We start from the raw sequence: 72,089 nt of genomic DNA on the forward strand, positions 1-72,089 counted from the left end.
CTAGCTTCACATGTTGAACTACACCCATTACACTTACCATTGGGTGTAGGTCAGTGGTTCCTAAACTCAGCCCTCAAGTCACCCTAACAGTCAAGGTTTTAAAAAGATCCATGCTTGACCACAGGTGACTTAATTAGTACTACCTTCATTTTGATCACTATATGTGCTTAGCCATGGATATCCTTAAAACCTAGACTGTTTGGGTGCTTTGGAGACAGAGTTGGGAACCACTGGTCTTTTAACCTGTTGTCCTCATAGGCCTATCTCCATAACGCTGCATCACTTCGCTGCAAGTACAAAGGCCATTGGCTGTTTCACTGCAAAAGGAATCAATTCATTCAGCAACAGAGGAGACACCATGTACTACAAGAGATCCCATTTTATTAAGACAGTGTTGTTAGTGCAGTACAGTATCGGTGGTAAGACACAGCAAGCTGATGTACCTACAGGACACGGCGTACAATCCCAGTGTCCAGGAATTAGTGGACTTGACAGAGCAGCTTCCAGGATTCTGCAGCGAAAGTGCTGGTCATTAACCCTTCAATAAACCACCACCCATCGGCTGTAAGGATCTTTTTATATTGATGTGGGTAAATAAATTCCCAGAATTTCAAGTGAAATCTGAGGATGCTGGTGGTTGTAGTCCAGCACAAGTCGGATTCCTGACTGTTACATGAACAGAACAGACTGTAGCTGTCTGCGCCGGGGATAGAACATAATTACATTTCCTCTCGGGACTGATTATCTCAGCAAATGGTAAACACCAGCTTCTGGTGCCTTATCCAGTGTAAATGTCAGTTACAGACCTAGAACAATGGGGGAATTGGCAATTGGCTCAGATAGGTATACATGGTCTGGCCTAAATTTTCATCCATCATTTGCTTATTTTAATAACACTATGAAAATATCACAAAGGCCAGTCCTGCCGGGGTCCTCACAGGTCAGGGAGCCCCGGCAAAGGGAAGGCGCCCGAAAACTGTTCCACCTCCTCCTTCAAGGAAGAGATCTTCTCCCGATGCTTGCCGTCGGCCGCCAACTTATCCTTAAACTCCTTCAGTGTCGCCTTGGGGTTCATATCGTTCTGGATCTCCAGTGTGAGCAAAATGCCTGAAAAATAGAGATCAACAGGAACATTACATCTAGGCAACCTATGGCTGACATCCGTTGTGGAACTATAAGTCTCAGCATGCCCTGGCAGCCAGCTAGTAAACTGTAAAGCAGCTGGATTTCCTTATTACACTATTGCTGAGGTCACTGAGGTCAACACGGGACATTCTGGTCACACGGTCCACAAGCAGATTTCAGGAACAGCGATACTCCCAGCTGCAGTAACAAGCCGTTCTCCTCGCATGTGGTTTGCACATCCTACAAATAAGGGGGGTTGGGAACACTAGTTTATGCATAGCGAACTTCAGAATGGACTTTGGAATAAAAACAGGACTGCATTCACCATTAGAGTGGAGGAGGAAAGATGAACCCCTGCGATAGGGAGACTGAGATAAAGCCTGTAAGATTAATGCCTACTAAACCGAACACACTCTATACTCTCCACCCTCTGTAATAACCCCATAGCCTGAGCACATTAACACTTTTTTACATAAGCAAATAACGGAGACAAAACAAAAACACTTACAGGCTCTATGCTCCATTAAACTATCTCCATATACATACACCACGCACATAACTTCCAGTGCACGCGACTTCCAACATCAAACCAAAGATGTTGGAACGCTTTGCAGGAAGACAAATACATTCCCTATTGTTTAAGTCAAGAATCAAGGGTCGCCTACTAGGAGACCAGACCCTATCTAATCTTTGGGGAGAAAAATAGAAATTATTAAAAATAGTCACCATTGTAACTAACGGTAATCGTTTTTTGCTTATTAAACTGGCAGCTGCTGCAAAAAAAAACTAATATGTCACACTGGATCTCAACAGAACCTATCCCCATACATTTATTTCATACCAAATTCTCTTTCCTATTTTTTTATGGATTGGACAAAAACTTATTTATACAAAGAGAAAATGACAGGAACATTTTTTGATGTTTGGCTCCCATATATTTCTACACTTTCCGATGTTATAAAGGCTGCACTGAGAAAATGTTTCGGTTTAACATCCTTGTACAATATGGAAGTTTTAGCTACAGTTTTAGCCATGTTAACAATTATATTTGACTAATGTTATTAATATTAGTATTTTATTTCTTTGTTTCTGTATTTTATAGAATACAAAATGGTTATTTCTTTGTCACTGTATTAGTGTTCTAAACTATATGTTATGTATTATGGTTTATACCTGACATTGTAATACTTATTGTAATGTAATTTTGTCAATAAAATTGGTTGGAAAAAAAAAAAAAAAAAATCACCATTGTGAAAAAGAGACAAGATGGCTGACACGAGATTCATATATTACGAGATGGGTAATATGAATGCAATAAATACCTTCTTGGCCGATTTGGATTTACGGGACCTAAATTACAGGAGGTGGAACCGCAGAGCCTCCCCCCAAAAATATTCTGAACGGTTATCCAATTGGAAGGGACGAGAGAAGCGGCACATACACACAGATACACAAAGCTGCACAGGAAAACGGGTGTGGTGTAGAATGTCTCAGTCGGCATGTCAACATATTTTTAGCGCATATTTGTAGCGTTTTATCCCCTAATCCCAACCTGACATTGTGTCAGTCATCATTTTGACTGTCGACACAACGTTCATGTTGACATTCTGACTACATAACTGGGAAAACGCAGCTTCCAGAGTGAGGCGAGTGGGAAAATGCTGGGAAACAGTTAGCCTGGGCTGGATTCCCCCCGGAAGACTTACGCCCCCCATCTGACACACATCACTACTTTGAATGTGATTTAAATACAGAGAAAGCCGGGGACAGTGTTTGCTCGGAGAATAGAAATGAAACCAGTCTGCACCTGCCATCCGGCACTAAACTTCCCCAAATATAGAATACACATTATCTCACACACAGCGCCTCCAGCACAGCTGTGACAGAAAGACTCAATGAGAACTAGTTTCCTCCCCCATCACATCGGAGACAAAATGAAAGATAAACCAGAAGCAAACACAGGAATAAGCACTAATCCGGCTACATAAATGCCATTTTCAAATGTGTGATCTACACAATCCTACAAACCCGATGTCCTGCCGCAGACTGAGAAAACCGCAACACGCACTCTCCTCCAATACATACATTTCAGGACAGATCTCAGCTCCCGAACTAGAGTCTTAGCCAATGCCTCTGCGTACACCACTTCTTGGCGCACGCCGCAGAAATTGCGTCAGTCCTCAGCCGACCATGCTCTAAGCTCTCTTGCAGTCTTTGCGTTTGTTTTTCTTTTTTTTGATTGGAGCGAATCTTTATTGAATTTTTAGATTGCAAACATTGTTATAGGCAGTTTATTTTCTCTCTTTTCTACATTTATTACAGAACAGACACACAAATAAAACGGTACAGCAAATATCCGTGCATATGACATGTATACAGCAAATATCCGTGCATATGACATGTATACAGCAAATACCTGTGAGATACAAACAGGCATTGTAACAAGCAAACAAAGAACACACAATAAATAGTGTGACATGACACCACAAGAAAGTTAGCATTAGATGTAATAAAAGATATCTAAGAGGCAACTACTTAACCACATTAAGGTAGTGGGACGAACAATACAAAGGCAAGTTTACTGAAGAGACATTGAGGCTGTATATAACCCAGAATGAAACCATCTGTTCCAAATTTTTATCAAACTTGGACTCAGCCCTCTGTGCAAGGTACATATATTTTTCATGAGACACCGTGGAGTTAACAAGGGATTTCCAAACCGGTCTCAGAGGCACCATCCAGGATCTAGCTATGACCACCTTTGCCAATGTACAAAGAGTAAACACACTATAAAATATGTTGTCATCAAGAACGTCAGAGGGCCAAATCCCAATTATACACACCTTGGACGTCAACAGGGAAAGGGGAACCTCTGTACTAGCAACGGCCTGAGTGACAATTCCAAATATCCCTCACCAGGGAACATTCCCATAGTAGATTCCAAAAAGGTACCTTGGGATACACTGCATTTAGGACATACATTATTCAGGAGTCTAGAAGGAGTGAGATATGTTTCATGAAGAATAAATTGGATTTGCTGGATCCTAATAGATGCAGTGGAACACATGAGGAATCTCAATATTTAACCTCGATCCATTTGAGGTAAGCTAATGACCCCCGGTTAAGCACCCTCATAAGCTGGCATTGAGATCATGAAGACCTTCGAGCCCAGGATATTGTCTTGCATAAGCTTTCATGTTACAACGTCCTACTCACCTATTAGTAAACATGAAAATAAAACCTAGTCCCTAATTAGAATAATAAAATATTCCCCTACATGTCCTTTCTGCTGGTGCGGATGTGGACATTAGGGCAAACTACTCCATACGTCCCGGGACTGTCCAGAAATAACTTTCTGGAAAAAAAGGTAACGTATGATAAATTAATCGCCCAGGTTGGCTTGCACCACGGTCCCTCCTTATCCCACCTCCCCCTGAGCTTAGAGATTCATGGATCCAAGAATGATTTTACACCTCTTTGTAGGAAATAGAACAGAACAGAAGAAGAAGAATTGTTATTCTACAAAAGGAAATCTAATGAGGAGATTGAACCGAATATTAAATGAAAGCGACGTGACATTGCGGATGGCTCCCAGAAGAAACGGCTTGCCTTGAGTAGGTAGAGACCTCCAGCCAAGTCGCTATGTCCTGAAAGAATGAGTTGCAAGGGACAAAGCTGATGGGATGGAGGATGCAGTCTCGTGAGGAACAAAGCATAAAATGACGGGATGGTGAATGCAGAATTGGGAAGCACCAGCATAGAAGTCAAATCCCATTTTTGCTTGTGCAAAGATTGGTAAAAAGAGTTCCTTATACAGCCTGCATACAGGACTTTGTACGGGTTTTCTTAGCCATAATTGGTTGACCTTTGTAAAAAAAAAAAAGTTGCAGATGTCATTAATGAGGGTGCACTACCACCTGTCACCTGTAGCAGGAATTGCGGTCTTCACATATTACAGTTGTCATTAGTGCTTGTGTAGCGCCACCTGTCGACTGTAGCTGGTATTGCAGCAGATGCTCCCCTTGTGCAGTTCTCAGTCTTGACAGAGCGGATTGGGGGCCTGATTCATTACGGATCGCTACTGCGATCGCAGCTACAATTGCGCACGCAGGTATGCTGTGAAAATATGCTAATGACTGCAATCACAAAGCTAGTATAGAGACGCCCAAAGCCAGCATGGAGACATCCACTATCGCTTCCGCACATCCGTAATACCTTACAATCCTACGTATACATTGGTAACATCAGCCCCTCACTCACAATTACAAAAGGTCTGACCTTACTCAGAAATTGCTAACCTAGTCGCACGCAGCGAGTACACAACCTGCGTATGCCGTTGCAGTGGCTAATTTATGCGAGCCCAAGTAAAAACGAACTGGCACGTCTGCGTTTCTCGGACTACCCCAAAAACGCTGACTTGACATCACTCACTCTGCGATGGTTTTGTATCTGCTTAGGTGATCGCACAGCGATCGTAACGCTAACTCACGCACGCGCACTGCAGTGTATGCGCAGTACGCACCATCTACCAATCTGCGTGCGCGGTTGCAATTGCGATCCATGCTGAATCAGGCCCTGGGTACGGCGCCCGACAGTCTGAATCATAACGGTCAGAATGGCGGCAGCGGGATCCAGACAGTGAAAATGCCGGCGAATTTCTAATAGTATTTTCACACTATCTCAAACAAACACCCTAATCCTAACTAACTCACCCCTCCCGCAGCCTAACTCGCCCCACAAAGCCTATCCCCACCTCCTACAGCCAGATACAGAATTTTTCTTAAATCTTATTAATATAGCCACCGCATATAGAAGGACTTGACAGATTTTTCTAAAACCTAGGAGCCAGGATGACAGTTTAGGAGCCAGACCCCCCCAGTACCCCATAGCCACATTATTGAGCAGCTAACCCCTCTCTCCAGGCAACCAACCCCCAGAAAGACCACCCCTCCGCAGCCAAAAAACTCTGGGCAAGCAAAGCCACCGCCGGCAGTGGGCGAACAAGAAGCGGCAAACCCCACTATGCAGTGCCCCCACACTGTCCCCAGTAGCGGCCACCCCCAGTACCCCTTAAAAAACAAACACAAAACGCAACTTACCTGATCCACGCTCATACGACGACCGCTGCTGTCCGCTCCTCCAGGCCGCTCTGCACTATGGGAGACGTCATGACGTCTCTCCCATCACCTGCTGCAGGGTGAGCTGGAAGGCGGAGCTCATGAGTGAGCTCCAGCTGGCTCACTCCGTGGACGACGCAGCAGCCAATGAGAGTCTGTCTGACTCTCATCGGCTGCTATAACATACACAGAGCCGCCAGCGGCGGCTGTATGTTTGTTACTCTGTAGTGTGGACCTCGCTCACGATTTGCACTACAGGGCCCGGGGGTTGCTGAAAATCTGGTCGCCAGGCAGCCAAATCTGGTCGCCATGGCGACCAGGCCCCCGGGTTTTGTTGAGCCTTGGCATATAGAATCATAATCCACCGCAAGGTTTATTCACAGGCACATGATCTGTTCTCCATAGACTGCACAAACAACTGCACCTACTCCAGGCAATATTGTGCGTATTGTGACCTCACTCCTAAGTGGATCCCATCCCTCCCCTCTTTATATTACTAGCAATTGTAAATTTCCATCAGCATACCTCCCAACATGACCCTCTCTCCAGGAGGGACACAATGCTCTGGTCCTGGACTTCCCTGGTAATTTATGATTGGTGGAGGCTCCAGAGGTGGGGCTGCAGCACAGTCCAAAATCCAAATAGGGGAGTCACACCAACTGTCAGTGAGACCCAGCCAGTGATGATTGGCAGTGTGTGAAATGACAGTTGGTGTGACTCCCCTATTTGAATTCTGTGCTGCAGCCCCAACTCTTACCAGGGAAGTCCAGGACCAGAGCATTGTGTCCCTCCTGGAGAGGGTCATGTTGGGGAGGTATGCATCAGTGTTACTGAAGCTGGAAACTTGTCATAGCTATTGGGAATACCATACCTCCCAACTGTCCCACTTTCAGCGGGACAGTCCCGTTTTTCTGGGACTGTCCCGCCCGCGGGCCGCAGTGTTCCTCGGTGGGGGGGAAGTTGGGGAGAGCACACCCACTGCTCTGCCTAGCAGAGCAACGGGTGTGCAGAAGGTGAACAGATGCCGTGTCTGTTACTGGGCCTTATGTGTAACCAGCAAGTGGAGCAGTATCTGGGCAGCATTTTCATGCGAGTCCAGCCACCAAGCGGGGAAGCTCTCATCTGCGTCCAGCCAGCAAGTTGGTGGTATCTGGTGAGCTCTTATAAAAACGTATTTGTGACCAAAGAGTAAGTGTGCAGTATCTGGGCCACTCTAAAAGGATCTTCTACAGTAAAATGAATTTAGAACCTGTTTAAGGAATTGCATGATGCAGAGTACTCTACATAATCTGATGCGGATGTCACTAGAGGGACCAGATCCTACAGACTTTGATTATGAAAAAGCTGCAGGCGTCTGGGTCTCTAATAAGAGAGGAATAAATATATAAAATGTTACTCTCGAGTTGAAAACAATATTCAAGGTCAAGATTTCAACATTTCATTATTGCGAAGTCCCCGACCCGGCTACTTCTTGATACCACCCAGCGTGGAAAATTATATGGAAAGAACACTGGTTAGGCTACAGGAGGTGAGGTTAGGCGCTAGGGGGAAGAGTTTCGGGGGAGTAAACTCACCACTGGACGCCACAACCGATCAACTGGCCCCCGTACCCGGAAGATACCACTGAACCAGGCAAGTCATCGCTTGACCACCGGGACTGTTTTTCATAGTAAAATTTAATCACTGTCGACATTATGAATATAGACATGCTGCATGTCGACAAAATATAACCAATCTCTGGTAAATTATGTCAATTACAGCATCACTACACAGATATCAACCATTTCTCGGAGGCCAAGTAATCTCAAATCTATGCAAACAACTTAATTCAAGGCTCAGACACATTACATACAACTGACTAAAGCCTATCCTGAAAATAACCAATATCTACTGAAAACACTACTAAAAAACTTTTAAGTCAAAATACAACACAAAATAACAATCAACAGCAACCACCACCAAACCAAAAATTAAACATTTGTATTTTGAGGGGGCAAAAATGCCATTGTGGAGGAAAATTGCCGGTTGGAACTGTACGGTCAAGTGCATACACAACAGGACGGTCCATCGTCCTATTCTAGATCATTGTTGGAACAAAGATTTATTACAGATACAAAACTGCCGAATACCAGAGTGAGCAAAAATTACTAAAACAGTTACAATGATTTTATGATATTTAATCCTAACGCTTAGCGGTAACAGCCTAACTCACACCAGGCAACAGCGGCTTCATTTCGGCTACTACGGAATAAACCACAACCCACCTTGGTGAATGAAATGTGCAACTTTTTTGAAGTCTTCTTCTAGGAATCCTCGGGAAGTCAGGGCGGGGGTTCCAAATCGGAGCCCGCTGGGGCGTAATGCACTCTTGTCACCTGGAGGACACATGCACAGAACGTTATCAAGGACATCTGAGAGAATCTGTGTGAGCTGTACTCTTCAACAAACTGCGGTCTTCATACAAGGGAAAAAAATAAAATAAATCTTGGAACTTCAAGTCTCCAATTACGTATTAAACAGTTCTAGGATTACCGTTCTAGATCATTTGGTAATAGAAAACATCCCACTACTTCATACTTAATTTTACTCACTTATAACCAGACTCACTGTCGACAGGGTCATTAGGTCAGAAATCAATAGGTAGACATTCATTTCGGTTGACATGGTTTAAAAAGAGTCGACATAAGTGTTGACTTTTTGGGTTAGGGTAAATTAAAAAAACATGTCAACCTAAATAAATGTCTATTGATTGTCGACCTACTGACCAAGCTGACCTGACTGTCGACATTCAGAACCAGTCTAGATTCTGGTGTCGACAAGTCATACCATACCCCTGTTCCTCAATTTACCTGCATTAGTTCTGAACATATGAATGTAAACGGCAAGCCCCTCCCACTCCACGGTAGGCGGTGTTAGTCTATACAGTTCCATATTTGTAGCCGACATATAAATCTAGTGTTTATTTATTCCCACATTGCCCTATAGCATCTAAAACACACACCACACACACACGATCTACTCACTTTCTACCACAATATGTGCACAGATAGTGCTACACAAGCACAACCCTACCTGGGATCAGGGACATACGTAGCCATCATTTGATGTAGAAAGAGTTTCATAGTCACTATTCTACAAGGTCTTCCCAACTAAGGGCCTGATTCAAAGATGAACGCAATGGCGATTACGTACGCAGATCGAGCGATTGTTTGCCATCACGCATGCGTGGCAGCTGCACTGCGCGTTCGCATTGCAATTACCAACGCACATAGGCCTCCATCGCAGAGTGAGTGACAAATTGTCAGCGTTTCGGGGTGTTAACAGGGGGTGGTCAGAAAAAAATGCAGGTATGTCGTAGCGTTTAAACGCAGTGACATGGGCGTGCATAAATTAGCCATCGCAATCTGCCATGCAGCAGGAGAGCTCCCAGCGTGCCAGGAGAGCAGAAGAGAACGCGGCAGGTCAGACCTTCTTCAAGCGCAAGATGGCTGCTCGATGTGCGTCAATGTTACAGATATTTACACAGGTAAGCGACATTGTACGCATATAAGGTGGCAGCAGTGGGCGTCTTTATGCCGGCTGTGCTTTGGCATGCATTAGCCTATTTTCAGAGATGTGCTGCGTATGAAATCGCAGCAGCAATTGCATTAGCATCCATCTCGGAATCGAGCCCTAAACGTGCGATATAGGGGCAGACGGTGGAAGCACCCTCACCAGGGCAGGTGTTCTTGTTACAGGCAATGGCGCAGGCTTCAAGGACTTTCTCTGCTCTTCCCCCATCCGTGTTCTTGTTCCGCAGGTCAACCAGAATGAGATGGTTATCAGAGCCGCCTGGAAGTGGACAATGAACAAGTCACACGACAGCCAGTCGTACATGTACAGCCTCCACCCTCTGTTGTGCCATTTGCGGCTACCAGACACACCCAGTGATGCCCACATACCGCCATGTAAAGCGCACGCGCCCAAATACCTTTTTATTAACATGTTCAACTATATAACCAGTTACCACTCCGCTTTTATTGCAGAATCATTATTTTCAGTTTTGTTTTTTTATAAATGCATTTTTTTATTTTAAAAGTTTTGCAGATATGGAAAAAGGGTGTAGCAGAAGTTTTTAAGCAGAAATTTTTTTTTACGTTTAGAGAAAACGGATATTTACTCATCATGAATGGCTGCTTTTGCTATTTACACACATAACAGTAATTTGCACTTCTCTGTCTATCTGATGTTTGGCCGAGAGTCCTAGAAACTTTTACCCATTTCCTCTAGAATGACGGAAATGTAACCCATTTTCCTCACCAGTGACAATGTGGTAACCAAGTCCCCCTAAGGCGGCAGCCAGCACCCGGCAGTTGGAGACGACTTGTGTTTGGTACAGTGTGAACTCTGGGCTCATGGCTTGTTTCAGGGTCACAGCGATTCCTGCACGAAAAAGGACAAAGCATAGAAAACGTAGTGAGACCTCGTCGCTTATGACCAATGAGGGTGGGCAACCCTATAACCCCATTACCTGCAATTGCATGATTATGAGGTCCCCCCTGCAGGCCAGGAAACACCGCCTGGTTAATCAGGCTCTCATAGTTGTACAGAATTTCCTTGCCGGTCTTTGGATCCACACTGCGGACTCCTGTAGTAGAAGAGAGGTGGACTCTATAAATAAATGTGGCGCAGTTTCATCTCCCCGACTTTGCAATATAAAAATATATGCCGACATAAGGACTTTGCCGCTTGTAAGGTTAATACAAGAATCTCATGCAGTGAACCCACCTTTCCGGTAGAAGATCACGCCGGCCCGGCAGCCGCGTAACGTCTTATGCGTTGTGGTCGACACCACGTCACAGTGCTCAAAAGGAGAGGGGACTACGCCAGCTGCCACCAGCCCACTGATGTGTGCCATGTCGGCCATTAGGACTGCGTTATTTTCATCCGCAATAGCCCGCATCCGGGCATAGTCCAAATTGCGAGAGTAGCAGCTGACGCCTGCAGATAGAAAAGCAGCGAAAATATAAATTTACAGGCTTCAGATTGGTGAACAAAGCCCAATAAAATATAACTAAATGCACAAAATGTATTTAAAGACCAAAAATCATACAGATGTGTCCTTATACGTCTTTGCTGCAGTCGCGCTAATAAACCCATTTCGGTGCGCCAGATCCTGTGAGAGTGCTAGCGCAGGGCATCTTTTTTTTTTTTTGACGAAAATACGTCTAATTTGCAACGCAATGTGACTAGGGCGCACCAGCAGACTGTGCCGATTAATTTGATATGCAACACTTGTACTGTATACCTGTGTGCTACTGAAAACTTGTATTATAGCTTTAGTGGTACTTCAAGTAACACATGAACAAACTGTATTGTGTATTCAGGTGCAAGTTTCCAGATTATCCCACGCCGGGCTGGGTTTTAGGAATTTTCTTCAATACGTGTGCAGGAGAACATTGCCTTTTCAGAAACCTTTAAGGGTCCTACTCATAAAGGTCAATGGTGTCCTTTATACACAGAGAAAGATTAGTTACTGCAGGTTATAAGTAACAGACCGTTCATCATTGCCCCAATGCAGAAGATATCACCCCTGTCTCCTGCGTACAGCACAGTCTCATTGTGTTACACCAGGGCTGAAACTAGGATATCTGTCACCCGGTGCAAGGCAGCAATTTTGCGCCCCCTCCCTTTCCGCACCTGGATTTTGTCCTTGCTCCTCCATAAGACAGTGCACTAGTCAGACATCCCTGGTATAGTGACTTACATTATTCTACACACCAGAATGCCCATTACACATTATGCCACACACGGTAATGCCTATTACCAAAGTGCCACTTACATATTTGCCCGACACCATTTTATGCCCCACAGTAAGGCTTCTAATTACTTTAAAATTACCTGCTCGTTGTCAGGGGTTCTATGCTCGTTGCCAGGGGGTTTCACGCTCGTTGCCATGGGGTTTATGCTCATTGCCAGGGGGTTTCACGGGAGAAGATGCAGCTTTCAGCATCTTCTCCCGACACTTGCGCTGGCCTAACAGGCACTAGAGGTCCAGTAGGACCTCTAGTGTCTGTCTCCTCCTTGGCGGCGGCCATTTTTGGATGACCGTCATCTGAATCTGCAGCCAAGCAACCGTGAGTCAGCCTTTTTTTCACCCACTGCATTCCAGCACCCGGTGCACGTGCACCTCTAGCCCCCCCCTAGTTGCGGCCCTGCTGTCTCCTGCGTACAGCACAGTCTCATTGCGTTACTCGCCCCCATAACCAGTATAGGGATGACTAGTAATCAGGCTGGACTGCGGATACTAAAGCCATTTTCAGCCCGCCAAGCCCTTTTTCAAAACACCATTTAAACCCGTTCACATCTACCGACTGACCCCTCACCGTTCCTGACGCAGAGTTTAAATAGCCTGTCTTGCGTGTTCTCACACGGTGCATGCTCCGTAGCCAAAGTGCACTCAAGCAGAGTAACACGCATTTGAAAAGCATCTTCAAATAACCACGGAGACGAAGTTGCCCATAGCAACCAGCCAGTGTCGGAGGTAGCATTTATCATGTATATTCTACAAACTGATATTTACCAACCGATTGGTTGCTATGGGCAACATTTCCACTATTTACACTGATCGATACATCTCCCCCATAGTTTGCAAGTTCTCTCATAAACAAACTAGATCTATGTAGAAGGAATTATTCCTGTATCAGGTCCCCCGATAACCGTAGAGTTTCCTGGAACTTCTCAGCAGGACTTTGTCGCACATCCCACTGACGTCTCCTTGCAGCATAAGCGAGCACTGCGCCATCTACCTACCTGCTATGATTAGCTTGGGATGGAACAAGCGAGCGTTTTCCTCCAGTCTGTCATAGTCAATATAACCAGTGTCTGGATTCACCTGGCCAGGAAGAGAGGAAGTAAAAAAAAAAAACGTAAATACATCTTACACCACGTTTTCTTCCAGGTCATAAGCAACTACTTATAGAACATTACATCGTTATATTCTGACAGAGAAGAGATTTATTTTATTCCTAGATTAATACATTGTTTTTTTTTATTCTTTTGCAAACCACTTATTACCAAATGTCATTTAAGTACAGTTTACAAATGTTTTTTTCATTTGTGTGCAAAACCAGTGTGTATTTATTTTTATTATTTTTTCTTACATACTGTACGTTGCCAGTTGGTGCAATTACATGGGACAGAGAAACTGTTAATTAAAAGTATAGAACACATTGAGGGAAACGGATAGGTCAAATCTGTTTAAAAAAAAAAATTTATATATATATATATATATTCTGTCAAATGAAGTGTGTCTCCCCCTCTGTTAGCAGGTTTACTGCTAACAGAGGGAGACACACACTTCATTGGACTGAATAGTGTTTTATGTATTTTTACCTCTGTTGATATAAGAAGAATAAAATATTCAGGTATAATGATCATGGGCTGCCATAGGGCTTTTATTTGATGAATAAGATCCCAAACATAAACAAAGGGTGATTTGAAGAGTAACTAGAAGGTTGTGTTTGACAAACAACTAATATTGCAAATAAATCCCACTAAGTGGTGTAAATTTCTCCTATTCAATTAATATTCAAAGTTCTAGCGCACCAAAAGCTAACCCCTCTTTTCCATTTATAGGTCCTCCTAATTGGTACAGCTGAACCAGTGTAAGCACTATTATTTTATATAATATATATATATATATATATATATATATATATATACACACACATACATACAAAAAAATAACAGCTGGATGTATGCATTTAAGTATGTATTGGAGACTATAATCTTTCTGCATCAGTTCCACAGAAACCTCTGATCAATACGACCTCAAAGCTCTCAGGGCCCCATTTACAAACGAAATAGAACCCCTTTAGCGCTCGCTAAAGGGGTTATACCATTTTGCTGTATTTAGTAAGCAGCGATAATCTAAGATTACCGCCGTTTGTACAGCATCGCTCTCGCCATCTAAAAGATGGAGAGAGCGATGCGGGCCCCATTGCCGGCAATGGAGACCCGGCGGTGCCTTTCCGGCTTCAACGAAGCCTTCCAGGCACTGCCGGGTCTCCCTGTCATGCACATGCGCAGAGGGACCGTCGCGCATGCGCATAACAATGGAGCCCCGTCGCTGGCAGCGTTAGGCTGCCAGCAACCCAGCAGAGGACCTTGTCGAGGATGAGGATTCCGCTGGACTTCGCGGGACCTCGCCGGAGGGGTTATTACTAAATACCAGTGGAATTTTCGTTTGTATCACAGTGATACTAAACTAAAATTCCCGCTGGTATTTCCCTTTGTTTGTAAATGGGGCCCTTAGTCTGGTTTCCCGCTTACCTCTATTTTTCTCCTCACATCATGTCACTGCCCCAGTCACATACAGCCCTGTCCTCACTGACACATCACTCATCTCCTGATATACTCTGTGCTGCTGGGGATCCTGCTCCTTCCTCTATAGAACGCTCAGTCTGTGGCTTCCTGCTGCCTCCATTCCCCTCCTCACATCCTGTCACTGTCCCTGTCACATGCAGCCCTGTCCTCACTGACACATCACTCATCTCCTGATATACTCTGTGCTGCTGGGGATCCTGCTCCTTCCTCTATAGAACGCTCAGTCTGTGGCTTCCTGCTGCCTCCATTCCCCTCCTCACATCCTGTCACTGTCCCTGTCACATGCAGCCCTGTCCTCACTGACACATCACTCATCTCCTGATATACTCTGTGCTGCTGGGGATCCTGCTCCTTCCTCTATAGAACGCTCAGTCTGTGGCTTCCTGCTGCCTCCATTCCCCTCCTCACATCCTGTCACTGTCCCTGTCACATGCAGCCCTGTCCTCACTGACACATCACTCATCTCCTGATATACTCTGTGCTGCTGGGGATCCTGCTCCTTCCTCTATAGAACGCTCAGTCTGTGGCTTCCTGCTGCCTCCATTCCCCTCCTCACATCCTGTCACTGTCCCTGTCACATGCAGCCCTGTCCTCAGTGATAGTGACATGTCTTTTTGTTTTGGAATGAACAGAATTAGCCATTTGCACTCAAACTCTTTCTCAGTTATTAATCTTTTGTCTACATACACAATATCGCTCTTTCAGAAATATCTAGGCCAAATAAACAAAGCCTATTGTGTAATTAATATGGCTATTAACTTCAGATGTCCCGTGGTTTAACCTTTCATGTTGATTAATACGCTCATAAAAGTCAGTTTATCAGTTTGGTGTAAAATCAGCTCATTAGCACAAACAGCATGTCCATTAATAGACAATGGGAAATTCTGAACGATGCAGAAAGATCTATGAAATCCTGCCCATATTCTGGTTAATAAATATTCCGCGCTGTACCGGTTTGGCGGGTAGGGGGTGCTCGCCCTGACCGCTCACCTTGTACGGCATAGACTCAAAAAAGATGGAGGTGGCAGATATTTTCTTCTTGTCGGTCATGAAGCCGTGTGTCAGGTGACCCCCGTCAGGCAGGTCCAGCCCCATGATTCTACCGTGAGGCTCCACCAGGGCAGTGTAGACAGCAAAGTTAGCAGGGGAGCCTGGAACCAGAGATCAATACAAGATTAATCACCGTGCAGTTCACACAACTAAAATGACGGAGCAGGGAGACCGCTCAGCAATTCTACCATAAATCTCCATTGAACAAAAATATTCCAATGCGGGGGCCTTTAAATGATTTAAGAGGTGCTAGAGTGCCTTCATTAGCCTTAAAAAATAAAAAATAATTCCGTCTGTGTAAAGAACAAAAATGCATGAGGACCAACATTAAGCCGAATCACTTCCAGCAGCCAACACCAAGGCCAATGGTAGCGCTCTGTGGTCACCTTGTGACTCCATTTATTAATATGGCCGAGAATAACCCATTCTACTTCTATACAGTAGATATTGGGCATCTGGGTTCTGGCCACACACTGCAGTATTGGCCCAGTAGCCCTATAGATCGGTTGCACCGTCTCTGTGTATAGCTTGCCGTGTCGACGAGTTCTGCATTGGTTTAAGGCTTACGATTTGTGAAACAAATCCTTTTCTCAAGTGCTCCAGGGCTTTTAAACTTCTATGGACGGTAAAGAAGCACTCAAGTAGATGAGTCCAGTGACCATCCAATTAGGGGACTCATTGAGGAAGATTCAAGCCGGTGCGATGACCCATTCCAAAATGGCACCTCTTGGCCAGCGACGTTACAAGCTTCTCCTCGCACCCTCTGGAGGTGTGATGTTGAGCTACAGTAATGGCAAAATATATGTGCGTAGCTGAACATCGCAAGATGTCCAGTGGCACATCGCCCCAAATTGAATCTGCCCCAATTACTCATGAAGTCCCGCCTCATAAGGGTCAATTCGATGCAATGTGCCATTGCAGCGTGCATAACAGCCATCTATAGTAGGCCGTACAACTCTATGGGGTGTGAGGTAAACCTTGTCACGTGCTGCGCGGGAAAGACGCATAGCGGCCATCACACTAAATGGAATCGCCCCCATAATGTTCTGTGGAGTCTCTATTATAGAGCCATCTTGCAAATGGTGCGGCAGGTGCAAATTCCCAGCTAACAGCAGGGTGAGAGGCAGTGACTCACCACCAACTTGCTAGTTAGTACAATGTTTAATAAAACAGGATTTTGGTACTTACCGTTAAATCCATTTCTCCGATTCCACAGGGGACACTGGAGCTTCATGACAGTGGGGTATAGACGGTGGGTTGAGTTGAGCCTGGCACTTTAAAAATCTACAAGTGTGACTGGCTCCTCCCCCTCTATGCCCCATCAACCCCAGTTTTAAAGAACTGAGCCCGAGAGGAGACGGAGAACAGACTGAAGAACAGAGAAGGAGAACAGGAAAAGAAACATCCAACATACTGACACACTGCAAGAACACAGCAGGCTGCAGTGATAAACAGTCACACAACGAAAACAGACCAAACTGCAACAGAACTGAAGCAGAACAAGCAACTGAGAACAGGCAAGAAGCACTGGGTGGGCGTCCAGTGTCCCCTGTGGAATCGGAGAAATGGATTTAACGGTAAGTACCAAAATCCTGTTTTCTCCTTCATCCACTAGGGGACACTGGAGCTTCATGACAGTGGGGACGTCCCAAAGCTACCCTCCTGGGGGGGAGAGTGCTGAACGCCCTGCAAGACACTACGACCAAAATTTGAAGCAGAAGCCGCAAAAGTGTCAAATCTGTAGAAACGTACAAAAGTATGAACCGAAGACCACGTCGCTGCCCTACAAAGCTGTGAAGCCGAGACACCTCTACGTGCCGCCCAAGAAGTACCCACAGAGCGCGTAGAATGCGCAGAAATGGATACCGGCGGTGGTCGAGCAGAAGCAACATATGCCTGACGAATAGTCAGACGAATCCACCTGGCCAAAGTTTGTTTAGACGCAGGCCAGCCACGCCGATTAGCATCATAAAGGACGAACAGAGCCTCTGATTTACGTAGCCCCTCAGTACGGGACACATAAATGCGAAGTGCCCGAACCACATCCAAGGAGTGAGAATCCCCAGAAGAGTCCGACAACGCTGGCACTACAATCGGCTGATTCAGATGAAAACCCGAGACCACCTTGGGCAAAAAGGAATGCCGGGTACGAAGTTCCGCCCGATCTTCGTGAAAAATCAAGTAAGGGGAACGGCAGGACAAGGCTCCAAGTTCAGACACACGTCTGGCCGAAGCCAGGGCCAATAAAAGGATCATCTTCCAAGTCAAATACTTCAATTCCACCTCCTGCAAAGGCTCAAAGGTGGATGACTGAAGAAAAGATAAAACAAGATTCAGGTCCCAAGGAGCCGTGGGTGGCACAAAGGGGGGCTGAATTCTAAGTACCCCTTGAAAAAAGGTCTGAACCTCCGGAATCAGAGCTAGGCGACGCTGGAAAAAATTGAAAGAGCAGAAATCTGCACTTTAAGCGATCCCAAGCGTAACCCCGCATCGAGGCCTTTTTGAAGAAAAAGAAGAAGACGTGGTAAATGAAAAGAGGAAGTGGAGGATCCACGACCTTCACACCAGGAGATATAAGCCCTCCAAATGCGATGATAATGCGCTGATGTTACCGGTTTTCTAGCCCTAAGCATGGTAGGAATGACCGACCTAGGAACTCCATGGCTTCTTAGGATGGCGGTCTCAATAGCCACGCCGTTAAACGAAGCCGCCGTAAATCCGGGTACACACATGGACCCTGTTGTAGAAGGTCCGATCGTAGCGGAAGAGGCCAAGGTTCGTCTGCCAGAAGGAATAAAAGATCGGAGTACCAAACCCGACGAGGCCAATCCGGAGCCACTAGGATGACGGTGGACGACCCTCGTTTGATCCGCTTGAGAATCCGAGGGAGGAGCGGAAACGGTGGGAACAGGTACACAAGGCTGTACGGCCAAGGGATCAGTAAAGCATCCGCTCCCACCGCTGCCGGATCCATGGTCCTGGAGCAGTAAAGGGGTAGTTGATGATTTATCCGAGATGCCATCAGGTCTATCTGTGGCTTCCCCCATCTGCAAACCAGTTGATGAAAGACCTCGGGATGAAGGGACCACTCCCCGGGATGAAGATCCTGACGACTGAGGTAGTCCGCTTCCCAGTTGTCGACCCCCGGAATAAACACTGCGGAAATGACCTCTACGTGTCTTTCTGCCCACAGAAGGATGCGACTGGCTTCTCTCATTGCCATCCGACTGCGGGTTCCCCCTTGGCGATTTATGTATGCCACTGCCGTGGCGTTGTCGGATTGTATCCGAACCGGAAGTCCTCGTAACAGAGGAGCAGCCTGTATCAAAGCTCTGTAGACTGCCCGCAGTTCGAGAACATTGATTGGTAAGAGGGACTCCTGCTGCGACCAAAGCCCCTGGAAGTGATTGTCCAGAACCATCGCTCCCCATCCGCGGAGGCTGGCATCCGTGGTGACCAAGGTCCAATTCCAAATTCCGAAGCGCCGACCCGCTAACAGATGCTCCGTCCGAAGCCACCAGAGCAAGGATATGCGGGTCCGGGGAGACAGACGCACCAGCCGATGCATCTGTAGGTGGGACCCGGACCACTGAGACAGAAGATCCAGTTGAAATATTCTGGAGTGAAATCTGCCGAATTGGATGGCCTCGAAGGAAGCCACCATTTTCCCCAGGAGACGGATGCAAAGATGCACAGATACTTTCCTGGGTCTGAGCACTAGACAAACCAGCTCCTGTATGGCTATGGCCTTGTCCCTTGGCAAGAATATACGAAGCAGAACAGTGTCTAGAATCATTCCTAGGAACTGAAGTCTCTGGGACGGCATCAACTGAGACTTCTGGAAGTTCACAATCCATCCATGTTGAATGAGAATCTGATGTGTAAGGGACACTTGGTGTAAAAGGACTTCTGCCGTCGGAGCCTTGATGAGTAAATAGTCTAGGTACGGAACTATCGTCACCCCCCGAGAGCGCAAGTGAGACACCATGACGGCCATCACTTTGGTGAATACCCTGGGAGCTGTCGAGAGACCGAATGGCAGGGCCTGAAACTGGAAATGAGCTTCCCTGATGGCAAATCTGAGGAAAGCCTGGTGAGGAACCCAAATTGGGACATGCAGATAGGCGTCCTTGATATCTATCGACACCAGAAACTCTTCTGCCTCTAGTCCCGCAATGACAGAATGGAGAGATCCCATCTTGAACCTGTGAAATGAAAGATACTGGTTCAAGGATTTCAGATTCAGAATGGGTCTGACTGACCCATCTAGTTTCGGAACCACAAAAAGGTTTGAGTAAAACCCTTGTTGTCTTTGTGCAGTGAGAACCGCCACAAGGACCTCGGCCAGCAAAAGTTTCTCGATCGCTTGACGCAAAATTAGTTGTTTCACGGGATCGACGGGCAAACCTGTTGTAAAATAACGCCCAGGAGGAGTGAAAGCGAACTCGATCTTGTACCCTTGAGATACCAGATTTCGAACCCAAGTGTCTGGAGAAGTCAGTCTCCAAACCTCCGAGAAACGCTGGAGGCGAGCCCCCACCTTCGGATTTCCGAGATGGGATGGGAGCCTGTCATGCCACAGGCTTGTCTGCTGGCTTGGGATCTGGACGGCGGGCAATATTTGCTTGACGTCCTCTAGCACGGCCTCCTCGCCCCGCTGAAGACGAACCTCGCGATCGTCCCTGAAATCTTGCAGATGCTCGAAAGGAACGAAATGAAGGTCCCCTAAACGAGCGACGCGGAGGAGGTGCTGATGAAGGTAGAAAAGTACTCTTACCTCCAGTGGCCAGCGAGATCCATTTGTCCAGCTCTGGACCAAATAAAATATCGCCTGTGAAAGGAAGAGCTTCCACTGCTCTTTTTGACTCCGCATCCGCTTGCCAGGCACGAAGCCAAAGTGCCCGGCGAGCAGAGACCGCCGAAGCAGAAATCCTAGCACCTACCTGGCCGATATCTCTGGAGGCGTCTCCTAAGTATACAGCAGACTCCTGAATATGTTCTGCCAAGGTAATCAGATCTGCCCGCGGAGTGCTGGATCTAAGACCCTCAGTCAATTGTTCCGCCCACTTTTCCACAGCCTTGTTGACCCAAGATCCTACCAAGGCCGGCTGGAGAAGTGCACCTGCGGCCGTATAAATGGATTTCAAAGTGGTTTCTAATCTCCGCTCTGAGGTTTCCTTCAATGTAGTAGCTCCTGGAACAGGTAACGTGGTCTTCTTTGACAACTGAGAAACCGAAGAATCCACAGGTGGCGGGGTCTCCCACCTCTTCCTATTTTCCGCAGGAAATGGGTAAAGAGAGAAAAAACGCTTAGGAATCTGGAATTTACGGTCCGGATTCTGCCAGGCTGCCGTCATCTGTTCGTCCAACTGGAGAGAAACAGGGAATGTGACGGCCATCTTCTGTGACCTGGCAAATAAGGAGTCTTCTAACGATTCTGGAGCTTCCTGGCCAGAAATCTTAAGAACTTCCCTTACCGCTAGAATGAGTGCGTCAATACCTTGCAATGCCTCAGGTTCTTGTGAGTAAGTCTCTACGTCTGATTCGTCCAGCATCTCCCCTTCCTCCTGAGACGAGTGATCCGCTGCCGAATCCTCATCCGACTGGAGAACCGCCGGAAGAGCCCTCTTCTTAGATGAGCGACTTACCGTAGCTTCAGGAGCTTTAGACGCAGAACCCATCGCTTGAGCAAGGCTATTCACCGAGCGGACTGAATTCTGAGCCCACGCTGGTTCTGCTAGAAAAGAAGGGTGAGATGTGCCAGGTAGATCTCTGGCAGACTCCTGTTCCCTACGGGAAGCGGCTAATTCAGAAGAAAGGTCCGCCATGACCCCTGCCAAACTATTTATGAAGGAGGGAGTGACAGACTGCGTGTTAGCACTGTCTGCTTCACACGTCTCGCACAGGGAAGACCCTTCGGAGCGAGCGTGGGTAAATTTCTTCCTGCACTTAGTGCAGGCAAACAGCTTTTGTGATGCAGTTTTTTCTGTCCTGGATGTCATCATGTACTCACAGACAAGCACCAGATACAATTCAGGAATGCAGAAGAAGTATAGGGAGAAGCAGAATTACAATAATAATGCTACTCAAGTATGGGAGCAGACAGAGCAATAAGGGAGGAGCAGAATTTCAATAATAATGCTACTCAAATTGCAGGCAGAGCAGTATAGGAGGAGCAGAATTTCAAGAATAATGCAACTCAGTAACAGGGGCAGACAGGCATATAAGGGAGGAGCAGTCAATAGGACCAGAAAGTAGTTAAAACCACCTTCTGTAATTACATACCCCCTGTAGAAGCTGTCAGATTTCTCCTCTCCCCCTCCGCTCAGTGCCTTCAGTCTCTCTGAGGCGCCACTCCCGTTCAGAGCGCGCCAAACTAGCCCAGGCAGTGAAGGAGGAAGAGGAGGAGGGACCTATAAGCTCCTCCTCCTAATGGCCGCCGCTTTGTATGCGCGCGGCATACACTTATTCAGTGGGGACGTTCTCATGTGTCCCCGCACTGACAGCGGGGGCCAGCGGCACGACCGCCGCCAGTGATAAACGTGCCGGTGCCTTTTACACAAGCACCGGCACGCAGAGGCAGGACTGCTGTGAGCGCGCCTACCTAACAGCCAGCGCCGGTGTTCTATCGCAACACCAGAGTGGCACTGACAGCCGCGCACTGTTTTCAGACCCAGCAGATTATTTTCACCTCTCCTGCTAGTCAGGAGAGGTGTGCTACTCACCGGGCTGCTGCGGCCAGAGCGCTGGGCAGTGAGGGGAGAGCGGGGACCCGGACACAAGCCAGTGTTAGCTGTGGCGGGCCACGCTGAGTCTGATGACTCCTAACTGCCTAAAGCAGCCTCCCCTCCATAGGGTGACCGGACACAGGCTGCAGTAGCCGTGTGGTCCCCTCTCTGGCGGCTCCCACGATGCAGGCAGACTGTCACAGCTAACAGTCTGCCTGTCCTCTTGCTTGATTCTTTTACAAATCATATAAAAATTAATATAAGGGCTGGAGACAGCCCCTGTGCACCTGCTCTACTCGGGCACATTCTAAAAACTGGGGTTGATGGGGCATAGAGGGGGAGGAGCCAGTCACACTTGTAGATTTTTAAAGTGCCAGGCTCAACTCAACCCACCGTCTATACCCCACTGTCATGAAGCTCCAGTGTCCCCTAGTGGATGAAGGAGAAATATATAAAATGGGGATGGACCAAAAGAGGTCCCCTGTAAGAAATGTTCCTGTACAGCACTTACCCCAGAGAAACACAGCAAACATGGACAGAATCACAGGCCATACGCTGGGGCTAGGTAGAGAGTGCCCCAAGATGGTGACCTGTCAGACTGCATTATCTTAGATAATACTGGCAGCCATTTTGTGGCCTCTCTTATTTACTACTTGGCAGGCTGCATTCTCCTTTACTCTGTGTAAGGGACAAGTGCAACTTAAAGGCATGCAGCACACAGGTGTGATAAAAAAATAAATAAAGAGCGTCCTTGTTACAGAGATAGATCTCAATTACAGACATCAGTCTTGCTATTAAAATGGGGACTGATCATGCTTAATTGTAACACAAATGGCAGCTCCCATCAATTTATGATCTCTTACCAGAATACGGTTGCACGTTGACCCCCCATTTCTTGGGGTCCAGTCTATACGCCTCCAGAGCTCTTTTTTGACACAGCCTCTCCAACTCATCCACGTGCTCCGTGCCACCATAGTACCTGATGTGGTACAGAAAGGAATACTAATATAACATCATCAATGTTAGAGCCACTGTATTTCCCAGCACTGTACAAAGAATACTCATTCACATCAGTCGCTGCCCCACTGGAGCTTACAGTCTAAGGGGTAAATGTACTAAGTCTTAGAGAGATAAAGTACCAACCAATCAGATCCTAAGTGTCATATTTCAAACACAGCCTAAAGTGAGTTAGGAGCCGATTGGTTGGTACTTTATCTTCATCCACTTTTTCCTACTCCAAGGGTTAGTATATAGACCCCATTATGTCTCTCCACAGCTTTGTACATCTCAGCCTAAGGGGTCTATTTACTAAGCAGTGTTAGAAGACAGAGTGAAAAGTTATAAGATGCCAGCCAATCAGCTCCCAACTGTAATTTTTCAAACACAGCCTGTTAGACGACAGTTGGGAGTTGATTGGCTGGCACCTTATCACTCTGTTTCCTAACACTGCTTAGTAAATAGACCCCTAAGTTAACTACCACACACACATCCTATGTAAGGTCAAAGGGCAAGTATCAATTTGACATTCCATTATTTTTAGAACACGGATTGATGTTGTAAATGTTTGTAAAGTACTAAATAAAAACTTTTTTATAGGACGTCCACCTTGAGGCTGAACATAAACTGGCTTTGCTTTAAACTTTTTTACCCCCACAATAAAAAGCCTGTAAATGAATAAATCAAAGTGTTGACATATACAAAGATAGCCAAATTCTAACAGGTGTAAAAGTCAAAACCCCATGAGTAAGGCTACTGTGTCTATACGAGCAAATACAGCTATTTATTTTACACAGAGCATTTTTAACCCCAGTTACATCAGTGCGTTTTGGAGGTAGACAGTCTGATCTCTGCCCCAAATGTGGCAACGCTCAAAGGACTTCTGGCATCTGTTGTGGGAACGCTGTGTGATTCAAGTATTTTGGACCAAGGTGAAGTCTGCCCTGTCTCACACCGGTATTCCATTTATAGTACTTACACCAATGTTTTGTAGCATAGGTACTAGAGGCGATGATGAACTGGACCGTTATAGCACTCAATATGCTAATAATTTATGTGCACTTGCAAATGTCTGCTTGGCTAGATCATGGTTGGCTCCTACTGGGCCAGACTTTCGAGAGTGGGTTTCTTTAGTTAACGTGACTGTGGAACATGAGCGGTATTTGTATCTTCCCCGTAAGGCAGAGACTACATTCAACCGCATCTAGATAAGATGGCTGAAGTCGAAATTTGCACCCTCTCGACCTTAGATATTGTTCGTTTTCACACTTTATACTATGAGTTTATATTTGTTTTCTCTTTAAATATTTACGGAGTGTGGCATTTGTTATTGTTTTCATTTGTATTTTATATTTATTTTTTTGCTATTATATGAGTGATATTGTTATTTTATACACTATATTTCAGCAGTGTCTATTTTGGGAAAAATTGTTGGAATTCATTTATATTTACTATTTTCGGGAAGACAATTAGTAGTGTCTAGTCAATTTTGCTGATTACTTGGTATATTAGTGTCAAAGATGCTATGTGAAATACATTTGACCCTTGTGGTTTTGTCTTTCCTTTTTGCTTTTCTTTTTTGTTTCCATTATATGAATTATGCAAAATATGTATGATTATTTATATATACTGCTGTTATATGTTTTACACAAATTAAAAATTATATCATATATATTTTACACACTCATACTACACACGTGAATGAAGCATGCAAAGCGTCGATGAACCTATACAAAACATTATTTAAGGGAATCTGGCGGATGGACCTAGAGCGAATACAAAGCGGTTCCTGGCATCATGATAATTACATGGTACCAAACAGTGACAACCGCATGTTAATGTCCATGTCCCAATGCGCTTCTGTGTCACATTTCCTTGCAGGGTAGGGAGTCCCTGCTTAATGCACAGAAGACAAGACCTCAGTTTGCCACCTTCAGCATCCTATCACAGGGGGCACAGACTGTAGGGTAACACTGGAGGAATGCTATTCATCTGCCACATCCTGCAGGGGACAAGGCATCTACTCTACAGGATCATGGTGAAGGAGTATAAGCAAGGCCAAGCTGAGATCTTGCGGACCCATTTAGCTGTAACTCCATACGAGCCTGCCCCACTTTCGCTCTGTTTGAGGGTACCAGATGGTTTAAGACTGATACTAGGTAGGAGTGAGCACTGAGGCTGAAGGGTAATGGATCTTACAGCATCTGCTAGAATAGAAATTGTTGAAGACAGGAGAGACTCAATGGATTGTCAAGTGTGAAAATTATCAAAGTTTGGAGAGAGAAAAAGCGGAAAGAGATTAAGTACCAACCAATCAGCTCCTAACTTCCATGTTACAGGCTGTGTTTGAAAATTGACAGTTAGGAGCCGATTGGTTGATACTTTCTCTCTCCACACTGAGATAAAAATAAAATCTGATAAGACGTATACAGTCACACAATGTAACGTCACAGAGGTAACCTTGCCATAATATCGTCCCAACCTGCAGTAAACGCCCTCCCTCTTGAGATTTCATTAGCCTGGTGCCGCCCTCTCACCTCTGTCCCGGATAACCCTCTGAATACTTGTTGTTCAAACACGAGCCGAGAGCCTGCAGTACTGCGCAGCTGGCAAAGTTCTCAGAAGCGATAAGTTCCAGCCCGTACCGCTGCCTGTGTTTCTCCTTACGGATAATGTCATACACCTTGTAAGAAAACACGCTGTTAAATTACATCCAGCCAGCGAGGCTAAAAGATGCACACATATATTATTGCGAGCATGCACAATAGAAACAAGCTCATGTTATGGCTTTATCGTCTTTGCATCAGACTCTACGTGAGCCCCATGTCTCAATCACCAGTGCAAAGGGGACTCAGAGCCGCTCGCTAGCGGCCGTACGCTCGTTCCGAGCGATGTTCGCACATCTGCGCATGCGTACGGTTTTTAGTACGCATGTGCGAAGCAGTCAGTGCGGCCGAAAATCGTTTGTACGCTATATAGCGAGTGTCTGCTATTTTGAGTGACAGAAGGAGGCGTATGTGGGTGGTAACAGGGGAAGGTGCTTGAAAACGGGGGAGTGGAATTCGAACGCAGGCGTGCTTAAGGTCAAAACGGGCGTTTTAAGGGAGTGCATAATTAATACAGCAGCGTCACTGACCACGTCACTTGGTTTTTTTTTACTCGGAACTGCTCGCAAAATAGCGGTTGAAAAAACCAACCACAAGAATAGCGAGCAGTTCATACGCTGTACGATGTACTCGATTAATCTAATAAATAGCGGACATGACGTATGGTGCGAGCGGCCAGGGGGCGTTTTTATCAAATAAACGAGCGTATGTTTTGCTCGCTCGTTCAGACTTAGAGGTGTGAACAGACTGCAATTTGCGAACGGATCATTTGAATAGCCACCCCTTGTTTTTGAACGAACGACCGCAAATAGCGAACGGCTCTGAATCAGGCCCTCAGTCATTTAATATGACCCAAATGTGTCTATTGGTCCAATAACAGCAAAATACCTCCAAGGACCCTTGTCCAGAGTGTCAACGCTTAACGCCCCTCCAACTTGAGCATTCATCAAAACGTAGACCCACAAGTACATCCATAATTTAACAGGCGACTGATCCAGCAGATCCACTGAGCACCGGTCGGTAAAACTTTGCATTTTTCTGGCCAATTCACCCAAAGCTACATTTTTAGTTTTAAGCAAAGTTAACTATTAATGTGATGATCATACAAGACACCCGCCTAGCACTGGGCTTTTCCTGATTAACAAATGGCTTTATGAAAGTCACAGTACTCCTAACATGGGGCCCGATTCGGAAACGGACGCTACTCCCTGTAGAGCTGCAGAATTTGGGAGGGAGAGGGGGCTCCGTTACTGCCAATAATTTCTCACAGGATTGCTATTCCTGCCCGCTCTCACTAACTCACAGCATTAGACCACACATGCAATTCCTCACCTCTGGATCATTTGTTTCGAGAGGCTCCAGTACCATCTGGTTATGAGTTGCCCATAGATTACTGTGCCCTCCATTCATCACTGGGGAGTCGGCCATCTTTCCGGCTAGGTTTTCTCACTTCTGAAAAGCAAACCAAAAATGTTAAATAAATCTATCTGATCACTAAACCGCTCACAGTGGGCGATTCAATTGTTTTAGCACGCCCTATTGCCTGTCACTTTAGATGGGGTGAAATTCAATTGTTATACCAGCACCGGACGCCCATTCCTTTTTCGTGCTGGTTACGCCGAAATAGACCATGTTTAGCTGCGTAAAGCGGCTAAACCCATCTAAACTATTGGGCGCGACGAGGAAAATGTGCGAACAGACGGACTTTTTGCACATTTCTGCTCGCCAGATCAGGAGGGGGCGTGCAAATATAACGGGCTGGCTGTGAAGTCACGGTAACCGGCATCCTCCAACTCAAGTGCTGCTCGCGAAACTTAGCGCCGCACTAGGCCGGAAAAAAGCATTGCGGCAGTCGGATTTCTGCACGCACCTCAGGAGGGAGCAAGCAGTAATCCTGTAGTCGGACTTAACAGCGCGCTGAGTTGAATAGCTCCGGAAGCTCCTTAGTGCGGCTATTCAGCATTGCACTGAATTGAATCGCCTCCATAGACAGAGCTCACACTAATATCTCCACCCAATCACAGACTAAATTGCTACACAGACAGCGCTCAGGGTGCGTACACACTAGACCACAGGTTCTCAAACTCGGTCCTCAGGACCCCAAACAGTGCATATTTTCCAGGTCTCCTCACAGAATCACAAGTGAAATAATTAGCTCCACCTGTGGATCTTTTAAAATGTGTCAGTGAGTAATGAGTACACCTGTGCACCTACTGGGTGACCTGGAAAATGTGACCTGTGTGGGGTCCTGAGGACTGAGTTTGAGAACCACTGCACTAGACGATTTTTGGAGAGATTTGCACAACTGACGGATCGGAATGAAAAATCCTCCAAATAGTCTAGTGTGTACGCACTATATCATGTGGTGCGCGCTCCCATGGGGTCGTCAGACGCATCGTCAGGTCAGCCCAACACGCCGGTCAACCTGACAAAGCGGCTGATGACTCCATGCAGTTGGATGCAGCAGATGCCGACATATCAGGCGGGCACCAGATCATCTAGTTTGCACCGGCTGCCCAATAGGTCAGCGGGAGGGTCGCATCGCTGGATACACACGTCATTTAGGATGTACCCAGCTTCACTGTGATCTCTCCACCCAATCACACACAAACCTGCTACAAAGAGAGTTCACTGTCAGATCACCACCCAATCACAGACTACATCGACTGTCATGGGATTGTCCATTGACGGACCTACCATCGATGGTTTCTAATCATCAGCAGACATTCATTGATGGTTTATGCACCAATAGTTTACTTCCATGCAAGCGTAGATCACAGCCACCATCTATTATTGGGCTTCCCGGGTCCCATGTCTGCCATAGTTGCTATCCCATCGAAGAAAACACTGATTGACTATGGCATTCTACCTTTCCACACCAGTGGATAAACTTATAGCCTGGGTAATATTTGTTTTTATTATACACCATTAGCATTTATTTTGTTATGTATGTTATGGAAGTCTTTATGAGAAATATGAAATTATTTAGTGTCACACATTCGCACGCAACTTTTTTTTTTTTTTTCTACAACTTCTCTCTGTACTATTACCGCTGATCACTTTTCCATTTGGACATTGTTTTTGCTCTTTGAGCCGGGAGGCTGACGCCCTCTTTCTGATCAGCAGCTTTGCACCCAGTTCGTGGCACCAGGGCCGAAACTAGGATATCTGTCACCCGGTGCAAGGCAGCAATTTTGTGCTCCCTCCCTTCCCATACCCGATTTTGTCCTTGCTCCTCCATAAGGCAGTGCACTACTCAAACGTCCCTGGTATTTACACATTATGCAACACATTGTAATGCCTATTACCAAAGTGCCACTTACATATTTGCCCGAGACCATTTTATGCCCCACAGTAAGGCTTCTAATTACTTTAAAATTACCTGCTCGTTGTCAGGGGTTTTATGCTCGTTGCCAGGCAGTTCCATGCTCGTTGCCTGGGGATTTCATGCTCATTGCCAGGGGGTTTCATGCTCATTGCTATGGGGTTTACGCTCGTTGCTATGGGGTTTATGCTCGTTGCCAGCGGTTACATGCTTGTTACCATGGGGTTTATGCTCGTTGCCAGGGGGTTTCACGTGAGAAGATGCAGCTTTCAGCATCTTCTCCCGGTACTTATGCTGGCCTAACAGACACTAGAGGTCCAGTAGGACCTGTAGTGTCTGTCTCCTCCTTGGCAGCAGCCATTCTTGGATGGCCGTTTTCAACAGAGTCCATGCGGACGGCTAGTCCACATGGAATCTGCTGAAAATGGCCATCCAAAAATGGCCGCCGCCAATGAAGAGACAGACACTAGAGGTCCAGTAAGGACCTCTAGCATCTGTCTCCTCCTTGGCAGCAGCCATTTTTGGATGGCCATTTTCTGAATCTGCAGCCCCGAAGCCACCGTGAGTCAGCCCTTTTTCACCCCCTGCATTCCGGCACCCGGTGCACGTGCACCTCTAGCCCCCCCCTAGTTGCGGCCCTGGTGGCACAATTTTAAAGGTCCCTCTGTTTTTTTGGTGTACCGTCAATGGATGTTACCCAGCAACAGTCATCCCTGTGTGACTGCACTTTGCTCACGTCATGTCACCCACCGCTGCTGTGCTCTAAAGCCCCTTGCTCGCCTCAGGGAAAGCTGTCCGCTGCCCCAGAAAAACACAGCCATAAACCAATGTTCCTTAAGTTATAATTACTTGAAGATTGATAGGACTCTGCCCTGAAGTTTTTCTAAACTTACTGACAAGAAACACTGACCTCAAAAAAAATGTGTCTATTGCAGAGTTATAAAATACACAAGCAACTCTCAGAAAGAAACACTCACTTATTAACAGGCTAACCATGCAGACAACAGCTGGGGGAGGTAATACTCATATGTTTTAGCCCAAAACAAGTTTTACATATTAACTTTTCAAGGGCAGCAGAAACTTGGGAGAAAAATAGGCTCGGTCTGGTCAAGTATCAAAGGTCTCCAATTACACAGACAACTTTAGGTGGATCACCTGGCTGATGTGCAGTACATGGGGTAAACAGAACAGGGAGTCTATGAGGGCATTTTTCGTGTCACCTGACACGCCTAAACACTTTCCGGAAGTCAGAAATATATTGTCCCTAACGTGTATAGTCGGCATCGGCCATAGGCTCTAGGCAGGGGACTCAAAAGTGTAAAAAAAATTAAAAAAAGAAGAAAAAGTGACTGGAAGAATTTATTGGCCAGTTCCTAACAGCTAATTCAGTTCCCGTGTCCCACTGTCTGCTTCATGATTCCACTGTACAGTGACAGCATATAAGGGTGATGGTGTAATCAGGAGACGCAATTACAATTCAACAGTGCACATCATTTTACTAATACCCCCGCAGCACATCTTATTATGATGCCACACGTGTAATACAAGCATGCAATCCTAACATGTCACACAATACTACACGGGCTCCATCCTAATATGTCCCAACTAATACATGCATCTTATCCTATATTACATCACCCCTATAATACATGCCTCCCCATCTGAACATTATGACACACTTATAACACATGCACCACTTTCTAATATTATATCACCCCTGTACTAAAGGCACCCCATCATGAACTTGTCATTCTAGTCATCCACAACCCCCATCCTATTACATCACCCTCAGTCATCCACGCCCCCCTATCCTATTACATCACCCCCAGTCATCCACGCCCCCGTCCTATTACATCACCCCCAGTCATCCACGCCCCCCGTCCTATTACATCACCTCCAGTCATCCACGCCCCCCCGTCCTATTACATCACCTCCAGTCATCCACGCCCCCCCGTCCTATTACATCACCTCCAGTCATCCACGCCCCCCCGTCCTATTACATCACCCCCAGTCATCCACGCCCCCCCGTCCTATTACATCACCCCCAGTCATCCACGCCCCCCCGTCCTATTACATCACCCCCAGTCATCCACGCCCCCCGTCCTATTACATCACCCCGTCATCCACGCCCCCCCATCCTATTACATCACCCCCAGTCATCCACGCCCCCCCTACCCTATTACATTACCCCCAGTCATCCACGCCCCCCTACCCTATTACATCACCCCCAGTCATCCACGCCCCCCTACCCTATTACATCACCCCCAGTCATCCACGCCCCCCTACCCTATTACATCACCCCCAGTCATCCACGCCCCCATCCTATTACATCACCCCCAGTCATCCACGCCCCCCTACCCTATTACATCACCCCCAGTCATCCACGCCCCCCTACCCTATTACATCACCCCCAGTCATCCACGCCCCCCTACCCTATTACATCACCCCCAGTCATCCACGCCCCCCCGTCCTATTACATCACCTCCAGTCATCCACGCCCCCCCGTCCTATTACATCACCTCCAGTCATCCACGCCCCCCCATCCTATTACATCACCTCCAGTCATCCACGCCCCCCCGTCCTATTACATCACCTCCAGTCATCCACGCCCCCCCGTCCTATTACATCACCTCCAGTCATCCACGCCCCCCGTCCTATTACATCACCCCCAGTCATCCACGCCCCCCCGTCCTATTACATCACCCCCAGTCATCCACGCCCCCCCGTCCTATTACATCACCCCCAGTCATCCACGCCCCCCTACCCTATTACATCACCCCCAGTCATCCACGCCCCCATCCTATTACACCACCCCAAGTCACCCACGCCCCCATTCTATTACCCCACCCCCAGTCACCCACGCCCCCATTCTATTACATCACCCCTAGGCATCCACGCCCCCATCCTATTACATCACCCCCAGTCATCCATGCCCCCCTACCCTATTACATCACCCCCAGTCATCCACGCCCCCATCCTATTACATCACCCCCAGTCATCCACGCCCCCCTACCCTATTACATCACCCCCAGTCATCCACGCCCCCATCCTATTACATCACCCCCAGTCATCCACGCCCCCCTACCCTATTACATCACCCCCAGTCATCCACGCCCCCATCCTATTACATCACCCCCAGTCATCCACGCCCCCATCCTATTACACCACCCCAAGTCACCCACGCCCCCATTCTATTACCCCACCCCCAGTCACCCACGCCCCCATTCTATTACATCACCCCTAGGCATCCACGCCCCCCCGTCCTATTACATCACCCCCAGTCACCCACACCCCCTACCCTATTACATCACCCCCAGAAATCCACGCCCCCCTATCCTATTACATCACCCCCAGTAATACATGCACCCAATCCTATTATATCACCCCCAATAATACATGCACCCCATCTTATCACCCCCAATAATGTAATACATGCACCAAATCATACACGGAAACCTCCATGACAAGCCGTCACATTTTACAATACTACACCTAATCCCCGCACCCGGCTTACTCTCCCCCCGGCACAGCTGCACACGCCCGGGGGATAACTATGATTTCAGCCGCTGAATCACAGGTTACATGCACACAGGTTACATACACACAGAGCAGCAGCAGCAACACGTGGGGACACCAGGCGGCTCCCACTCACTTTCCCCGCAGATCCCGATTCTTCCCGAGCGAAAATAACTCAGCAGCGGCCGCCGCACCACTCTCTATAGCACGGGCGCAGCCCAACCAATCACAGCTGCGGACTGCCGTCTCACATAGCCAATCAGCGAGAGGCATACTCTGTGGCCAGCAAATCACTGAAAAGCAATCCCCCCCCCCCCCCAGCGCGCCAATGATGAGTGAGCGGCAGATTTTTGCCGGGAGAACACGGGACTGGCAGAGTGACTGCAGACAAGATAAGTTCTAAAGTTCTCCGTCATGTTCATGTGGTGTCTGTGTGACCGGAAGGATGAGCAACACATGGTACGGGAGATGTATCAAGCCTTGGAGAGAGTGGAGAAGTCGCCCAAGCCCCAAAGCAACCAATCAGCGTCTGCAATGTTAAAGACTGAGGGGCCTATTCAGGGGCGTAACTAGCACTTTGTGGGCCCCATAGCAAAATTTTTAAGGGGCCCCCATTCACGTTATGCCACAGTTGTACGCCTTATAAACATTATGCCACACAGTTGTAGTGCCCTTTATAACACATTATACCACACAGTAGTAGTATGCCCCATGGTAGTAGTTCCCCTTATACATTATGCACCACTGTAATGCCTCTTACACATTATGGCACACACAGTAATGCCCCAAACACATTATGCTACACACAGTAATGTCCCTTATAACACATTATGCCCCACAGTAATGCCACACACTGTATTGCCCTTCACCTAGGCTATTATTCCACCCCCACCCAGTAGCGGACTGGTACATGAGGGGCCCACGGGGAAAACAATACTTGGGGCCCACCACGAAGGGGTGTGGTCAGTCATCAGAGGGCCAACTACCACAGAGAATTAGCCAGCTTCTCCCCTCTTTTTCTGTTTATATTTTAACTAGCTAAAAATGCTTTAGTATACATGTACTAAAAAAAAAAAAAAAATACTATAAAACTCCATTTAAGACGCTAGGAGAGAGGGAGGGTTCCAGGAGTAGGATTCAAAAAGAAGCACTGGGGAGAAAGATTACCACACCACCAGCTAAGTGGTCAGCAGGTTGATTGATGGGTGATACAGCGATGCACGGCAACTTGAAAACGGACAAATAGAAGGAGACAGGTAAAAGTGTAGAATATCAGTTGTATGAGTTGGGTGGAAAGCCACAATGTGAGGAAGCATGGCATGGACTATCGTAACAAGGAAATGGAGGGGAATGATGAATGGGAAGAAGAGGGCGGATATGCCCACTAATATGGTGGGGTTAACATAACAGCGGTTTGGAGGTAATAAGAACAATGACACAGACACACACTGACATATGCAAACCCTCACTGATACATGCACACACCCTCACTGACAGAGACACACAGGCAAACCCCATTGTGCCCACCCTCCTGAATCCACCTATACACATACACACTGACACAGGCACATAACCTCACTGACACACACAACCTCACTGATACAGACAGATACAGCCACACACTGTCCCTCACTGATACAGACACACAGCCCCCCTCCTGAATCCACCTATGCACAGACACACAACCTCACTGATACACACAACCTCACTGATAGACAGATACAGCCACACACTGTCCCTAACTGATACAGACACACAGCCCCCCCTCCTGAATCCACCTATGCACAGACACACTGACATAGACACACAACCTCACTGATAAAGACAGATACAGGCACACACTGTCCATAACTGATACAGACACACAGCCCCCCCCCCCATTGTGCCCCCCCTCCTGAATCCACCTATGCACAGACACACATCCTCACTGATACAGACAGATACAGGCACACACTGTCCCTCACTGATACAAACACACAGCCCCCCCTCCTGAATCCACCTATGCACAGACACACATACTGACAGACCTTCCCTCCCCCCAACATGAAAAACACACACCTGCGGCTTTGGAATACAGGGTTGCTGCTATTTCCAAGTTGGAGAAGGGACCTCTGTGACGTAGACACCACGTGACCGCTGCAGGAGGCTGGACCGCTCCTGCGTTACCATCCACTAGGGCATAGAGGGGGAATATATATTTGTGGCGAGCGCAGCGAGCCACCGTGCCCGAAGCGTGGCGAGCGGACACTTTTGGTCCCCCGTTACCATCCCCGCCCCTCCCCCTTTCAGGCCGAGTCACGTGGGTGTGACGTCACAGGGCCATCAGCCCTGTATTGTCTAGACCTAACCTGGAATACAGCACAAACACTACAGTCAGTGAGTCATCATCCAGAGGCTCTCACTCAGTGCTCTATTGGAACTGCCTGGGAGGGGCGTGGATAAGAGGCAGAGCAGGCCAGGCAGCTGCCGCACAGAGTTCACTTCCTACTATTAAAAAAAAACAGTAGTCAACCATGCTGGTGATGGATCGGCAGGCAGGGGAGGTATGATAGCGTCATAAGCTCCCCTCCCCTCCCCCCATGGTTGAATGGGGCCCACCGGGGAACGGCCAAAAAAGTTATAAAAAAGATTCAGCAGGGTGCAGGGGCGGGGTTGCTTGCTGGGCCGCCGGGCCCTCCAAAGCCGCCGGGCTCCATAGTTACGCCACTGGGCCTATTCATCATCACCATAAGTAGCGTAACCAGGAAATACTATTCGGCCCCTTGCTGGCTCACTGCACTCGCCATGCTGCGGGCAGGGTGGCTCGCTTCGCTAGCAACATGGATTTATTCCCCCTCCATGCCCACTTGGATGGTAGGGAATGACGTTGGACACTGGCTCATCTTTACACTAATGTCCAACGTCATTCCCTACCATCCAAGTGGGCATGGATGGGGAATAAATCCATGTTGTGAGCACCGTGCCCGCAGCGTGGCGAGCAAAGCGAGCCCGCAAGGGGCCGAATGATATTTCCTCAAGTTTACGCTACTTACGTATCTTCACTGAATAGTGAAGATGCGTAGTAGCGTAACCAGGGGGCTGCAAGATACGGAAGTACCAAAAGAAGTGTCAGGACCATTCATCAAGTTCCGGAAAAGCATTTTTTTTCGGAACTTGATGGTGTTACTGCACGCCACCCTGAGATGGCGTTCAGCTCTTGATAATCTTCACAGGCTGCTATTTACACAGCAGCCTGTGAAGATTTACAGGGCAGCCACAGCAACAGTGGTCTTTTCAGATCCCTCTAGCTGTATCTCTCTCCTTACCTTCCACAGGCAGGTACGCCTCGTGCTGCAGCTTCTCCTTGGTGCGCCAGGGGACTGTGGCGGCAGGGAAGGGGTTACATACAGCGGCAGTCAGTGGGACGGAGAGATCTCCTGCGGAGAAGTGGGAGACTGGTGTCTAACGTCGGGCATGGGAAGGACGGCCACAGGGGAACAGACACCGGGGGTGGTTACATACAGTGGCAGTGTCCCACTGGAGAGACCTCCTGCGAGGAAGGGGGAGAGTGGTAGTAATGTCCGTCGAGGGTAGGATGGCTGTGGGTGAACACACACCGGGGGAGGATATACATATAGGGCTGATACACAGAGAGGTCTATATACAGGGCTGATACACACAAAGAGGCCCCCATACAGGTCTGATACACAGAAAGGTCCCCATACAGGGCTGATAAAAAGAAAGGTCCCCATATAGGGCTGATACACAGAGAGTTCCCCATTCAGGGCTGATACACAGAGAGGTCCCCATTCAGGGCTGATACACAGAGAGGTCCCCATTCAGGGCTGATACACAGAGAGGTCCCCATACAGGGCTGATACACAGAGAGGTCTCTATACGGGAATGGTACACAGATAGGTCTCTATACAGGGCTGATACACAGAGAGGTCCCATACAGGGCTGATACACAGAGAGGTCTCTATACAGGGCTGATAAACACAGAGAGGTCCCCATACAGGGCTGATACACAGAGAGGTCCCCATACGGGGCTGATACACAGAGAGGTCCTAATACATGGCTGATGCACAGGTAGGTCACATACAGGGCCGATGCACAGAGAGATCCCCATAAAGGGCAGATGCTCAGGTAGGTCCCATACAGGGCAGATGCACAGAGAGGTCCCCATACAGGGCCGATGCACAGCTAGGTCCCATACAGGGTTAATGCACAGAGAGGTCTCTGTACAGGGCTGATACATAGGTTTCTATACAAGGCTGATACACAGAGAGGTCCCCATACAGGGCCAATGCACAGGTAAGTCCCATTCAGGGCTGATGCACAGGTAGGTCCCATACATGGCTGATGCACAGAGTGGTCTCTATACAGGGCTGATGCACAGGGCAGGATGTTAAATGTTTACTTAATCAATTAATGGTATAAACTTAATTTTATGTCTTGGGGTGAGTAAAGCACACAACTATTGGGTTAGAACGAATCCCTTTTATCAAATTTGTTCATAATGACTTAGCCTCAATGGAGTATGTAACTGCTCTTCTTCATGATACTGTGGCAAAATTTCATGCAACTTTGGGCCCTTGGTGTCTACATTACTCGGCGTGCAGCTGGTCTTCTCTGGGTTGTGAAGTGTTCCTCATGTTGCCTTCCCACCTATCCCTCCTTATTGTACCCCTTCTATCCAGTCCTCTTTTGTTATTCATTTGTTAATTTTTTGTTTGTTTGTTTTTTTGCTATTTTTGCTACGATATAATATTAAAACTAATGGTTGTACATCTTGATGTACAAATTATCTATTAAGATCAATGTCTTATTTGTATTTCTGTGTGCACGTTCTACATTTGCTTTTTGGTATATTGTATTTCATGTCAACTATTTTACTAAATAAAGAGATTTAAAAAAAACGTTCATAAAGTAAGTCCTTGTAATAATAGCCACAGACCTCCTGACATGTATCCCCCTGGCGTATCCATATTACTCTACCGTTCATCACTTTGAGAATTCTACATTCTTCCTGATGAAACACTCAAGTATATCATTCCACTTAAGCCCACACAACAGGAGAATGAACCAGCGCTCGCCCAATATGACACCAATAATCAACAATTCAAAAAAATATATATAGAAATTATACGGAAATGTGGGTATATATATATATATACACAAGAAAATAAGAGTGCACTCACCAGGCTTAATCCAAAAACAGAAGAATATACTCAACACTAAATTATTTCATCGGTAAAAACGACAGTTGTCTTTGGTCGACGTTTCGGTCCACGCAGGGACCTTTCTCATGACCCACAATCTACCACAAGGTCAGCCATAATGCAGAAGCAACCACTAACAGGCACCTGCACGCGCTTTTGTACCAACACTGTATACACGTGTCGCGGCCAGAAGTGACGTCACCATTGCATCGCAAACATCATGTATGGCCCCATCCAGGGAGGTATCTCACATGGTCATAGCAGCATTAACATAATAGCCCCAATAGCCTTCAATGTGCATTAATAACAAACAATATAGGTACTCACAATGTACTCCTCTCCGTTCCCAAAACCGGAAGTGCTGCGTAACACGCGACATCCGGTTGGTTGTAGGACGCTGAAACGCAATGCCTAGCAACCAAGTGCTAGCTTGTATTCCATAGCTACGTGGATCACATACAAGGACACAACGCTGTCAACAGCATGAAAATATACAACATATAACAATCGTCCATACTAACCAGAGATTCAGTTTTTGAAAGCGAGCAGGTGCCTGAAAGCTCACCTAAAGCTAATATCACATTCAAAGTATACAACAAGATGGTGCATAGGTGGCAACATCTATGTACAAATATCAAACATACGAGACATATATCAAAAAGACAAACATAGATATCCAAATCCCAAAGCCTGATGATCAGCTTTAAAAATATATATATGGAAAAAGACACAGTTGTGGTCCAAAATAGCATCACTTTTAGAGTGCCGATCATTACCACTATGAGTCCCATTTGAACAATCAGTCCTCTCACAAAAATAGAGAGTGAGTTAATCTCATTCAACCCTCTAGGGGCAACAGTGTCAAGATGGTGTATGCAGAGGCGTATCTACTCATTGGCCAGGATGGCACTCACCAGGGGCGCCGGCCAAAGAGGGGGTGCCATCCGGCAGTGCCACCAGCAGCCAATGGGTGGACTACCCCAGGGGCTTGAACTAACACCGCTAGTCCCCCGGGTCCCAAGTGTAGGGCAGACCGCAGTGAGAGCGGTCTGCCCTACACAGTTACAAACACACAGCAGCCAGCGGCGGCTGTCTGTTATAGCAGCTAGCCAATGAGAGTTAGACAGACTCTCATTGGCTGCTGCGTCGTCCACGGATGGAGCCGGCTGGAGCTCACTCATGAGCTCCGTCTTTCTGGCTCCCTTCGCAGTGGGTGATGGGAGAGACGTCATGACGTCTCTCCCATCCCATAGTGCAGAGCGAGAGCGGGCCTGGAGGAGTGGACAGCGGCAGTCGTCGGCAGGAGCGGGGATCAGGTAAGTTGCTTTTTTTTTTATTCTGTGTGTTTTTTCTTTTTCTGGCATAGCACGGGGAGGGAGAGTGTGGCTACTAGGGGGCACTGTATAGGGAGTGGCCGCTACTGGGGGCACATTATGGGGGGGATGAACGCTACTGGGGGCACATTATGGGGGGGATGGCCGCTACTGGGGGCATTGTATAGGAAGTCTACTACTGGGGGCACTGTATAGGGGGGACTACTACTGGAGGCAATGCATAAGGGGGACTACTACTGGGGGTACTGTATAGGGGGGACTACTACTGGGGGTACTGTATAGGGGGGACTACTACTGGAGGCAATGCATAAGGGGGACTGCTACTGGGGGCACTGTATAGGGTGGACTACTACTGGGGGAATGCATAAATGACTACTACTGGGGGCACTGCATAGGGTGGACTACTACTGGGGGACTGCATAGAGGGGACTACTGGGGGCACTGCATAGGGCGGACTACTACTAGCGGACTGCATAGAGGGGACTACTGGGGCACTGCATAGGGTGGACTACTACAGGGGGCACTGCATAGAGGGGACTACTACTGGGGGCACTGCATAGAGGGGACTACTACTGGGGGCACTGCATAGAGGGGTCTACTACTGGGGGCACTTCCTGAAATGATGGGGGAGGGGGGGCGCCAGTCCATTACCTTGCCAGAGGCGCTCGGATCCCTATATACACCCCTGGGTATATCCACCAAGCCTCCTTCTTTAATAATTTCAGGCCACAATCACCTCCCCTTTGTAGAGGTGGTATCCAATCGATAATCATACAGCGGAGTGCTGAAATTTGATGCCTTGCATTCAAGAAATGTACTGCGACAGGTTTATCTGAAACACCGGTATTATGAGCCAGGCGTTTGAAGACCTACAGTATGCTGATTCATTCTCTCCCGGAACATGCAAATGGTCTTTTCAATATATATCAGTCCGCAAGGACAGGTCAACATATAGACCACATGATCCATTAAACAAGTTAAACGGTAACGGAGAAAGATTTTCCGTCATGTATGTGGATGGCTGAAAAATTTGCCAGTAATTATTCCACGACACATGGTGCATCCAAGGCACTTGTAACAGCCCTTCTGCTGAGCTAACCAGTTTCCCTCCACCGATGTTGTGGGTTGCATATTGGGTCTCAAAAGGGCATCCTTTAAGTTAGGACCCCTCCATATACTCAATAACGGTCTCTGACCTTGTAGCCTCTTGAATGCAGAATCACTGGTTACCAAAGGCCAGAGGGCCTGATTCAGAGCCGGACGCTCTTTCAGAGCGCTCGCTCTGAATCAGTGCCCGCCTATTGTATTTTTAGAGCGGCCTCCTGGCCGCTCGCATAGCGGCTAGGATGATGGTCACGATGGTCAAGACCATCGCGACAATCGGACTTGCGACGAGACCCTTGTGGTAGGGTCTCGTTGCCGCAAGTCCCAGTGGACTTCTTGCTCTTACAGAGCAAGAAGTCCACCCATTGACGCCTCCATCTGGGCAGCCATGCCCCCGGCCCACCCACCAAAGGGGGCGTGCTGTCACTCAACATCGACAGCACGCCCCTTTGTTGCGAGACCCGGAGCTATCCGGGTCTTGTGCATGCGCACGACGGAGCCGCCTCCGTCATGTGCTCAGCGCTCGCGAGCGGGTCTGAATCAGGCCCAGTGTCTCTTAATAGTCCTTTGTGCAGTTTTTAAACTTGTATCACACCGCGTACTCAGAATCATCTGGTGTATATATATATACACAGTATATGTATTTGTGAAATAATACAATGAAATCAATATGACTGTAAAGGTATTTATTGAACAAGATAGTGAGTACTCAATATGAGTGTGCTGTATAAATTATCAATGAAACAAGGAAAGGAGACGACTGCTGCATTAGTACTACAGTATTATTTATAGTAATATATTGTAAAATAGAATGCTGTACATATACTCACAAAATTACAGTAGTCCTATAAATGTATTGGGGGTGCAGCCTACTAACAACTGTTACATTTGCCAAGATTAAGGCCCTCATTCAGAGCCGTACGCTCTGAGCAGAGCGCACGCTCTGCATGAGGGCCGGGCTCCATTTTCATGGAGCATCCTCCTGGACGCTCGTATAGCTGTGGGTCACCACCCACAGGCTATACGAGCGTGCATTTTGATGGCCGCGATGGTCGTGACCATCGCGACCATCGAAATTGCGAGCTGGAGCCTGCGGTTGAGGTTTTCAACCGCAAGCTTCGGAGTGATTTTGGCTCTATCAGAGCCAAAATCACTCCCACTGACATCACTAGTGATGTCAGTGGGCCGGCTTCTGACGAGAGGCGTTCCCGTGGGAACGCCCCCGTCAGGGAGGCACGCCCCCGGCACGCCCACCAAAGGGGGCGTGCTGTCAATCAACATTGACAGCACGCCCCCTTTGATCGGACACAACGAGCGAAGGAAAGTCCTTCGCTCGTCGTGTCTGGCGCATGCGCACGACGGAGCTCCCTCCGTCGTGCGCATGCTCAGTGCAGACCATCGACCCACTTGCGAGCGGACAGCCGCTCGCGAGTGGGTCTGAATCAGGCCCTAAGAGGACAGAGCAGAGTTGTCTATAAGTAGAGAACATAACTCTTATTCCTCAATAAATAAAAAAAAATATATATTAAACAAACAGTGAAATATTAAATGAAACAAGTTGTTCCTAGGCATAGACATACATATATTGTGTTGACATGACAAAAATAAATAGTGTATATTAAAACAGATAGTCCCGTTGTGTGTTTGTTTGTTATTAACAATAAATGTATTCGACTTGTGTATCCGTGTGTATTCCACTTGTTATATATTCTATGTTATTGGTAATGAATATAGGATATCTGTGTTCTGTATATCCCTCACACATTCATATGGAGTGCAGTTGTGGTGCGTACAGACGGGACGATCGATAACGATATCGTTGTTCAATCTCCCGGGTGTGCTGGGCGATCAATATCGATCATCCAGCACACCGTGTACCCACCGACTATAACGACCCGCGATCAATGTTCGCGGTTCCCTATAGTAACCTGGTCGATATCGACCAGGTTGGCCTGTATGCACGAACGATGGTCGATATCGACCATACGTGCCCGCACATCGCAGGCCGTTGGTGGGTGAAAAATGCACGATAACATCAATGTCATTATCGTTCATATCGTCCATTTTAATCGTACCGTGTGTACGCACCATTAGATTCCTTAGCTAGTTGAAGAACGAAACATTAAATTCTTTACAATGTTGCAAAAGTATCCGTCCTGGTAATACTTGTATCCAAACTGGGTGTGATGAGTAGACTAGTCTGTGTCTGCTCAGACTCATACATTTAACATATATTTATTTTGTGCCTGTATTTTACCATGTACCCTTTACAAGAGAAGAGAGAAAGGAGGATAATTAATATATCACGGCACTCTATCCTGTCTCAAAGGACAGTTATACGTTTGTTCACTAATAGATTGTATTATCAGAGCACACGCTCATTCTATATCACAGGGCCTTGCATGCAATATTATCATCATGCGGGACTTTGAGTGCATTAAGTGAGAGCACTCTCTCTAATATAATGGAAATAATATATTAAACCAAGCTGGCTTCTCTCACAAGGCAGCTGTATAATCGCGAATAGCTGTAATTAATCACAGGAATAAAAGATATTATGCTGAGACGCTGGTATCTCTTATATGTACCAAACATGTATTGTGATTCTCTTATACAGTATATGTCAATATAAGGTGTCCTTACTCTCAGGACACATACTGTATATATTCTCCCTTTATTCATTCATCTTGTTAGAACACCATGTAATTAATTAACGTGTAGCAAAGCAAGCTGTCGCCTCTCATTTATTAATGATCCTTTTGCAATGTGATCAGGGCATGTCAGTACCGCCCATGATCGCATTGCGATCATAACGGCCGGATGTATTAACCGACACATGCAGGGAGACGGGCTCCAAAAGTAGCCCGTCGCTGCAATGTGGCCGGAGTGCACTCGGGGCTGCTGCACATGCGCAGACCCGCAGACTGTACATGAGCGGCTCTCATTGCCGGCGGAGGGTACTGGGAGATCCCTCCGCCATCTGATATGCAGTATGTACCCATAGGCTACAGCGGCTAACGTTATCTTCAGATGGCGGTAGCTGCTGGGGCCAATATCGGGAATGCTTCACATTCCGGATATTGGTACATTTGGCAGCATAGAAACCTAGGGGGGCAGCGGCTGCCAGCGGAACTGGAGGGATCACAGAGATACCTGCTGCGGTCCCTCCTTGATACATCCGGGGAATACTTAATTTTGAGGTAAACCCCTGAAAATGTGTATTTTCAGGGATTTTACCTCAAATATTCAATGATAAATTGTTCCAAAGCAACTATGTGTTTGTTTCTCAGCAATATAATATTACAGCACTAACGTGCATTAAGTACACATATATTCTTTTTCCTTTTCCTTCGTGATATTTAGATGTTCAACAATTCAACACATTAGAGCCTGCATTGGTTTGTCCCTGCTGTGTGTGTGAACATTGGCCCTGATTCAGAGCCGGACGCTCTGACCAGAGCGCTCGCTCTGAATCAGGGCCCACCTCCATTAATATGGAGCGTCCTCCCGGACGCTCGTATAGCTGTGGGTCACCACCCACAGCATATACGAGCGTGCAACAAGATGGTCGCGATGGTCTTGACCATCGCGACCATCGGAACTGCGAGTGAAAGCCTGCGGTTGGGTTTTTCAACCGCAAGGCCAGGAGTGATTTTGGCTCTATCAGAGCCAAAATCACTCCCACTGACATCACTAGTGATGTCAGTGGGGCCGGCTTCAGACGGTAGGCGTTCCCTTGGAACGTCACCATCGACAGCACGCCCCCTTTGATGAGACACTCCGAGCGAAGGAAAGTCCTTCGCTCGTCGGGTCTCGCGCATGCGCACGACGGAGCTCCCTCCGTCGTGCGCATGCGCATTGGGGACCATCGACCCATTTGCGAGCGGACAGCCGCTCGCGAGTGGGTCTGAATGAGGGCCATTATTATGGGAATGTAGTATCTGTGTACTTAAAGATATCTGTAATTCAGAAATAGAACGGAACGAGTGTATGTGTCTGCTCAGCGTCTTTACTATGATGTATTAAGGGACGGAACCCAACACTGTATATAGACAAATGGTCTGATACAGCAGAGGACGCAGTATATTTTTTCATGCAGATCATGTGTATGCGCCAGGCCTGTACTGCGCATGTGCAGTACGGGTCTGCAACACCGCTCGCGTTACGGTAACAGACTGCCAGTGATTGACAGTCGGCTGCAGTTTCGGAGTGAGGAGGGGGCAGCAATGGCCTCCGCTTCCCAAAATGATGGCGTGTCTCCGCTGTTGTGGGGGAGTGATGAGGCCAGGATCTCCATCAACTGACGGAGATTTCCTGGCCACTCTTTACCATCAGTGGCGGCCGGCTTGCCATGATCCCATGGGACACTTAGGCGGCCGATGGTCTCACAGGTAATCTGATGTTGTGTTCTAGAATACAATGCGGATCAGCAATGAATGCAGGTGGCGTGAGGCCTCCTGCTAGATTACCATAGTACAGCTATCATTTAAGCCGCTGCAATAGCTACGCTGAATCAGGCCCTAAACGTCTGAGTTTGCTACCGGTTCTGTGACACACCCGTGTCACTCCCATGACACGGCCACAAGATGGCGCAACTCCTTGTATTTCAATAGCCACCTCCCAGTCACCTCCCAATACATTTCTGGGGCCGCACGTCTCAATCGGTCCTGCCACTCTGTATGCCAACACTGTGGGACGCATGCGCCGTGCAACTTTTTAGCAAATCAGATGACCTTGGGTTTCCTCCAAGTACCCTGGTTTCCTCCCACACTCCAAATAACATGCTGGTAGGTTAGTTTGGCTTCTGCCAAAAAGAATAACCTTATTGGGCTTGTGTGTCCATGTAGTAGGGAACGTAGGGGCTTGTTTAGAGATGCACGCTATTAGCACAGCCTCTGCGTCTTTGTATGCAGCGGCTGTGTGATAATATTATAATGCCGCAGGAGGCGTTTTGTGTAAAAAGACGCCTCCTCTTTTCTGGAATCTCAGGCATCGCCGTCCAGTCTCCGCCCCTAAATGGCAGCAGCATGTCAATCGTTCTGCGGCTTGGGGGGCACTGCGTGTGACGACGCAGGACCTGATCTGCACATGCGCAGAACAGTTCATGCACATGAGCAGTCCACCCGTCATCGTTGATGTGCGCAAACCATCGGGTTTGCGTACATCTCTGAATTAGGCCCCACTTTCCCCTAAAGAAAGAACCCACCAGCACTCTAACCCATTCCCGCCATTTAAGCACTTTCACAAATGAATTCTCTCTCACCTTTTCTACAGTACAGCAGGCCACCGTTATCTCTTTCATTATCTAACGTACTCACATTTAACTCATGCAGGGGGGCCCGATGATGCAATATGGGCTAAATCGCATCATCGTGGCCCCTCCCCCTGCCTCACAGTGCCAGTAATCTTGGCATTGTGTATCGGGGCGGGGCCACAATTGCGCGGTCACGCCCCGCTCTGTCCCCTTAAACCGCAACACCCCCTCTCCGACCTTTGCCACCATGGCTGCCCCTTCCCGGAGGTAAGTATAACAAAATGTAGCCTATAGGCTTAAACAGCACAACGCCATTTTCCGATGGTGTAAGTTGCGGATGCCATTCCAGAGCTTAGTAAATGACAGCTGTGACACCCCCATGGTACCCTATGGGGGTTGCGGCTGCTGTCGTAAATGGAGGGACCGCAGAAGATATCTGCCGCGGTTCCTCAGGTACATCTGGGGGATACTTCATATTTGCAGCTATCCCCCGTAAACGGGTTACTGATAGATAGGCCCCTAGGACATTACCTCCCCCCAACATGACGTAATGTTAATAAAATTCTATTACATTCTACACTACACCACCAATATGACCGAACCACTGATCATTATTATAATACAACTCTATTCCACTTTATACTACAGATGAGCGGTTTGGTTTTGGCTCAGATCTTCCAGCCAAGTTCGGATGTCAGAACGTCTTGGGGCGATGGTCTAATGTAAGGAGGCGTGGCTATGCCTACTTACAAAAACAAAAAAACAAAACAGTATCTGCTACGTTGTGAAGCGCTGATGCAAACTCCACAGGGGGGCGCTGTGGTGCCCCTCAGCCAGGGGTAGATCCAGGTGCGGTGGGGGGGGGGGTTGCAATCAGTGCGATCGCTCTCCCCACTACTAAGGTTCAGGCAGAAGAGGCATCTCAGGTGCAGCTCAGAACTATGGGGGTAAGGGGAACCGATTTCTTGCTACAGGAACAGGCTCTGGTGGGTAGCGACAGGCTAATCAGCCCTACCCCCTCGGACATACAGTACCCACATGTGGAGGTCAATGTGTTTTATTGTTTTCTGTAGGGTCCATTGTATATGTTTACTTTTTCCTGTTGGGGCCCATGTGTTTATTTTTTACAATGTCTTTTTACCTCCGTCTGAGTTACACTGCGGATGCGTCACGATTGGGTTTGTACAGAGTCTCAGTACAGATTCAGGCGCGCACACCAAGAAGTGTATTAGGTGGTCACAGGGGTTTGGCTAATCAGACGCAGATGTAGCGTAGTATGAGCGTATTATTGGAGTGACTCAGGCGAGTTACTGAAAGTGGCAGCGTACAGAGACGCTGAATTCCTCACATTGGAGGCTATACTCAGACGGATGATCTGCACCTAGCATAGGTAAAGATGCACTAAGCATGATTGCAACCTCTGGGCCTGATTCAGAGCCGGACGCTCTGACCAGAGCGCTCGCTCTGAATCAGTGCCCTCCTGCCTGAAAATGGAGCAGCCTCCTGGCCGCTCGCATAGCTGAGGGTGACCACCCACAGCATATGCGAGTGGCCAAAAAGATGGTCGCGATGGTCAAGACCATCGGGCTTGCGTCAAGACCCTGCGGTAGGGTCTCGTGGCCGCAAGCCCTGGAGTGATTTTGGCTCTATCAGAGCCAAAATCACTCCCACTGACATCACTAGTGATGTCAGTGGGGCCGGACCCAGATGGTAGGCGTTCCCATGGGAACGCCTCTGTCTGGCAGCCACGCCCCCCAAAGGGGGCGTGCTGTCAGTCACCATCGACAGCGCGCCCCCTTTGGTGCGAGACCCGGAGCGACAGCTTGGCTGTCGCTGTCCGGGTCTCGCGCATGCGCATGATGGAGCTCCCTACGTCGTGCGCATGCGCATTGGGGGTAACATGACCCCCTCTGTACACACTGATAGTGGGTGTCCCAGTCCTTCCTGTGCATCTGAGGGCAATTTCCTCCATATGTGGTGGAGACTGCCCTAAATGCTCACGGCTCTGGCAAGATTTTATTGATTTGATTTGATCTCTGCTGTTCTTCAAATCCCTGTCCCTCCAAGTATTTCCTTCTTCCTCTAAGACTCCCATCGGTTACCCAACGCTGAAACAAATTAATGAGACATATCGTCTCTGCCACCACTTGCCGATAGGCAGCACACGGAGAAAAAATGTACCCCACACCAAATCCAGCAGATGATCAATAGAACATGGTGTATCTACATACAATATGCCCAGCATAATCTACAATTACTTTTGTTACATGGCTCCCGTCCCTCCATCTGGAACCGTTTGCCATGTATCCCCTACTCCTTTTATTCATCTTCTTTATATCCCTTACCTGTATGTCTTTATTTTCTTATCTTACAGCTAGCCATGCCATCCTCTCTCCTCCTCCCCCCCCCCCATTTCCTCCAATGTTGACAGAATTGTCACTTCATCGTGTCTATTTACTAAGCAGTGTTAGGAGACAGAGTGAAAAGTGATAAGAAAGTGATAAGGTGCCAGCCAATCAGCTCCCAACTGTCATTTTTCAAACACAGCCTGTAAGATGACAGTTGGGAGCTGATTGGCTGGCACCTTATCACTTTCTTATCACTTTTCACTCTGACTCCTAACACTGCTTAGTAAATAGACCCGAGTGCTTGCTGTATGTGTTTCCTGCTCTACCTATTGCCTACGTGCCTACCTTGGGTCTCTCCTCTCCTTGAGAAGCCCGGAGAGGAGATGCCGCTGACCACTTCAGGGGGCGTGGCCGGACTCTCACGCGATTCGCTGCATTTTAGCCCCACCCCCTCCCTATGAACTAGCAATTCCCAGTACTATCTCCCCATCCTGCCCACTTCACTAGGAAGAGGGAGGGCTGCGGGAGATCCGGACATTTTTCCTTGGGTGCGGGGGACTATCCGGAAAATCGTGAGTCTCCCGCACCCTCCGGGAGAGTAGGTAATTATGTATTTGTTGTTTTCTGTATTCACTGACCGCTTAATAACTATATGGAAAGAAAAGGAAAACATAAGAAACAGACTGGGAAGGTGGCTGATCGATTAAAAATAATAATAATAATTATTATAATAATAATGATGATAATAATAATAATGTAGGACAGTGGTTCCAAGAGTTGGTGGTCCAGGAACAAATCCAATTATTTATGGTCAATGTGATAGGCAAAACCAGTGCTGATGGTTGTTAATCCTAAAATATGTAGACAAACAGAATCACAACCCCGTCCACCACCACATAACTGACACTAAGGATGACAGATGAGCACAATTTACTTAATTTAATATTTTTTTCTGAATTTCTCAATAAGAACCTTTTGGCCTAGGGGTTCCATGGAAAAGAAAAATGCTGATAGTCTAGGGTGCCGTGATTCAGTTTGGGAACCACTTATGTTGGAGATGTTGTATGCAAGTTATCCAACAGAGGGCAGACTAGGCTACAGTTTGGTTCATAATGCAGCATTTGCTTGGTGGGTAATTCAGCATGTTATACCCTTTTCAGACATACAACCCGGGAAATTTCCTGCTCAGACCCGGGAATTTCTCCTGTGCAAATTCCCAGGTATTTGGTCGAGACCCCCCTTTCACACTATAGTGTCTATCCGGGAAATTCCCAGGTAGACCCCTTTCAGACAAGAGCAGGGTTTTTCTGCTTACCTGCCTCTTCTCTGCCATCTGCTCCTCCCAGCCAAAAGCCGGCCAATCGTAATGCAGTTTTTTTTTTTTTATTATAATTTTTTAACATTTATTTTAAATGTGGTCCAGCGGGAGTGCGGACGGCCCGCTGTGGCACAGCCGGCCAGTGCTGGGGGTGGCAAGCAGCAGCGCTGAGCGTCCTACAGGACGCTCTGCGCTGTCAGCCCAAAGCAGCAGCGCTGAGCGTCCTATAGGACACTCTGCGCTGTCAGCTCAAAGCAGTAGCGCTGAGCATCCTATAGGACGCTCTGCGCTGTCAGCTACATGTCAAAGCTGCTTGGTGCTGCCCGGGAGTAGTAAATTCCCGGGTAGCACCATTCAGACAGAAGCAGGGTAATTTCCCGGGTCGATTGCAGGGGCGGCTACCCGGGAACGTGTTCCCGGGTAGGTACCTTTCACACAGACATGAGACCCGGGAATTTTGGTCGAGGTAGGCCAAAATCCCGGGAATCTCAGTATGTCTGAAAGGGGTATTAGTTATACAATCTTTCTGTTATGATGCTTCCCTAGACCTTGTAGAAATTAAATTATATTAGTAATTATATGATACTTAACTGGCAATTATGATATTCACATTCTCTACATGTATATAGTATGTCAAAGGAAGCACATCTTTCAGACCTGTATATACAGTACTGTATAATTCTAAACAAGGTGTGAAATACTAAAGACAACTTTTTTTCCAGTTGTAAGTCTGACTTTCTATCATCACTTATCGTGGCACTAACAATAAAACAAAATACTGTATTTACCTCAGTTTGGTGAAAAAATATGGTTTGGTTGCTTTACCAATAGCGATCCGGAGTAGTGAGGGTTAACTACGCCGGGCCAGTCTTTGACTATATGCGTAGGAGCCAGCTAGTTGCACCTGCACACAGAGGCGGATCTACTGTGAAACTAATGAAGCGTAAGCTTCAGGACCCCTAACCCCGGAGGGGCCCTGAAGCCCAAAAAAATTTTAATGAGTGAATTTTTCAACAAAATCAATGGAGTTTTTTAAGTGTGTATTATTAAATTAAGGTTATTTTTAGTGATAGAATTATAAGCCAATGGGTTGAAGTACTTAATATTGACCTTAGAGTATGCTGTACAGTAGTGCATATAGGGGGGGTTTCTGAGTATCCAGAAACCCCCCTTGATCAGTACTGGCCGACAGACACTCTATCTACAGCTCCAACCAGAGGATGGCTCTTATGAGCCGGCCTGGCGCAGAATAGAGAGCTGCTGTCAGTTTCACTGCTGAGTGCAGTACTGCCAGATGCCACTAGATGTTCCCATCTACATTTGTGCTGTCCCATCTGCCAAAAGTTGGCCCTGCAGTGCTGACCATAAACTGAAAGCTGAGCTGCCTGAGGGATGGCATACAGCTCAGAGGTGGGAGCATGCAGCATGGGGGAGAGACATGACTCGGGATTCCAGAGATCCCACTTAGGAGGATCAATAGCTGGGATCCTACAGAGGAAGTGAGTAAGTTTTGGTTTTGTTTGTGACCTATCTACAGTCTCTCTCTCTCTCTCTGAAGAGTTTCTACATCTATCAATCTATCTATCTATCTATCTATCTATCTATCACCCTAATGAAGCTCTCCCTAGGGGCCTATTCATAATCGAAGGCTGTATGGCCTCCGATGATGAAGTTTAGAACTGGCTGCGAGGGATACTTTAGTATCCAACTCGCAGCGGGAGAAGCCTGACACCAGAGCAATTCATCATTGCTCCGGTGAAGGGACAACTGCTCCGAAAAGCAGCTGTCCCCGTGGAAAGTATCGCAGCTACTTCTGTAGCTGCAATATTCCAAAGAACAGAAAAGAAGTAACTCGCGACCACAGACCGCTGCTGTGTCCTATCTAAGGTATACCCAAACCTAAATATACAGTTACAAAACAACAAGATAGTGTCACTGGCGCAGTCTGTATGGAGAGGTCTACAGAGTATCCATCTTCATCTCACAGAGTGTCTTCACCACTGTTTCATTTCAAGATATGGAACCATATACTGGATAGAACTCACCACTGGCACTCTAATACCGTTCACTGAAAGGTTTCTTTAACACCTCCTTTTTCTTTCAACATATCACACTTCTTAAGGGTCTATCAACAGACACTCACCATAAATCCACCTTGGTTCATACGTATAAAGGTTTCTTGTTACGACTCCCCTTATATATCCAATTGATGTAAAAAAATGTCTATTTTCTTAAAACAATTCTTTATTTCAAATCGGAACCATAAAAAGTAAAAAATAATCACATCACATAAAAAACACATGTAGCAGTATTGGGAACTCTAGGTGGCAATAGGATATTCACAATATGGTTTTAAAACCTCTCTGATAGCCCGGGAATAATCAGAGAAGGTAATCCAACTAGATGACATATTTAGAGAAATATCCAAAAAGGATGGTATAATACCGCCTGTTGTCCAATTCCTGCTCCTTACTCCACCATCTACGCGTTTCGGACTGATTGTCCTTCCTCAGGATGTCCTGAGGAAGGACAATTAGTCCGAAACGTGTAGATGGTGGAGTAAGGAGCAGGAATTGGACAACAGGCGGTATTCTACCATCCTTTTTGGATATTTCTCTAAATGGTTTTTTCCTCCATGTGTCATCTAGTTGGATTACCTTCTCTGATTATTCCCCCACACTGATTAAACACCTGGACCCTGCTCTGTCTGTGAGAATTGCTAGTCTTAATTGGAATCACAGGTGTGGTCCTGATTCTCAAGGGCTGCAGAGATGATTACTCCCTCTGCATGTTGTGCCTTGCTCCACTCAGAATGCCACTGCCAGACCACCTGTCTGTATCCACCAATCACTGCCAGACTCTAGGTATATAGATCCTCCTCTAATAGCACTCAGTGCTTGAACATCTAGTTACGTTCCGTGGTGTACAACTTGTGCTATAGCTGTACCTCTGTGTACCAGTCTGTCCCAGGCTCCTGCTGGTTCCTAGACCAGTGCTATCCGTAAGCCTGCTGCACTCAGCTATCCACGCTACCATTTCTCACCCATGGCTCCCAGGCCGCACCAGGTAGCTTCCACACTACCATCTCTCACCTACGGCTCCCAGGCCGCTCCAAGTAGCTTCCACGCTACCAGCTTCTCCACACGGCTCCCAGGCCGCACCAAGTAGCTTCCACGCTACCATCTCTCACCTACGGCTCCCAGGCCGCTCCAAGTAGCTTCCACGCTACCAGCTTCTCCACACGGCTCCCAGGCCGCACCAAGTAGCTTCCACACTACCATCTCTCACCAATGGCTCCCAAGCCGCTCCAAGTAGCCACCCAGCTACCAGCGTCTACCCACGGCTATCCAGCCGCTCCACATAGCCACCCAGCTACCAGCGTCTACCCACGGCTTTCCAGCCGCTCCACATAGCCACCCAGCTACCAACGTCTACCCACGGCCTCCCAAGCCACAACAAGTAGCTTCTACGCTACCATCCGTCTGCAAGCCCATCTACTAGTACCTCGACCAGCTCAGTCTGCCTACCTGCCGGTCCCAGTCCGGTCCCTCCAAGTTCCTTCTGGTCTCATTCCAACGTCTCCAGTTTCCAGTTCCAGTCACTCATCACCAAAGGCAGTTCTCACTGCTACCCACTTCTTATAATAAAAGAGCTATTCATGTTAACCATGGTTCCAGTCCAGCCGGCCTCCAGTGATTCCAGTTCATCACCTGATACAGGTAACTCTCTAGCACCAACTGTGACAGTATGTTCAAGCCTAACGATGGTGGCGGATCAAGCACCTAATCCTGGATCAAGTGCTTTCCGTAACCTAATCACTTGTTTGGATTCACAGGAGGCGGTACAGCATTAAGTACTACAGCTTCTGCAAATTCTGACTAACCGGCTAGATGATACCCAAATCTTACCTGAACCCCTAACTACTTTCCATCAACTGCTGGAACAGCTACAGGCTCTACTCAGCAAAATTTTTCAGATCATTCCTGAATTTCTTAGAGCTACCTCTGTCTCAACTAAAAACTCTGTCTTGGAATCTCTAAGAACCAAAGATTCTTCCATGCCAAGTAAAATGAGACATCGAAGTTACCCGCACTCCAAGCTCTCTGTGGCTGAACGCCAGCGGCGTAAAGATTTACATCTCTGTCGCTATTGTGGAGCTTCTGACCACTTTATCAAAGACTGTTCCCTTTGCAATTCCAGCAGTATAACAATGTGTCAACGTTTCAATGCCTGTTCCGGTTCCGTCCCGGAGTCTGCCTGTTCCGGTCCCATCCCGGATTCTGCCTGTTCCTGTCCCGTCCCGGATTCTGCCTGTTCCGGTCCCGTCCCGGATTCTGCCTGTTCCGGTCTCGTCCCGGATTCTGCCTGTTCTGGTCCCAGCCCGGATTCTGCCTGTTCCGGTCCCAGCCCGGATTCTGCCTGTTCCGGTAGGAGACTCCAGTTGGCAGCCCCAGGAGGGGCCTCCAGAGTCTCAACCCCAGGAGGGTCCTCAAGTCTCGTAACCCAAGAAGGGGTTTTACGTCTCTCACACCAGGAGAGGGTTACAAGAATTATGCCCCAGGAGGGGGTCTCAAGTCTCGCACCCCAGGAGGGGGTCTCAAGTCTCACACCCCAGGATGGGGTTTCTAGTGCTATTCCCCAGGAGGGGAATTCAAGTGCCCCATTCCAGAAGGGGATCTCAAGTCTCGTACCCCAGGAGGGGGTTTCAAGTCTCGTACCCCAAGAGGGGGTCTCAAGTCTCGCACCCCAGGAGGGGGTCTCAAGTCTCGCACCCCAGGAGGGGGTCTAAAGTCTCGCACCCGAAGAGGGGGTCCCAAGTCTCACACCCCAAGAGGGGGTCCCAAGTCTCACACCACAAGAGGATGTCCCAAGTCTCATGCCCCAAGAGGGGGTGTCAAGTCCCGTCCTCCAGGAGCAGATTTCAAGTGCCACACTCTTGGTGGAACTTTCCACTGTCCTGTCTAAGAAAGAACATCTATCAAGTTCGGCTGTATCATCTAATTATCATGTTAAAGAATTTCTAAGTGGTTCCTTCTCAGTTCCTGAAAAGAATGCTGTAACTCAGGATGATATAGTGTCCATGACCTTCGATGATGATGTGTCCCAGTACACCATATTGGTTAAGCATTATGATGCCCTAATGAGAACCAATCCAACTTGTGGTATTACTCCCATCAACATCGTCATGTTTCTTTTTATGCACTTTAGAGGTAAAGCCTTGGAGTGGGCCAACCCACTCATTGAGTCCAAGGATCCAATTCTACAAGACATAATAGCCTTCAGTACAGCTTTGCTTAAAGAATTTGCTCCTATGTGTCCGTCTCCAGATACCTGTTCTGGTAAATATTCTAGAGTTATTTCAGCACCTTCAGATATTAAACTCGCATACACCGCTGTACTCCCTTCTCAAAATCATATGGTACAGGATCAATCAGTCCGAAAGAAGAAGACTCAAAGAACTTTTAGAGACCAACAACATGATACCATGAGAGTTGGTTGTGTTTCCCTCTGCCCATCTTCAGAGTCCTCTAGGTTTTCAAGTCATGTTAACTCCTCTGATCTTCCTTTGGACATAGATTCTGATTCTGAATTCGATCCTGTGCATGACAATACTCCTTTCCTCGACAACCATTTGGTATCAGACCATGCTCTTTCTAATCATACGTTCTCCCAAGAATTACCAGTAAAAACTACTTTGCTGCAAAAGGAAAATTCTTCAGCTACTCTTCTTAACACTATGCAAATTCCTCTAGGGACAGAGAGATGCTTGAAAGGATTAACCTTTGTCATCGTGGGATACTTGGAGTCCATAGAAAAGGAGGAAGCCAAGTTGTTAATTGAGAGTTATGGAGGCAAAGTTTCCGAGAAGATATGCAGTAAAATCGATTATCTCATTATGGGTCGTTTCGGTGGAAAGACCAAGCGAGAGAAAGCAAAGAGTCTTGGGGTCAAGGTTATTAAGGAACATGGCTTGTTTAAGTTGATTGACATTATGCTCTCCAAGGAAAAGTTTTTTGAGCAAATTACCTCAGGAAACAATATTCCAAACACCTTCTAGAGTTCTCAAAGTTTCAAGTTCTTGAAGATATCGGACAGGCTCAGCCAAGTTTTTAGAAGTTTTCCAAGTTGTCCTGGTGTTTAGAGTTTTGAGTCTTTTGGAAGCTTTCTTGTATTTCTGAAGGAAGTTTTGCCTTGGTGTCCAGAGTCCACCCATAAAGAGGGGGGTACTGTCACGATCCTGGCTAGTTTTTACCTTTTGTGACTTACCTCTGCCAGCTGCTCCATGGATCTCTGTTTGTAATTCTCCTGGGACATCTGCTCTGGCTGAATCATGCTGCCTGTAACATCTCTGTGTGTGCAGACTGCTCTTCCCCCACACTGATTAAACACCTGGACCCTGCTCTGTCTGTGAGAATTGCTAGTCTTAATTGGAATCACAGGTGTGGTCCTGATTCTCAAGGGCTGCAGAGATGATTACTCCCTCTGCATGTTGTGCCTTGCTCCACTCAGAATGCCACTGCCAGACCACCTGTCTGTATCCACCAATCACTGCCAGACTCTAGGTATATAGATCCTCCTCTAATAGCACTCAGTGCTTGAACATCTAGTTACGTTCCGTGGTGTACTACTTGTGCTATAGCTGTACCAGTCTGTCCCAGGCTCCTGCTGGTTCCTAGAGCAGTGCTATCCGTAAGCCTGCTGCACTCAGCTATCCACGCTACCATTTCTCACCCACGGCTCCCAGGCCGCACCAGGTAGCTTCCACGCTACCATCTCTCGCCTACGGCTCCCAGGCCGCTCCAAGTAGCTTCCACACTACCAGCTTCTCCACACGGCTCCCAGGCCGCACCAAGTAGCTTCCACGCTACCATCTCTCACCTACGGCTCCCAGGCAGCTCCAAGTAGCTTCCACGCTACCAGCTTCTCCACACGGCTCCCAGGCCGCACCAAGTAGCTTCCACGCTACCATCTCTCACCAACGGCTCCCAAGCCGCTCCAAGTAGCCACCCAGCTACCAGCGTCTACCCACAGCTATCCAGCCGCTCCACATAGCCACCCAGCTACCAGCGTCTACCCACGGCTTTCCAGCCGCTCCACGTAGCCACCCAGCTACCAACGTCTACCCACGGCCTCCCAAGCCACAACAAGTAGCTTCTACGCTACCATCCGTCTGCAAGCCCATCTACTAGTACCTCGACCAGCTCAGTTTGCCTACCTGCCGGTCCCAGTCCGGTCCCTCCAAGTTCCTTCTGGTCTCATTCCAACGTCTCCAGTTTCCAGTTCCAGTCACTCATCACCAAAGGCAGTTCTCACTGCTACCCACTTCTTATAATAAAAGAGCTATTCATGTTAACCATGGTTCCAGTCCAGCCTGCCTCCAGTGATTCCAGTTCATCACCCGATACAGGTAACTCTCTAGCACCAACTGTGACAGTATGTTCAAGCCTAACGATGGTGGCGGATCAAGCACCTAATCCTGGATCAAGTGCTTTCCGTAACCTAATCACTCGTTTGGATTCACAGGAGGCGGTACAGCATCAAGTACTACAGCTTCTGCAAATTCTGACTAACTGGCTAGATGATACCCAAATCTTACCTGAACCCCTAACTACTTTCCATCAACTGCTGGAACAGCTACAGGCTCTACTCAGCAAAATTTTTCAGATCATTCCTGAATTTCTTAGAGCTACCTCTGTCTCAACTAAAAACTCTGTCTTGGAATCTCTAAGAACCAAAGATTCTTCCATGCCAAGTAAAATGAGACATCGAAGTTACCCGCGCTCCAAGCTCTCTGTGGCTGAACGCCAGCGGCGTAAAGATTTACATCTCTGTCGCTATTGTGGAGCTTCTGACCACTTTATCAAAGACTGTTCCCTTTGCAATTCCAGCAGTATAACAATGTGTCAACGTCTCAATGCCTGTTCCGGTCCCAGCCCGGATTCTGCCTGTTCCGGTCCCAGCCCAGATTCTGCCTGTTCCGGTCCCAGCCCGGATTCTGCCTGTTCCGGTCCCGTCCTGGATTCTGCGTGTTCCGGTACCAGTCCAGATTCTGCCTGTTCCGGTTCCATCCCGGATTCTGCCTGTTCCGGTCCCGTCCCGGATTCTGCATGTTCCGATCCCATCCCGGATTCTGCCTGTTCCGGTCCCATCCCGGATTCTGCCTGGTCCGGTCCCGTCCCGGATTCTGCCTGTTCCGGTCTCGTCCCGGATTCTGCCTGTTCCGGTCCCAGCCCGGATTCTGCCTGTTCCGGTCCCAGCCCGGATTCTGCCTGTTCCGGTAGGAGACTCCAGTTGGCAGCCCCAGGAGGGGCCTCCAGAGTCTCAACCCCAGGAGGGTCCTCAAGTCTCGTAACCCAAGAAGGGGTTTTACGTCTCTCACCCCAGGAGAGGGTTACAAGAATTATGCCCCAGGAGGGGGTCTCAAGTCTCGCACCCCAGGAGGGGGTCTCAAGTCTCACACCCCAGGATGGGGTTTCTAGTGCTATTCCCCAGGAGGGGAATTCAAGTGCCTCATTCCAGAATGGGATCTCAAGTCTCGTACCCCAGGAGGGGGTTTCAAGTCTCGTACCCCAAGAGGGGGTCTCAAGTCTCGCACCCCAGGAGGGGGTCTCAAGTCTCGCACCCCAGCAGGGGGTCTTAAGTCTCGCACCCCAAGAGGGGGTCCCAAGTCTCACACCCCAAGAGGGGGTCCCAAGTCTCACACCACAAGAGGAGGTCCCAAGTCTCATGCCCCAAGAGGGGGTGTCAAGTCCCGTCCTCCAGGAGCAGATTTCAAGTGCCACACTCTTGGTGGAACTTTCCACTGTCCTGTCTAAGATAGAACATCTATCAAGTTCGGCTGTATCATCTAATTATCATGTTAAAGAATTTCTAAGTGGTTCCTTCTCAGTTCCTGAAAAGAATGCTGTAACTCAGGATGATATAGTGTCCATGACCTTCGATGATGATGTGTCCCAGTACACCATATTGCTAATGATGCCCTAATGAGAACCAATCCAACTTGTGGTATTACTCCCATCAACATCGTCATGTTTCTTTTTATGCACTTTAGAGGTAAAGCCTTGGAGTGGGCCAACCCACTCATTGAGTCCAAGGATCCAATTCTACAAGACATAATAGCCTTCAGTACAGCTCTGCTTAAAGAATTTGCTCCTGTGTGTCCATCTCCAGATACCTGTTCTGGTAAATATTCTAGAGTTATTTCAGCACCTTCAGATATTAAACTCGCATACACCGCTGTACTCCCTTCTCAAAATCATATGGTACAGGATCAATCAGTCCGAAAGAAGAAGACTCAAAGAACTTTTAGAGACCAACAACATGATACCATGAGAGTTGGTTGTGTTTCCCTCTGCCCATCTTCAGAGTCCTCTAGGTTTTCAAGTCATGTTAACTCCTCTGATCTTCCTTTGGACATAGATTCTGATTCTGAATTCGATCCTGTGCATGACAATACTCCTTTCCTCGACAACCATTTGGTATCAGACCATGCTCTTTCTAATCATACGTTCTCCCAAGAATTACCAGTAAAAACTACTTTGCTGCAAAAGGAAAATTCTTCAGCTACTCTTCTTAACACTATGCAAATTCCTCTAGGGACAGAGAGATGCTTGAAAGGATTAACCTTTGTGATCGTGGGATACTTGGAGTCCATAGAAAAGGAGGAAGCCAAGTTGTTAATTGAGAGTTATGGAGGCAAAGTTTCCGAGAAGATATGCAGTAAAATCGATTATCTCATTATGGGTCGTTTCGGTGGAAAGACCAAGCGAGAGAAAGCAAAGAGTCTTGGGGTCAAGGTTATTAAGGAACATGGCTTGCTTAAGTTGATTGACATTATGCTCTCCAAGGAAAAGTTTTTTGAGCAAATTACCTCAGGAAACAATATTCCAAACACCTTCTAGAGTTCTCAAAGTTTCAACTTCTTGAAAATATCGGACAAGCTCAGCCAAGTTTTTAGAAGTTTTCCAAGTTGTCCTGGTGTTTAGAGTTTTGAGTCTTTTGGAAGCTTTCTTGTATTTCTGAAGGAAGTTTTGCCTTGGTGTCCAGAGTCCACCCATAAAGAGGGGGGTACTGTCACGATCCTGGCTAGTTTTTACCTTTTGTGACTTACCTCTGCCAGCTGCTCCATGGATCTGTGTTTGTAATTCTCCTGGGACATCTGCTCTGGCTGAATCATGCTGCCTGTAACATCTCTGTGTGTGCAGACTGCTCTTCCCCCACACTGATTAAACACCTGGACCCTGCTCTGTGTGAGAATTGCTAGTCTTAATTGGATTCACAGGTGTGGTCCTGATTCTCAAGGGCTGCAGAGATGATTACTCCCTCTGCATGTTGTGCCTTGCTCCACTCAGAATGCCACTGCCAGACCACCTGTCTGTATCCACCAATCACTGCCAGACTCTAGGTATATAGATCCTCCTCTAATAGCACTCAGTGCTTGAACATCTAGTTACGTTCCGTGGTGTACTACTTGTGCTATAGCTGTACCAGTCTGTCCCAGGCTCCTGCTGGTTCCTAGAGCAGTGCTATCCGTAAGCCTGCTGCACTCAGCTATCCACGCTACCATTTCTCACCCACGGCTCCCAGGCCGCACCAGGTAGCTTCCACGCTACCATCTCTCGCCTACGGCTCCCAGGCCGCTCCAAGTAGCTTCCACACTACCAGCTTCTCCACACGGCTCCCAGGCCGCACCAAGTAGCTTCCACGCTACCATCTCTCACCTACGGCTCCCAGGCCGCTCCAAGTAGCTTCCACGCTACCAGCTTCTCCACACGGCTCCCAGGCTGCACCAAGTAGCTTCCACGCTACCATCTCTCACCAACGGCTCCCAAGCCGCTCCAAGTAGCCACCCAGCTACCAGCGTCTACCCACAGCTATCCAGCCGCTCCACATAGCCACCCAGCTACCAGCGTCTACCCACGGCTTTCCAGCCGCTCCACGTAGCCACCCAGCTACCAACGTCTACCCACGGCCTCCCAAGCCACAACAAGTAGCTTCTACGCTACCATCCGTCTGCAAGCCCATCTACTAGTACCTCGACCAGCTCAGTCTGCCTACCTGCCGGTCCCAGTCCGGTCCCTCCAAGTTCCTTCTGGTCTCAGTCCAACGTCTCCAGTTTCCAGTTCCAGTCACTCATCACCAAAGGCAGTTCTCACTGCTACCCACTTCTTATAATAAAAGAGCTATTCATGTTAACCATGGTTCCAGTCCAGCCGGCCTCCAGTGATTCCAGTTCATCACCTGATACAGGTAACTCTCTAGCACCAACTGTGACAGTATGTTCAAGCCTAACGATGGTGGCGGATCAAGCACCTAATCCTGGATCAAGTGCTTTCCGTAACCTAATCACTCGTTTGGATTCACAGGAGGCGGTACAGCATCAAGTACTACAGCTTCTGCAAATTCTGACTAACCGGCTAGATGATACCCAAATCTTACCTGAACCCCTAACTACTTTCCATCAACTGCTGGAACAGCTACAGGCTCTACTCAGCAAAATTTTTCAGATCATTCCTGAATTTCTTAGAGCTACCTCTGTCTCAACTAAAAACTCTGTCTTGGAATTTCTAAGAACCAAAGATTCTTCCATGCCAAGTAAAATGAGACATCGAAGTTACCCGCGCACCAAGCTCTCTGTGGCTGAACGCCAGCGGCGTAAAGATTTACATCTCTGTCGCTATTGTGGAGCTTCTGACCACTTTATCAAAGACTGTTCCCTTTGCAATTCCAGCAGTATAACAATGTGTCAACGTCTCAATGCCTGTTCCGGTCCCAGCCCGGATTCTGCCTGTTCCGGTCCCAGCCCAGATTCTGCCTGTTTCGGTCCCAGCCCGGATTCTGCCTGTTCCGGTCCCGTCCTGGATTCTGCCTGTTCCGGTCCCAGTCCGGATTCAGCCTGTTCCGGTTCCGTCCCGGATTCTGCCTGGTCCGGTCCCGTCCCAGATACTGCCTGTTCCGATCCCATCCCGGATTCTGCCTGTTCCGGTCCCGTCCCGGATTCTGCCTGTTCCGGTCCCGTCCCGGATTCTGCCTGTTCCGGTCTCGTCCCGGATTCTGCCTGTTCCGGTCCCTGCCCGGATTCTGCCTGTTCCGGTCCCAGCCCAGATTCTGCCTGTTCTGGTAGGAGACTCCAGTTGGCAGTCCCAGGAGGGGCCTCCAGAGTCTCAACCCCAGGAGGGTCTTCAAGTCTCGTAACCCAAGAAGGGGTTTTACGTCTCTCACCCCAGGAGAGGGTTACAAGAATTATGCCCCAGGAGGGGGTCTCAAGTCTCGCACCCCAGGAGGGGGTCTCAAGTCTCACACCCCAGGATGGGGTTTCTAGTGCTATTCCCCAGGAGGGGAATTCAAGTGCCTCATTCCAGAAGGGGATCTCAAGTCTCGTACCCCAGGAGGGGGTTTCAAGTCTCGTACCCCAAGAGGGGGTCTCAAGTCTCGCACCCCAGGAGGGGGTCTCAAGTCTCGCACCCCAGCAGGGGGTCTTAAGTCTCGCACCCCAAGAGGGGGTCCCAAGTCTCACACCCCAAGAAGGGGTCCCAAGTCTCACACCACAAGAGGAGGTCCCAAGTCTCATGCCCCAAGAGGGGGTGTCAAGTCCCGTCCTCCAGGAGCAGATTTCAAGTGCCACACTCTTGGTGGAACTTTCCACTGTCCTGTCTAAGAAAGAACATCTATCAAGTTCGGCTGTATCATCTAATTATCATGTTAAAGAATTTCTAAGTGGTTCCTTCTCAGTTCCTGAAAAGAATGCTGTAACTCAGGATGATATAGTGTCCATGACCTTCGATGATGATGTGTCCCAGTACACCATATTGCTTAAGCATTATGATGCCCTAATGAGAACCAATCCAACTTGTGGTATTACTCCCATCAACATCGTCATGTTTCTTTTTATGCACTTTAGAGGTAAAGCCTTGGAGTGGGCCAACCCACTCATTGAGTCCAAGGATCCAATTCTACAAGACATAATAGCCTTCAGTACAGCTCTGCTTAAAGAATTTGCTCCTATGTGTCCGTCTCCAGATACCTGTTCTGGTAAATATTCTAGAGTTATTTCAGCACCTTCAGATATTAAACTCGCATACACCGCTGTACTCCCTTCTCAAAATCATATGGTACAGGATCAATCAGTCCGAAAGAAGAAGACTCAAAGAACTTTTAGAGACCAACAACATGATACCATGAGAGTTGGTTGTGTTTCCCTCTGCCCATCTTCAGAGTCCTCTAGGTTTTCAAGTCATGTTAACTCCTCTGATCTTCCTTTGGACATGGATTCTGATTCTGAATTGGATCCTGTGCATGACAATACTCCTTTCCTCGACAACCATTTGGTATCAGACCATGCTCTTCTTAGTCATACGCTCTCCCAAGAATTACCAGTAAAAACTACTTTGCTGAAAAAGGAAAGTTCTTCAGCTACTCTTCTTAACACTATGCAAATTCCTCTAGGGACAGAGAGATGCTTGAAAGGATTAACCTTTGTGATCGTGGGATACTTGGAGTCCATAGAAAAGGAGGAAGCCAAGTTGTTAATTAAGAGTTATGGAGGCAAAGTTTCGAGAGAAGATATGCAGTAAAATCGATTATCTCATTATGGGTCGTTTCGGTGGAAAGACCAAGCGAGAGAAAGCAAAGAGTCTTGGGGTCAAGGTTATTAAGGAAGATGGCTTGTTTAAGTTGATTGACATTATGCTCTCCAAGGAAAAGTTTTTTGAGCAAATTACCTCAGGAAACAATATTCCAAACACCTTCTAGAGTTCTCAAAGTTTCAACTTCTTGAAGATATTGGACAGGCTCAGCCAAGTTTTTAGAAGTTTTCCAAGTTGTCCTGGTGTTTAGAGTTTTGAGTCTTTTGGAAGCTTTCTTGTATTTCTGAAGGAAGTTTTGCCTTGGTGTCCAGAGTCCACCCATAAAGAGGGGGGTACTGTCACGATCCTGGCTAGTTTTTACCTTTTGTGACTTACCTCTGCCAGCTGCTCCATGGATCTGTGTTTGTAATTCTCCTGGGACCCTGCTCTGTCTGTGAGCATTGCTAGTCTAGCAAATCTAGACGCCTGTAATTTTTCCAACGCCGGGAGACCGGCGCCCGCCATCCCGATTGAAGGGATGCCAGGTGCCTCCAGCGGACAGCCGCGGGGGGGAGGGTTCGGTTTAGGGCTCCCAGGGGGGGACTTAGGGTTAGGCACCTACCCAGGAGGGTTAGGCTAGGGGGAGGGATGGTTAGGGTTAGGCACCCCCGGGGGGAGGTTAGGGTTAGGCACCCCCCCGGGGGACATAGGTTTATGCAGCGGGGAAGGGGGGGGTTAGGCACTTAGAGGGGAGATTAGGGTTAGGCACAAGGGGGAGAGGTTAGGGTTAAGCACCCCCCCCGGGGGACATAGGTTTATGCAGCGGGGAAGGGGGGGATTGGGCACTTAGAGGGGAGATTAGGGTTAGGCACAAGGGGGAGAGGTTAGGGTTAGGCACCCCTAAGGAGGGTTAGGTTAGTAGATACTTACCTTAGGACGATCGGGATTTCCAGCGCTGTCGGGCTTCCGCTGCCGGGCTCTACTGTTTTGTCGGGCTGCCGCTGCCGGGATTCGTACTCCCGGCCATGCGGCCGCCGGGATATCATACCTCTTCCGGGCTAAGCTATATTTACCAGTATTGTCACTATAACAACCACCAGTGTCAGACTTATGCTGGTCGGTCTGGTAGTTCCTAAATTGCTGCTGACAAATTTGACATGTATGTATCAGATGGTGTAATGGTTAGCGTTACTGCCTCACAGCACTAAGGTCATGGGTTCGATTCCCACCACGGGCCTAACTGTGTGGAGTTTGTATATTCTCCCTGTGCTTGCGTGGGTTTCCTCTGGGTGCTCCGGTTTCCTCCCACACTCCAAAAATATACTGGTAGGTTAATTGGCTCCCAACAAAATTGACCATAGTGTGTATGTGTGTGTGAGCTCCACTGGGGCAGGGACTGATGTGAATGGTAAGATATTCTCTGTACAGCGCTGTATAAATAACTGGTAATAAATAAATTAACGTCTTGTGTACATGGTTAATTTTGAACGTCTTTGCATTTTACCATATATGCTCACAAGCTCTTACCCCTTTTTCTCTCCGCCCGATTATTGACTCATAATATACAGATTACGACAGCATTTTGTGTACACACCCTTACGGTGGGTACACACTTGCATGCTATTGGCCCGATTTGGGGAAATCAGAACGACAAATCAGGCATATCGTGCATTGTGTATGCCCGACTGCGGGTCGCACGCAATGTCGTGTGATTGGTCGCGCTGCTCGGCCAGTGACACGATATCGCATGCGAGGCTGCACATATTGATGCAGGACGGAACAATGATCGTTCTGATGTTCATTACATCTTTTAAGCGTGTACGGGCGATCTCCTTTGGAGCAGGGAAATCGCACCTCCCACCTACACGATTGCCGGTCATACAAGTGTGTAGCTGGCCTTAGACCACACTTTAACAATCTTGTCTCCCAAGTACAGGTAGCAGGCCACCTCCATAAAGCAAGTACCTCTTAAACTAATCATATCTTCTACATAATCCTATACAGTGGTGAATTCCTGACATGTGCAATGAGAATCGGACAGCGGCGTGGGAGTGCAGCGTGCGTACCTCCTGCCGAGAGCCCCCACTGCCACTAATGACGTCTCCTTCACTGGCCGCTGAGTCTGAGCCACACTGCCACCAAACCAATGTTTACACACTTAGGGGAGATGTACTAAGCTCTGGAAAGTGACAAACTACCAGCCATTCAGCTCCTAACTGTCAAGTTACAGTCTGTGTTTGAAAAATGACAGTTAGGAGCTGAGTGGTTGGTAGTTTATCACTTTCCAATGTATCACTTTCCAGGGCTTAGTACATCTTCCCCCCAGAGTGGGAGAGGAGGGTCCTGGCACTAGATAAGCAGTGGAACCCCACAACTCAGCCTGGTCGTGTCGGAAAGGGCTTACCAGCAGTACTCCAGCAGGAATTGGACGTAGTGACAGTGAGAAAAAAGGGGGGGTGTAAGAGGGGGATAGAAAAAAAAAGGGTAAAAAAGAGAGAAAAAATTGGAAAAATATAAAAAAGGGGAAGTGAGAGAAAAGTGGGGGAAAGGGAAGAAAGTGGAGAGCAAAGAGCGAGAAGGGGGTGAGAAACAGAGAAAATGTTGCTTGCTCACAATATGGCGAATGATGGGTCCAAAATATTAATATAATGAGGGGCCCATTTACCAACAATCCCATATAAAATGTTGCCCGGGTTTGGCATTGGGGCATATACTGTGCAGGCGTCAGTGGGGACACCTGAGAGAGATCCGGAGGGTCTCTCTCTGGAACATGTAGCAAATAAGTAGCAGTGGCGTAACTATGGAGGGTGCAGGGGGTGCGGTTGCTATGGGGCCCTTCAGCTTAAGGGGCACCCCGGCCCAGCGATCGCACCCCCTGCACCCTCCATATGCCGGGCGCCCGCTGAGATTGTGTTACCAGCGGACACCCGGCTCCTATTCAAACCCCCGACGGCAGCCGGAGGATGGAGCTCACTCTGTCTTCCGGGTCCCGCAGTGCACCATGGGAGTGACGTCATGACGTCACTCCCATAGTGCCGAGGAGCGGGCGCCGGGGCGGACGGCGGCTTCACAGGAGCGGGGATAAAGGTAAGTGGTTTTTGTGTGCGTGAGTGTGCGCGCACGGGGGTAGGGGGGGCAGCTACTGGGATCTCACTACTGGGGGCAGCTACAGGGGGCTCACTACTGGGGGCAGCTACAGGGGGCATTACAGATGGCTCACTACTGGGGGCAGCTACAGGGGCTCACTACTGGGGGCATTGCAGGGGGCTCACTACTGGGGGCAACTACAAGGGGCTCACTACTGGGGGCATTACAGGGGGCTCATTACTGGGGGCAACTACAGGGGGCTTACTACTGGGGGCACTGCGTAAGGGGCACCATTACAGTGGGCATTTAATGTTCTAGTGGAACTACTGTGGTTATTGTGTGAGACTTAAGTTAGGGGGGCCCCTTAAAAATGTTGCTATGGGGCCCAAAAAGTTCTAGTTATGCCCCTGATAAGTAGCCTGTAGGCTTCTATGTTGTAACGCCATCTTTACATTCCAGAGCTTGGTAAAAACTATTTGCATAGCTGCCCCCATACAAACCTATGGGAGCTGCTTCTGTAGTCGGAAATGAAGGGATCTCAGCGAATATGAGATCTCTCCTTGTTACATATAGGAGATACTTCGACTTTGCAGGGATACCTTGAATGTATCTGTTTTTGGGGGATTTTCCTCAAAATACACCCCATAGAGAGAGATATTTGAGTAATGGTGAACCAAATTTGCTGTCCTACTATGTACTCCATACCTGGCACCCTGACTTATTCTTACACTGTTATATTACTCTTATTCTGATTTTCCAACTTATTTTCCCATTGAATAAGCAGGGCTAAATTAAGGCGCTGGATAGGAAAGGCATTGCCTAAATACTAATAAGCTTATTCTGCTCTGGTTTCCCGGGTATCACTGAACAGTGGTAAGTAGCCAGGTTGGCAGAACTCTGACATTAAGTCATTAGACTTTGGTTATTCTAATTTTAAATTAATGATAAAAAGCAGAAAAGGGGCACTGTGATACTGAAAAAGAATTGCACTTTGTGGGGCAGATTCAGTTAGCTGTGAGTAGACCAAAATTTGCTTAACACGAGTGTGACCGAAGACTCGGCCCACATGCTCAAGAAGGCTGGTCATGGCACTGAGGGGCTGCAGTGCCAGTTTCATATGAACTATCGGCGCTAGGCGCCATGTACTGTAGATGTATATTTAACAATGTATTTTACCATGTTATATTTAATGGGGCTGGGTATGAAATAACGGCAGTTGGGATGCCTGTTGTCAAAATGCCGACAGCGGTATCCCGGTAAGTATACTAACCCTCCCCCCTTCTCCCTCTAACCCTCCCCTCTTTCACCCTAACCACCCCGCACCCTAATCCTAACCCTCCCCGTTAGTGCCTAAACCTAAGCCTCCCCACTTGGTGCCTAAACCTAACCGTCTCCTCTTAGTGTCTAACCCTGCCCCCCACCCCCAGTTGAGCCTAACCCTAACCACCACCCCAAAACCTAACTCTAACCCCGCTGTGATGCCTATAAACCTAACCCCCATGTTTAAATGTATGGATTATGCACATTTATTATTTATTCAGTATTTTATTTTATAAGGAATTGCCATTTTCTGAGACATAGGATGTGGTAATTATAATAGCCCTATCAAAGGCTGTGTGTTCATTTAAAGCACTTTCTTTGAAATGCACACTAGGGGGTAAATTTACTAAGAATCGAGTCTGGTCTAATTTGTTTTCTTTATATCTCGATTTGCATTGCTAAAACTCAGGTGATTTTCCCGTTTTTAAACCCTCAAATTTACTAAGAAGTGAGTTTAGCTGAAAGTGAGTTTTTCGATGGTGAAGCAGATCGAGATTTCTCCCCCGAGTAGCAAGTTTAGATGAGATTACTCACCCGAGATTGCAGTGTTTTCTCCATGCAAAACTCTCCCGAGCTAGCAGCATATGTGCTGGCTGTTTGTGTGTTGTACCTGTAAAAAACGGGTTAAATGTTTTTAAAAAAATGACGTAGGGTCCCTCCCCCTAAAGCTTAACCAGCCCCGGACTTGCCAGCCAGTCCTGGTTTCTAAAATTACTGGGAACAAAACGAGTAGGGTTCCACCGTAATTTAGAAACCAACACCAGGCTGCAGGGCCAGTCCTGGTTTTATTTTTAGGGGGAAAAAATTGCGTAGGGGTCCCCCTATAATTAAAACTAGCACCAGACCCAAAACAGCCGGGTTGTAATGCCACAGCCCGGAGACCCTATTACCGGGGCTCCAGGGCCAAAGTATTTTCAGACACTTAAATGGTGTTGCGCTAATGCTCATACATACTGTATATAAAAAACTTGACATGTCAGAAATAAAGAACCAAGAAGCCAATCTAGTATCTATACAAAAATTATTTATATATATAAAAAAACAACAAAAAAAACAAAATCATGCATAGACAATAGGTCTTAATGAAGATCAAGAATAAAAAACCTTATGTAAATGTATAAATTACTGACTGATCAGTATAAAAAGTAAAACAATCTTACTTAAATATTTATATCAAGATCACAGTTCTCACCGGACTTATATATTGAGTCTTTCAGTCCTGAGTAATCAGACTTTCATGTCTGTGACAACGGAGGTTTTGGTATAATAGCTGTGTTTTGTAGGGATGGAATAAAGAGTCCTGGTTTGCAAGCAAGCAACCTGATGTTCCCAGCTTCTGCAGCTCTGGAGGCAATAATTCAGTCAGCTTGTGACCGCTTTTGTTTTTAGCTGCTAGCTCATACCTGATGAAAAGGAATTTAACTCTGCATACAGCAAACCAACAACCGCTTGTTAAAGTTGAACCAACGACTTGGAAGAATGCCCGGCAAGGTAAGTGGCAGGTACCTCTGACTAGTTTTGCTTCTTTCTGAGGAGGCTTTATCAAAGAGCATAGATAATACAGCGCTAACCTGCTCCCGACTGACAGTGAGTCAGGAGCCGCCAGCCAATCAGCGGCCACTAATTGTAGAACGGCCGCTGATTGGCTACGGCTCCTGACAGTTCCCACGTGGGCTGTTTAGTGAGTCGGGAGCCGGAGCCAATCAGCGGCCATTCTACAATTAGCGGCCGCTGATTGGCTGGCGGCTCCTGACTCACTGTCAGTCGGGAGCAGGTTAGCGCTGTAGGTGGTCACACACATGTAGCACTAACCTTAGTAAATGGTTCGGGTGTCCGGTTTTTTTTTGTAAAGACCCCCCTGGATGCTACGGAGACCAGTGCGATGGAGGAGGTGAGTATAGGATCTTTATTGCAGGCACTCCTTATGGATTTCTACATTGGAGAAGGGGACGTGATCATCTGGCAGTACGTAAGTATGTTTGAGTGGGTAGGTGTGCAATAAACTTTTACTTGTCACAGTGTGTGTGTACTGTTTTTATTTATCTATTTAGTTTACAGTGGGGGTACGGGTGCCAGCCGTCTGCTGGCACTTGTAGTTCCACAAGTGGCAAAGGGCAGGCATGCTGGCACCTGTAGTCCCACTATAAAATACAATAGTTTACTTATATTCTACACTGTATTACCCCCGTACCCAATGCTCCAGGGGTGCGGGGAAGAGCCCTGGGCTTCAGACCAAGCCTGGGGTTAAGGGAGAGGAAGGACCCCTTTTTTCGGGGGTCCCCACCTCCCATGAGATCCCCGGCTTGGCCTGACCGGCTTGGGCTGATAATGCTTTGGCCCTGGAGCCCCGGTAATAGAGTCTCCGGGCTGTGGCATTACAGCACAGCTGTTTTAGGTCTGGTGCTGGTTTTAATTATAGGGGGACCCTTACGCAATTGTTTTCCCCCTAAAATTAAAACCAGGACTGGCTCTGCAGCCTGGTGTTGGTTTCTAAACTACGGTGGAACCCTACTCATTTTGTTCCCCGTAATTTTAGAATCCAGTCAGGGGCTGGTTAAGCTTTAGGGGGGGGGACCCTACATAATTTTTTCTTAAAATATTCCTATTTTTAAAAATTAAAAACAGAAACATACACAAATCATACTGATCTGTGTATGTTTCTGGCAAACTCGCAGCTCCGGAGGTGGATGTTAAAACTCCAATTTATCAGTGAGTTTGCTACAATCTCACCCGAGATTGTAATCTCGATTCTTAGTATATTTGCGAGTTGTATTTCTTACAACCCACTGTTCTATCAGTGTCAAAGTCTGTGATTGCCTGGTCTCCAAAGTCATTTGGTTACAGCGGATTAAGGAGTTTATTTACTAAGCAGTGTTAGGAGACAGAGTGAAAAGTGATAAGGTGCCAGCCAATCAGCTCCCAACTGTCATTTTTCAAACAGCCTGTGAGATGACAGGTGGGAGCTGATTGGCTGGCACCTTATCACTTTTCACTCTGTCTCCTAACACTGCTTAGTAAATAGACCCCTAAAAACCTGCGGCTGTGAGAATTTGCTATCCAATTAGAAATCCGTGTCAAGTTAATGCGGGTTTCAAAGTAGTTAACGTGCATATTAGCTCACACCCAGGGGCGTATCTATAATGGGTGCAGGGTGTGCCCCGCACCGCACACCCTGCACCCATAGTATTACTTACCTCTCCAAAGTCCCACGTAGGAGCGGGGGTCCGGCGTAAAAACGACTGGAAAATGGGCGCCGTGGCCATTTTCCCGTCGTTTGCGCATGCGCAGTACAGGGAAAATGGCCGCCGCGGCCATTTTCCCGGTGACCAGCGCATACTCTATAGATTCTTGGCGCACTCGAGTGCCCAGAATCTATAACTCCGGCGCTGGCCGCGTACAGCTCAGTGCGCTTCCGGGCCGCCGTACAGAGAGGAGGGGGCCCGTGTCGGAGACTGCACACGGGCCCCCTCCTCTCTAGAAACGCCCCTGCTCACACCTACAGAGTATACACTGTCCTGCTATATTATATTAAGTGACATTGGAGCACTGGCCATTTGCAACTGGATTGCAAAGGAATGCGACAATGTGCGTTAATGTAATAACGCAGGACTTCCCTGTATGGAGCTCGTGGCTAATTAAATCTGCCCCTAAATTTTCCAATCCCAGCTCAACATTTGTTCCAGTCCAAAGAGATTTGATCCTGCGGAAAGGACAATTGGCACGTCTGTGAGGTGGTTGTTTAACTACGTTGCTCTTTGAATTGTTTTCGTTTGGATTTGAAAATATTCTTTACTGAAAATGATATAAAAATTTACTGACGGACAATATTTTCTGACTGACACCAAAATGTATAAAATATGAAAATACTCTGTATCTACTAGAAAAGAGGACCCAGGGATTACTTAGACAGAAGGTATGCAGTCACAATGTCTATATCAGAATACTGATTTTAGAGTTAGGGTTAATTTAAGGTTAATGTTAGGCTGCAATTAAAGTTAGATTAGGGTTAGGCTGCAATTAGGGTTAGGATTAGATTGGGGTCAGATCTAGGGTTAGGTGACAAGAGCATGGGAAATCACATTTTCGACATGCCAACTGCCGACAGTCCCAAAGTCATCATCCTGCCAATGCTGACATTATGTCAGTGCAGACACTGCGAATGTCGAAATTTGGCATGTCAATATCCTGAACAGGTCGACATTCTGATATCGGCACTCAGAATGTCGGCTAAATAAACCACACTGTAACAGAAACCATTAGTGTGGTGAATGCTATGTTAAATTCTGTCTGGACAAAGGCCGGGCAGAGGTTATCATGTTTTATTTTAGTTTTTTTTAATGAATCTCTATTTTTTTATTGTCGCTGACAGAGATGTGTGTAGCAGATGGATTGCGGCATATGCGCTCAGCTAGCAGTCACTAATAAGGACACCTGTGCTCCTGACAGAGGATCTGCTGGTGACAGATTTGTCTGAACAATATCCCAGTGACTCTCAAAACACAGCTGGACAGAAGAGGGCTGTAGCGGATCCCCGTACATACCACTCTGCATACCTATCTCTGCATGCTATGTGCAGCCTAATGCTGTCAGCTCCTTGGATGAAGTATCAGAATACAGAATATTTACACGAGCGAGGTGATTATCTGTGATAATGTACAGGCATCTCATGTCACTCCTCCGGAGCCACATGAGTTAGATAACCCCAGCAGGGTGATCATACTTGCACCC

General features: G+C 47.6%; 1 protein-coding gene across 2 annotated transcripts; it reads right to left on the bottom strand.

Annotated features, from left to right (window-relative positions):
• Positions 1-361: 361 nt before the first annotated feature.
• SHMT1 (serine hydroxymethyltransferase 1) lies at positions 362-33,080 on the bottom strand. 2 transcript variants are annotated; one of them, XM_088464940.1, is made up of 12 exons: positions 32,967-33,080; positions 27,322-27,441; positions 25,921-26,066; positions 23,251-23,366; positions 15,600-15,760; positions 13,035-13,116; positions 11,010-11,222; positions 10,753-10,869; positions 10,542-10,664; positions 9,957-10,073; positions 8,507-8,617; positions 362-1,107 (listed from the first exon to the last, which is right to left on the bottom strand). In XM_088464940.1, the coding sequence occupies exons 2-12, from the start codon at positions 27,415-27,417 to the stop codon at positions 935-937; spliced, it is 1,455 nt and encodes a 484-aa protein (XP_088321066.1). In that variant the 5' UTR covers positions 27,418-27,441; positions 32,967-33,080; the 3' UTR covers positions 362-934. The 2 variants fall into 2 exon arrangements, with proteins under 2 accessions (XP_088321066.1, XP_088321065.1); XM_088464939.1 differs by having other exon boundaries at positions 32,916-33,080.
• Between the last annotated feature and the right edge of the window lie 39,009 nt (positions 33,081-72,089).

Source organism: Taudactylus pleione, unplaced genomic scaffold, assembly GCF_031769625.1.
Source record: "Taudactylus pleione unplaced genomic scaffold, aTauple2 ptg000061l, whole genome shotgun sequence".
NCBI lineage: Eukaryota > Metazoa > Chordata > Amphibia > Anura > Myobatrachidae > Taudactylus > Taudactylus pleione.

Bases quoted from the DNA above. Each gene is read 5' to 3' on its own strand.
- SHMT1 (XM_088464940.1), bottom strand. From the start codon at position 27,417: ATGGCCGACTCCCCAGTGATGAATGGAGGGCACAGTAATCTATGGGCA. The intron at 23,367-25,920 runs GTGAGAGGGCGG...GTACCACATCAG, and splicing joins GAGGGTTATCCGGGACAGAG to GTACTATGGTGGCACGGAGC. The intron at 10,074-10,541 runs GTGAGGAAAATG...GTCCACTTCCAG, and splicing joins TGGTTACCACATTGTCACTG to GCGGCTCTGATAACCATCTC.